The 72089-nt window shown below is 37.5% G+C and overlaps 1 pseudogene; it reads left to right on the top strand.

Annotated features, from left to right (window-relative positions):
* The first annotated feature begins 16466 nt into the window (after window positions 1-16466).
* On the top strand, window positions 16467-38140 carry LOC143589542 (putative magnesium transporter NIPA4; annotated as a pseudogene).
* The last annotated feature ends 33949 nt before the right edge of the window (window positions 38141-72089 follow it).

The raw sequence follows: 72089 nt of genomic DNA, 5'->3' as shown, positions 1-72089 counted from the left end.
GGTGTTCAATTGAAGATTGGTAAAAAGCCCAAGATCCTATGAAATTACTGCACATCAATTTGGAATCTCGAGAAACACCAGATCAGATTTGGTTAAAGAGGGAATCTTAGATGATCGCCCTAATTATGACATAAATCTATCTGAGCAAGGTTGCCACACCCCAACCTAAGGCAGAAATGTCGGGGCGCGGGCTTTGATTCACAGCTCACAAGGTACTAACATGCAATTTAAATGTGATGATATCTATTTAATTTATTTAGTAACAAATAGCAAATTCTAATAAGTACATCAAATACAAGAAAGTTACAAAATGATATTAAACAATCTTGTAATACGTTTAATCTTAAGGTCAACTCTACATGATCTTCATCTTGATAGACAATCCAACTTGCAAATGCGTACAAAATAGATAGTTTGCCAATAACACATGTTGAGTGAGTAGATCACCAGTGTTTTTGAAATACAATATAATAGTATATGATAGTAAAAATAAATAAGCAAACTAATAACTTAACAGATTTCTCTATTAACTTAAAGTTGGTTAGAGATTTCACGACAAACTTAGTTTTAATAGTGTTGGGTCTATATTTGATGGTTTGTACTTAGTTAATTTTGGTTTTGGGCTTTGTATGTATACTGAGATCCTTATGGATTTCGGTGGGCTTTGGGTTTTTGTTGGGCTAGCTTGTTGTTGTATCTATATATAGATCTCTTGTATAGGGTTTAGGTTGGTTGTTCGTTTTCATATTTTTGGTCTTCTAGCATTTTGTGTGGATTAGACGAGTTTTGTAATCATAGTTCTTAAGCACCCAACGTTAATAATAACGTGTGTTTTGAAGCATCATACTGTGTTCTTGTGTGTTCTTGTTTATTGCTTTGAATCATCTCTTGTTAGATTTCCGCACTAACATAGAGTTTGTTGATATCATATTGAAAGATCCTTATACGGGACTTACAATTGGTATCAGAGCCTTAGAACTATTCAGACTCGTTATTGTGATATCAACAGATTCAAAAGATAAAATTTTGGTGGTTTTGTTACTTTCCGGCGAGCTCTTGATCGGAAAAGAAGAAAAGATTAATGTTGGTAGAGATTTGGTCATTTTGGACCCTAATTTACGGGATTCAGTTGGTTGAAAATTTTTATCAATCAATACAGACTCGGTTTAAATTAGTAGTTCTCGGCCATTGACCAAGGGTTTTCAGCATAAAATTGTGTATTCGGCCAAATTTTCCTATTTTCAGCTTATGATCATCTTTTTCGGCCGAAGATTAGTGTTCTCGGTCAACTGTTTCAGTTCACGGTCAGATGTCGTGGTTCTCGGTCAACTTTCTCTGGTTCTCGGTCAACTATATTAATTCTCGGTCAAACCTAGTTCTCGGTCAGCGGTGAACAGTGAACATTTTAGGACCTGATCAACTTGATTTGGGCTATGTGTATTGGACTTTAGAGTTTCTATGGAATAAAACTACATTTGGACTAATTGAGCTAAAATGGAACAATTAACTAACGTTAATGTGTCATCCAATGCCTCACTCCATCATGAACTGGACTCCATAATGGGGACCACCACTCGTATGCCCCGTCTTTTGTCTCATGAGGGGTTTAGCGAATGGAAGTTTCGATTCGAGAAGTATGTTAAGATGAAAGATGCCAAAATCCGGAGAAGTATTGTTAGGGGACCTCAAAAATTACTTATCAACGTGAGAACACAACTGAAATTATTGTGAAGCCTATTGCTTTGTATGATGATGATGATTTTGCTAAAGTTGAGGAGGATGAAAAGGCACTCTCAACTTTAACTATGGCACTCTCACCTGAGATTGCCCTGGGTTTTAGAGAACTGCGGTCTGCTAAGGAGTTGTGGGAGGCATTAATTGGGGTGTATGATGGAAACGAAGAGATGAAGAGAAGTCGCCAAGACCTGCTGCGTCAGAAATTCAATATGTTTAATCATGTTCTAGGAGAGTCGTTGGAGAATCAGCTTCAAAGGTTCATAGGCCTGGTGACTGAGATGAGATCTACAAGCATCTATCTAGCAATTTCTGAAATAAACAAGTTGGTGAATTCATTGCCTAAAAGCTGGGATATGAATGTTGCTGTTATCAAGAAGACTAAAGATATCAACAGAATGTCTATCTCTGAGATGATGCCTACTATCAAGGCATGTGACATGGATGACAAGCAACGTGCAATAAATCATGCAAACTCTTACAGTGCAGCTGGGTACACCGTTGCTTCCAACAACACCCTTATCTCACAAGACGGTTTCTCAATGTTGAAGACCACTCAGCAACTTCCACCTCAAGGAAATTTCCAAATGTTTAAATCTACTCAGGGCCAATCTTCCACTCCACCCCAACCATCTCTAGTATTCTTCACTAAGTCTGCTCAATCTCCAGCTGAGAATGGTAAACCTTCATCATCTGGCGTCGTTTCTGGTTAAAACTTAAGTCAGATTCCCTCCATTCCGAAAGAAACTCAAGAGAACATAGCTCTAATGGCGGGATTCATGAATTGCTATAATGAATTCCTAGCTGGAGATTTGGTTCAACTTATAGTTGTTGCTGAGCTCGATCAGATCCATCCTGATGATGTTAAAGAAAATGGATATCTCTTGGAAAATCGCGATGGCAGTATTTCAGGCAAAGAAATTCACCAAGAGGACGGGAAGAAATAATTGGATTATGCCAAATAATCAGAAGGTGGCTTTCAACAAGGACACTCTGAGATGCTACAACTGTCACGAGCCAGGTCATTTTGCTCGTGAATCCACCAACCCAGCAAAGAAGGGAAACACGGAAAGGGCATTGGATCCGGTGGGAAATGCTAGAGGAGAAGTTAGGGGTAGTTTGGGAAATGGTGAGAGGGGTTTAGTTGCTCAACAATTCTCTTAGGTTGATCGGATGGCCGCTCACAACATCAACAATAAGACCGCCAACTTTGCTCATATTGAGGACACTAAGGAAGAAAATGCTGCTGAGGAGCAAGTCAAGGAACTTCAATTTGCATTCATGACCTTCACTCCCCCCGGCTCATCTGAGGTAAGTTTTCAATCATGTTCTCAAGATTGCATTGATAAAATAAATTTATATAAGCTCCATAATGATAACTTGATTAGAGACATGGAAATAGTAAATCTGAAAACTTTAAACTTAAGAAAAATGAAAAGGCTTTCCTATATAAAATAGAAGCACCGAAAAAAGGACATCTCTAAGCCTAACTTTGATTTCAGTATAAAAAGTTGTCACCACCTAGATGCCAAACAGGAAATCGCTGAACTAACTGCTAAACTGGTAGCCTCCAAGTTAGAAATTCTGAATCTAACTAGTAAATTTGAAAGGGCTGAAATAGACTTTAAAAAATTCGATGGTTCCAGTAAAGTAGTCAATTCAATGATTGAAAATAAGTTATGGTGGAAAGAGAATGAGGGTGAGGGTATAAGATATAGTCAGATACCCCCACCATATAATGACAACTATATAGGTCTTCCTCTTACCAAAGAGCAAGAAGAGAAAGGTTAAAGATATGAAGTATGGTAAACAAGCTAACAGTGAAAAGAACAATTCAGTAGAAACAATTGCGTCCACTTCGAAAGTGAACGATTCTAATGTGTTTGCCTCATGTGCAGAGAAAGTAATCGTTGACAAATGGAATGATGAGGATGATGACTCCAGTGTTTCAATAAAGACTTTAATTTTGATGTTTCTTCAAAACTACGTGTTTTAAATTCTGTTATTCCGACTGTCTGTGTGAGCTCTGGTTTTAAGAGCAAGGATTCTTGTGTGGTTGATTCTATTAAGGCTTTGATTTCTAATAATGATGTTCCTATAAACTTAAAAAAATTAAAAAATTTAGCAAGTATTCACCCCCTAAGTTTGTCAAAGAGGGATGCTCTAATGACAAATAGGGTGGTGAAAATTATGCTAAGCAATCTGGTCCACACAATCGGTCCAGAAAAGGAGTTTCCCAAAATGATTTATATGTAAAACGTCAAACTTGTTTTAACTGTGACACTCCCGGTCATATTGCCAGAAACTGTCCACATCGTCCATATGTTCCCTATTATGGATCTATCAGGGGAATATGCCTTATATTACCTACAGGAAAAATTTTAGGAACTACCCGGCTAATCCCTCTAACGATGATTGGAACTATACAGGTCTTCCTCTTACTAAAGAGAAAGAAGAGAAGGTTAAAGATATGAAGTATGGTAAACAAGCTAACAGTGAAAAGAACAATTCAGTAGAAACAATTGCTTCCACTTCGAAAGTAAACGATTCTAATGTGTTTGTCTCATGTGCAGAGAAAGTAATTGTTGAGGAATGGAATGATGAGGATGATGACTCCAGTGTTTCAATAAAGACTTTAGTTATGATGTTTCTTCAAAACTACGTGTTTTAAATTCTGTTATTCCGACTGTCTGTGTGAGCTCTGGTTTTAAGAGCAAGGATTCTTGTGTGGTTGATTCTATTAAGGCTTTGATTTCTATTAATGATGTTCCTATAAACTTAAAAAAATCAAAAAATTTAGCAAGTATTCGCCGCCTAAGTTTGTCAAAGAGGGATGCTCTAATGACAAACAGGGTGGTGAAAATTATTCTAAGCAATCTGGTCCACACAATCGGTCCAGACAAGCAGTTGCCCAAAATGATATGTATGTAAAACGTCAAACTTGTTTTAACTGTGGCACTCCCGGTCATATTGCCAGAAACTGTCCACATCGTCCATATGTTCCCTATTATGGATCTATCAGAGGAATATGCCTTATATGCCTTATATTACCTACAGGAAAAATTTTAGGAACTACCCGGCTAATCCCTCTAACGATGATTGGAACAGAAACAAATCTGGCATGTTTAGTCCTCATCAGACCAAACCCAACATGTTTCATAAAGAAGTTAGAAAAGGTGTTTCGGCTCTCAGAACGAACACGAATTCGAAATCGAAACGAGTAAGAAGGACAAAATCCTTTGTTTCTAACCCTAAAAAACCGGAGATCAAGCCATGAACAAAAGTGTTCCTGATGAAATATCCTCTTTGTCTTGGCATAATGTCATGCTTTGACATCGTCGTCTTGGTCATGCAAATATGAAAAACCTGAACCATCTTGCTAAAAATGATTTGGTACGTGGTCTACCAGTTAAAGATTTTGTTACTATTGAAAAATGTGTGACTTGTGCTTTGGGTAAACATCATCGGAAAACTCATAAGCTAAACTTTATTAATACCATTTCATCTGTTTTTCAATTGCTTCATATGGATCTCTTTGGTCCAGTGCATGTTCTGAGTCTTTCTCGCAGTTCTTACTGTCTTGTTATTACTGATGACTACTCACGTTTTACTTGGGTGTTTTTCTTGTCAAATAAGAGTAAAACTGCAGAACTGATCAAGAGATTCGTGGTGCTTATGGAGAATCAGCTTAACATGAAGCTGAAAGGCATTCATTGCGACAATGGTAAAGAATTCAAGAATGCCTCGTTGAATCATTTTTGCCCAGAAAGAGGGGTGCTTCGTCAGAACAGCTCAGCTCGCACACCGCAACAAAATGGTGTGGCTGAAAGGAGAAACGTGACTCTTATCGAAGCGGCAAGAACCATGTTGTGTGACTCTAAATTGCCATTATTTTTTTGGGCTGAAGCTATCAATACGGCATGCTATGTTCAGAATCGGGTGTTTATTAACAAGTCTCAAAAGAAAATTCCATATGAGATTATCTATGGTCATAAGCCCACTGTTGCACATTTCAGAGCGTTTGGTTGCCCGTCTACTCTACTGAATCTTGAGTCAAATCCGAAATTTGGGGCCAAAGCTGATGACTGTTACTTAGTCGGTTATGCTGGTTGTACTGCCTACAGAGTATAAAATAGGTCAACCAAGCAGATTCTAGAGTCATATGATGTTCGTTGGTTGGAAGAAAACGAGACCGATGCTCGTGCCGGTCCTGACTGGTTATTCGATTACAATGAACTTTTCAAGCCATTCAATGTGCTTCCGGTCATCAACTCAGACATCTCGGGTAATGCTACCATAGACACTGACAAAGAAGATCAGCATGTGGTGTCTCATATATCTCCAGTTCTGGATGATGATCTAACAGAACCACTCGATGTTACTCCGTCCATGCCAGTCAATTAATCAGAGAAGGTTACTGCAACAGTGTCCTCACCAACTCCATCACAAAACACTTCAATAGTTGAGGGGGGAGAGTCCTATTCATCAAATCTTCGAGAGCACTTTATTTCTCGATGTCATTCCAAATGAATTTGTCGCTAGTACCTCGTACTCACAGGGGAAGAACCCTCTCACTAAGGTTGATGAAAATTTGTCAAACTTGCATTCAATCAGTGATGTCTATGAACAATTGTTTCCATCAAGAATTCAGAACAATCATCCAATTGGGAACGTCATAAGTCCTCTTGAAACAGGTGTGTCCACCAGAGTCAGAAAGGACACATAAACAGCTGTTTGTTTTCCTGCTTCATTTCTGATATTGAACCAAAGTCAGTAGAAATGGCTCTTCAGGAACCGAGCTGGGTAGACGCTATGCATGAAGAATTGAATCAATTTGATAAGTTGAAAGTCTGGAGATTGGTTGAGTTACCGGAAGGAAAGAAAGCGCTTGATACGAGATGGGTTTTCCTAAACAAGCAAGATGACACAGGGGTTAACGTCAGAAACAAGGCACGGTTGGTAGTTCGTGGTTTTCGTCAGGTTGAAGGGTTAGATTACACTGAAGTCTATGCTCCCGTAGCTAGACTTAAGGCCATCAGGATTTTTCTGGCTTACGCGTCATACATGGGTTTCACAGTATATCATATGGATGTTAAGACTGCGTTTCTGTATAGCGAAGTTAAAGAATAGATTTAGGTGGATCAGCTACCGGGTTTTGTGGTCTCCAAGAATCCCAATCACGTTTACAAGTTTGACAAAGAGTTGTACGGGCTTCATCTCGCCCCTCGGGGTTGGTATGCTACACTGACAGCTCATCTTCTTGGTCATGGTTATAAACGGGGAACCATTGATCAAACCCTGTTCCTCAAAACTGTCGGGAAGGATTTGATTCTGGTTCAAATCTAAGTGGATGACATCATTTTTGGATCTACTAGTGCTAAGTTGTGTATATAATTTAAAGAAGTGATGAAGAAAAGATTTGAAATGTGCTCGTTGGGAGAAATGACAACGTTTCTGGGGTTGCAGGTTTATCAGAGTTCGACGGGAATTCTGTTGCATCAATTGAACTATGTTGAAGATATGCTTTCAAAATTTGAGTTTAAGGATTCTAAGAGTGCCACCACTCCTATGGCGGAAAGACCACTTCTGACATCTGATCCGGAAGAGAGTCACGTAGATCAAACGTACTATCAATCGATGATCGGATCCCTGATGTATCTCACCGCCAGTCGTCCTAACATCATGTTCGCTGTCTTCCAGTGTGATCGCTTCCAGGCTAACCCTAAACTCTCTCATTTAACTGCTGTTAAACGTATTTTTACATATCTGAAGGGACAACCGATTTTGATCTATATGCTTTCGCTTATAGCAATTATGGTGGATATGACATTGACAGGAAACCCACATCTGTCGATTTCCAGCTTTTGGGCGATCGTCTCATCTCATGGCAATTCAAGGAAATCCACATATATTGCTACATCAGCTTGCTGCTCACAGGTTATCTGGATGCAAAATCAACTGTTGGATTACGGTTTGGAATTTCTTGACACTCCTATCTTTTGTGATAATGACGCTGCCATTGCAATTGTTATGAATCCAGTTCAGCATTCTAGAACCAATCATACGATATTAAAATTCATTTTATTCGCGACTGTTACGACCGAAAATTGATTCATCTTGAACAAGTTCACGCTGATAATAATGTGGTGGACTTATTTACAAAACCAGTTAGAACATTCAAATTTAATGTGCTTGTGAGTTTTCTTAAAATGCTTCGTTTCGAGGATTGAGTCTTTTGAGAATAAATTTGTACATATTCTATAAATTTGCATAAATTTAGGGGGAGAAAATTAAAAATTTCAAAAAGAGTATGTGTGTTTGTTATTAAAAAATATATATTTATATTTGATTGTGTTTTTCAAGATTCACTTTCGCTTAAAGTTATGTTGGTTGCTCATTTTGGAAGGACATATACTTGTATATGTTTGGTCCATCATCTACTCGTAGATTCACAGGATAGCCATTTACCTAATGACTGAAAGCATCTGGGGCGATTGTGATGTGCTTTTGTGTTTTGAATTCTTTCACTTAAAATTATGTCGGTAACTCTATGTTGGAAGGACATGTATCTTCATATGTGTTTGGTCCTGTTAACCACTTGTGGACATACCTGATAGCCATTTACCTGAAAACTAAGAGCGACCGGGATGACTGAGTTTTAAACCATCTTCTGGGAAATGATATGATTATTCAGTCAACAGCGACAGGAAAATTGTTTTTGTGTGCCCAACGGGTGAAGTTATTAAGCTTAAAAGGCTCTAGAATAGTCATTGATTTGTATGGTAGCTTTCCATGACGCGTAAAAGTAGAAGTGATATAAACTAAATATGCTGAACTTACTGTGGAGAGTCATTATGAAGAAATGTGCATGTCTCCATATACATCTCTCCGAATGATAGGCAGAAAAGCAATTACCCAGTCATACACGAGCCCGTTAGTGTCATAATCACCAAAAAATATTGTGCTATCCTATTGTAGTGATCCAGATTCGGGAATTACAGTTCCTTGTTATTGCTATTACTATTTTAGAAAAATAATAAAAAAAATAAAATACAAAATTTGAGTAGTTAAGTACGTATATAATCTATGTTGTTATCCTTCAATAGGCTTAAGGTCCAAAGTTTTATCGCTTTCTTAAAATTTTTGATCAAGCACTAGGGGTTGGAGTCAAATTGGGGTTATCTGGAGAAAGCTAAATACGCTTTGAGAGGAGATAGGAGGCATCACAGGTCCATAAGTGATGTCCATCTAAGCTTTATGCCGAATTGAACCTAACTCATATCACTGATACAATGAAAATCATGCTAAGTGTGTTATACCTGCTATCAACCTGTTTCTTTATGTCATAATAACGCTGAACATGAATCCTTGTGACAGCATCTTAAACAATATGATTTCATGTTCGGATCTTTTCTCAAAAAGCGGCGTTTCCATAAAAACTGAAATTTGATCCCAATTTGCAAAATTCAAAAGGTTTGGTATTTCATGTTAACTTTGTTTTTTTCTATTTTGTAATTTTTATTTATTTCTATTTTTTCTTTGTTCTATTTGATTTATCTTGAAACTACTCTCCTTGAAATGTATGTTCAAATTGGGCTGTCTTTGATGTGATTAAATTGTTTTCTGGACCTTGATCTTATCTAGTGGTCTTATCAAAACATGACATGGGCTCTCTGTTCCTTTTGGGCTCGTGTGCTTGAGCCTTGTGGGTTCTCGGCCAACGTCATTTGGAGTATAAATAGACTCCAAACTCAATTATTATCATCTCTCTCAAAATATTTTTCTCTCTCAAAAGGATCTGGCCGAAAACCCTAAATAATTGATATATTGATCAAGACTAATCGTGATTTAATCTCCTTGTGCTAGTATACAGGTAATAGATCTATGGAGGACATAGTGCGACGTCACTGTAATGGTCATAGAAAAGGTTTGTTTGCAATGAGATATCAATGATTGACCAGATTTGCTTCACTGATTAAATGCTGAATTCGTATCGTTAGGGTTTTTGTTGGAATTGATTGAGAGTATTGTGGTGGCCCTAAGTGTTAATTGCAGTTCCAATGGTGATTTTGGTCCTAGTGTGGAAGACGGCACAAACATCAAGAGAGAACCCAAGGGTTTTCTGTTTCCAGCCTGTCTGACCGAAAACCCTTGGTCAATCAAGGGGTTCTCGGTTTACTTTTGTTGACCGAGATCTTCTGTCTTTGACCGAGAACTCATGTTCTCGGTTGATCTTGACAGAGAACACATTTCCTAACCGAAAACTCCTTGATTTGACCAAAATCTCAGCTATGGAAAGAGAACTGCCCATTTGGACCGAAATCGCTTTAAATTATTATTATCTTACATTTATGGTCCATTTAGTATGGTTGACACAGTTAGTCCTTAATGTTTGAAATAATAAAAATTGTGTACTTAAGCTTACGAATATCATTCATGCTACGTGAATACATACTAATTTGACTCGTTTGTTGCAGAAATGGCTTATCAAGCTCCTTTAAAGTTCATTAACACCCACAATATAGCTGGAGATCTATTTGATCCTTCTCCATCACACAAGGAGTTCAAGTCCATGATTGTTGGCCTCAATACTTGCAGAATTTCTCACGCCTTACGAGAAAATCATGTCATTTGCAAGAAAATGATCACGGACTTTTGGAACAATGCTTCGATCAATCAGCGAGGACCAGGTGGAGTTGTGTGTATAGACTCCAAAGTGCAAAAGAAACCGGTCGTCATCACAGAGGCCATCATACGGGAGGTTCTTCTATTTGGGGATCAACCTGATTACCCAACGGAATACCCGACTGCTGCTGTCTCCGATGTTCTTACAAGAATGGGTTACGAGGGATCTTATCCTCCAGCGATCAAGAAGCTATTCCACCCATACTAGAGATTTATGATACACAAATTCTTTACGTGTGTGTCGAGACGAAAGGGAGGTTCCGATGAGATTAGCCACACACAAATGTCGGCTGTGGTTTCTCTGATCATGGACTGGAACATCAACTATTCCAAGTCCGTTCTCGATGAAATGATGAGAAATCTGAAGGGAAAGAACAAAGAGACGTTTCTTATGTATCCACGGTTTCTAAAGATGATATTTAATTCACACTACACTGACCTCGTTAGATCTGTTGAGACACTGGATATGAAGTCAATGGGACCCAACACCTTTGGGTTGATGAAACAGTCAAGAAAAGGGGCTAAAATTGTCTACCATGGTCTTCACGAACTGGTTAAATTTGGCCGCTTTGCTGAAATGGAGACTTTACCGGTTATTGCTCAAATTGCTGAGAAGCATGTAGCACCAAATCAAAAGCATGCTGCTACACTTGAGATCGTATCAGATGATGAAGATGAAGAGACTCATGTACAACATATGGAGTCTGAACACCGTGAAACAGTTAGTGCTCCAACTACTGAGCAACTGAAAGATTTTGAGATTTTCAAGGAACTTTTATAGTCGACTGCCTTGAAGCCTCCTCAAGCAGTCACTGTCAATGAAGATGATGATGTTCCTGAGGAACCAGCCGCCGATCTCATTCCACGTAAATGAAGAAAGAAAGATCAGAGACCTGGCGTGCTGATTCCTGAAACTACTCCAACAACAACAAGCCAACAACAAAAACAACAACATGAGTCAAACATTCCTGAGACTCATGTTGACGCGAGTCCATCCGGTTTTGGGACTCAAACTCAAGAACAAATTTTTTATGACATTGCTCGTGAGTTTGACTTTGAGGCCGAAATTCCACATACTGATGAGGCCTATATTCCACACACTGATGCTCCATCAGGATCATCTGACCCATCCAATCAGGGTCAGTCAAGTTCTAGTGCCTCCGATAAGCTTGCTCAGATTCTCGCCATGAAAGAAACCTATTTGCAAAATAAAGGAAAGGGGATTGTTCTTGAAGATGCTCCCGTTGATATACAAGCTCTGCAACGTCAAGTTTTTGAACTCGAACAATACTCAGTGGTCAAAGACATACGTATTCAAGAACTTGAAACGTGTAACACTGATAAAGACTCGAAGATTAAAGAGCTTTAGTCCGGTATGGGAGAATTAACTGCTATATATTTAGACCTCCAACCAAAACTTGTTCACAAGTTGGAGATGAATTCAAGAGCAGTGATGAGGTAACTTCAAAGACACCCGATGTGAATCAATGTGGCAGTTCCAGTGGTCGTCCAATTACCAACATAGATGAATCTGAGACGCTGGAACAATATATGTCTGCTCCTCCAATGACAAAAGAGAAATCGATCGCGTTTAGAAAAAGATCCTCGTAATGAAGAATTCTAATCAAAACATTTAATCATCCGATCATCCAGACAGGTTTATTGTCACTTTTCCAAAGGGATTTTCTAATAAATATGGTGATCGTTCTGGAGTCATATATTGGGGATTTGATGCTGAGAAGAATATGCGGTGGGTTAAACGAAGGTCTGGGAACATCGAGTACTACAAGAAGATGAAAGACTTTGGATCTTGGACAAAGGTGGAGCTCAGTGACCTGATCAATGCTCCATTCCATAACCCAACCAATGATAAGAGAGGTAGTGATTTCTGGAACTTCCTAAGGAGCCAAGTTGATAAAGGCTTTCTGAACATGAGAACTGCAGAATCCTTTCTGAAGAAAGTAAAGGGGGTTAAGGATCCAAATACAGGAAAAACCATGGTAAATGTAATGTAGCCTGCAACAAAGAAGGCTAATCATATTCCTATGCCTAATGCAATACCAGATGGGAGTCTGGACAACATGAGGTTCTGGATGTTTAATAGTGAGACTACTACCTTTGTCGTGCGTCTACAGAAAGGCAAAGGGCAATTCAGGTTCGTCGACCCAAGAGATTTACTTAAGTTTGAATAAAGGGATATCAAAACCCTCAACTCGTTTCAAATCATTGTTGATCCAATTTGTGAAGCGGTTTCAAAGGAATACACTAGCAACTAAGTGTCATGAGAGATGAAATGATTCATCATGTTGTCCCAATTAATACAGTAAAACTGGACTTTTACTCTATTGGGTAAGTTCTAAAATTAATCCAAATTTTAAAATCAACAGTCTATGCCATCCTACTATAAGTCACACTTGAGGCATACTGCGAAACTTCAAGTGTTTGGAGCTACAACACCACACTTGATTTCTAGCATATCCCTTCAAGGTAAAAGGGTTTCATTGACACATCCGACCCTTTCACATGTGACTATACTAGGGCGACTATTACCTTACCCTTCTGTTACATGTTACGGCTGTCTAAAGACTAAAGTGGGCATAGATGAGGCTAAATGTATCTAATTAGGCAAATATTTTCTTAATAAGCTTCAGAAACGAGAATTGTGCTTTATTCATAATTGACAATCGTTGTCAGTCTACCTAACCACTAATTAATGTTGTGTGCTACAGCTGCCATTAGTAACTGTAAGCCAGATTCTCAAGTTCCTATTTATTAATGTTATTAGGTAATTTATAATAGGATTATTACATTGAAATACTAATTAAATTAATTTTGCTTATTTAACAGATGTCAACTGATAATAACTCCTCATTCACCGTCAAGACTATTCTTGAGAAAGAAAAGCTGAATGGCACCAACTATCTTGAATGGCATCGAAATTCGAGACTTGTTCTCATAATGGCAAAGAATCACTTTGTTCTCGATGGACCAATTCAACTGAGCCTGAAAACAATATTGTTGCTGCCAGAAAAGTTCTTGAAAAGCATAAGGATGAATCTACTAAAATCGATTGCATTATCTAGCGGCCATGCTCTCCGAACTTACTAAGGGCTTGGAAGATCTTGGTGCCTATGAGATGCTTTAGAAACTCAAGGGCATGTTTCGAAAACAAGCGTCTCAAGAACGCTTTGACACCATGAAATAGCTAATTAGCTGTAGAATGGAACATAGATCTTATGTTAGTGCACAAGTCTTCAAAATGAAAGGGTACATCGACCAGTTAAAGAAACTTGAGTATCCCCTGTTGGACGAAATGGCAGTGACTTCATCCTGAACTCTCCCCCCAGCTCTTACGACCAGTTCATAAAGAATTTCAATATGAATGCTTGGGTGAAGACAGTGCAGGAGCTTCATAGTATGCTCAAGAGGGCTGAGACGAATATTCCAACTAAAACTAATCAAGTTCGGATGGTTCGATCTGCTGGTGTTAAGAAACCTTATCCCAAGAACCGGGGTTATAATGGTAAAGGTAAGAAGAAGGTTACTGTTGCTGCCAAGCATGCCACCAACACTAACAAGGGTGCCGCAAAAGTACCACCGCCGACTCCTGAGGAGTGCTAGTTCTACAAGTGCAACAAAATGGGACACTATAAACGTAAATGTCCCGACTATCTTGCTGAGCTGAAAAAACAGAGGACCAATGGTGAAAGATCCTCTAAAGGTATTTCCATAAATGTTATTGACTTTTCACTATTTCTAGCAACACATGGGTATTTGATACCGTATGTGGTTACCACATGTTAATGTCTTGCAGGAGCTTGAAAACTCGAAGAAGCTGAAACAAGGCAGCATGGAACTCATCGTTGGTGATGGGAAGAGAGTCCCAGTTCTTGCAACTGGAACATATCGTTTTGCTTGTTTGACTGGCCTTGTAATTACTTTGAATTAATTGTTTGTTTGCACCTAGTTTAACAAGAATCATAATTTCAGTTTCTTTACTTTTTGAACAAGGATTTAAGTATGATTTTAATGGTATTGCTAATTCTGCTTACTTGAATGATGTCTTTTATTTTGAGGCTAAACCTTGAAATGGTATTTATGAGATTGATGTTCAAATTAAAAATTATGTATATAATATTTCTAAACGTATCAGATCTGCCATCAATGATACATTTATGTGGCATTGCCGACTTGGTCACAAAAGCAAGGCACAAGTTAAACGACTCCAATCGGAAGGGATTCTTGAATCCACATGACCGGACCCTTTGACGACTGTGAGTCTTAATTAGATGGAAAAGTCACCAAGGACTCCTTCACTCATAAAAGTGAACGAGCAAAGGATCTGTTAGGACTTATACATACTGATGTGTGTCGCCTTTTCAGAACTATGTCTAGAAATCATGAAAGACACTTCATTTCTTTTATTGATGATTACAGTTGATATGCTTATGTGTATCCTATGAAACACAAGCATGAAACTTTTGATAAGTTCAAAGAGTTTTAAAACGAAGTGGAAAACCAACTCAGAAAAATAATTAAAATGCTTCGATCAGATCGAGGTGGAGAGTATCTCAGCTCAGAGTTCATCAATCATCTAAAAGAGTGTGGAATTGTTTCACAGCTCACTCTACCCGGCACACCCCAACATAATGGCATGAGCGAGAGGATAGGTCGAACATTGCTAAACATGGTTCGATCAATGATGTGTAGAACTAACTTGCCTCACTCCTTTTGGAGCTTTTCCCTTATGACCCCCGCCTGCGTTGTTAATGTTGCTCCAACTAAAAACGTAAGCAAAACCCCATATGAGATATGGCATGGGTGTATACCAATGTGTCTTTCCTTTGAGTATGGGGATGTGAAGCATATGTCAACAGTGATTCCGATGAAAAACTAGATCCCCGAGGCATAAAAGTTGTTTTCGTCGGGTACTATAACCAAAGCGTATGTTATTTCTTCCACCCCGATACAAATTTGATTTCTATCAAAAGGAAGGGCCACTTCCTCGAGAAAGAAATTCTCGATCGAGGAACTAGAAATAGTATTGTCGATCTTGAGGAAATTTAAGAACCACAAACAACCGCTGAGGAAGTTGGAGCATTAGATCAACAAGATGTTATTGCTGATACATCAAACATAAACAAGAGCATTCGCAAAAGTAGTAGGACTCGCGTACCAATTTCTAATTACCTATGGCATCTAGATGGTCCCGAAGTCCTGTTAGTGGCCAAGTCAAATGATGAACCTACTAACTACAAGTCTGTTGTCTTAGATCCAGAATATGAGAAATGGCAAGAAGCCATGAACGCCGAGATGAAATCTATGCTCGACAATCAAGTCTGAAACATGGTTGAGCTACCCCCCCCCCCCCCCCGAAGGTGGGCATTAGGGAGCAAGTGGATTTTCACAAGAAAAACTGACATGCATGGAAATGTACAAACTATAAAGCACAACTAGTCGTGAAAGGATTTACTCAAACTCAGGGTATTGACTATAATGAAACCTTCTTGCCCGTTGCTATGACTAAGTCAATAATGATATTACTTGCTATGGTCACGTATTATGACTACGATATATGGCAGATGGATGTCAAAAACGTTTTTCTTGATAGACACATTTCTAAAGATGTCTATATGGTTTAGCCTGAAGGTTTTGTCGATACTTAATATCCTAATAGGGTGTGCAAACTGAATAATTCCATTTATGGACTCAAACAAGCATGTCGCCGCTGGAATCTTCATTTTGATGAGAAAATCAAAGAGTTTGGTTTTATCAAAAATGAAGATGAGCATTGTGTTTACAGAAAGACTAGTGGGAGTACTATATCATTCCTCATCTTGTATGTGGAAGATAAACTGATCATTGAACAACATTCCTATACTTAAGAAAGTAAAGCTCTGGTTGGGATCTTATTTCGCAATGAAAGATCTTGGTGAAGCTGCTTATATTCTAGGAATCAAGATCTATCGAGATAGGTATAAGCGGCTTCTAGGGATAAGTCAAAGTACGTACATAGAAAAAGTCAAAGTACGTACATAGAAAAAGTCATGGCACGCTTCTCATTGGATAGCTCCAAGAAAGGAAGTGTTCTCATTGCTAAAGGAACCATGTTGAACAAATCGCAATCTCCGGAAACAGATATGGAAACTAAGCACATGAAAGTGATTCCATATGCTTCAGCGATTGGTTCTATCATGTACGCTATGTTATACGGTAAACCTGACGTATCGTATGCTTTAAGCATGACTAGTCGTTTTCAGCAAAGTCCTGGCGTTACCCATTGGACTACAGTAAAGAACATTCTATGTACCTGAAAAGGACCAAGGATATGTTCTTAGTGTTTGGAAAGTGGAATAACACCTCACTGTAAGGTGTTACACTGATGCTAGCTTCCAGACTGACCGAGATGATTATCGCTCACAATCAGGATTTGTATTCACTCTCAATGGAGGAGCTATTTACTAAAAAAGTTCCAAGCAAAGTGTGGTGAGGGATTCCACCACTGAATCTGAATACATAGCTGCATCAAATGCTACTAAGGAGGTTGCTTGGATGAAGAAGTTCATCACTGACCTCGATGTGGTTCTGAGTATTCATAAACCAATCGATGTGTTTTGTGATAACACAGGTGATATTTCTCAGGCCAAAGAACCCAGATCTCATCACAGAGCCATGCGCATTTAAGGAAGTTCCATCTTATACGGGAAATAGTGGAACGAGGAGACATCATAATATGAAAAGTACACACAGATCGAAACCTAGCAGACCCGTTCACTAAGCCGATGACTCAAGACAAGCATGACCAGCACAAGTATGCTATCGGTCTTCTATTAGCTAGTCATTTGTTTTGATTTAGTATTTGGATGTACGAACATTTAAATAGTTATACTTTTAAGTTCACTTTTGATTTAATGGTTAAATGCAAACGTTGAATATTATAACTGTGTTCATTTTAATACGTTTAATCCATGAATATTGTATTCTAAATTATCCGTAGTTGGTCAGACTCATGGGAACGAATCTGAACTAAGACTATTCAGACTTTAGACTCAAGGAGTTGACTTCCAAACTCACAGACCTCATTCATGGATTAAATCATCTTCATGGATCTTAATCCTAAGATTTTTTGATATTGGTATACTCATTTAGTATCCTTAGACCTGAGATACATATTAGAACTTTCGTTTACTAAAGGCAATTCTTTGATCAGTGTTAATTGTCGGCTATAAAGGAATTAATTGGGAATATTCTGAAGTTCAGTGGGAGTTGTATGTAACCAAGATAGGATTATGTACTCTTACATGACATATAACAGTTAGACATCTTGGCGCCCTCTTTGATTCAAACTGGTGAAGTGTGAGGCCTCACCCAAACTTACTGTGTGTTTAATTGGACCACTTTGATTCTAGATCGAAAACAATGTTGATTGAATGCCATATGAGATTGAATATAATCCATGTCTCATTGTTTAATTGGGTCTTATACAGAAAGGATATATGGCAACGATCACTATAAGCTCATTATCTTGCAATAGGATATTCCAAGATGTTTTGGTTAATGACTTTCAAATGTCATACCTTGTTGGGGGCAGCCATGTGTAGCTAGAGCACCGCTGGCTGTCAGCGTTGAGCAACTTAACCAGAGACCGCCCAAGTGGAAGACTGTTGGAACTATGGACCCGTTCGCTTAAGTCAACGCGGCCGACCCGGTTGTGACCTATGAGAGTTACACATTGGGTAATGATTATAAACACCCGATTAAGTTAGTTAATCAGGATTGACATATTAACGAGATTAAATAATATGGAATGGGCTTTGGAGTTAGAGATGGACTTGGTGGCCCGTTGATTTTAACTAATTGTGATTAGTTTAATCTAATTCGTTTTTATATGATATATGATATTATCTAAAACCTAACTAACCAACACAAGTTCCTACTCGCTCTTCCTCCTACCCTAGCCGACAGCCAGCCCCCCTTGCGCACTGCTGGCAATAGCCGTCGCCACCTGTTCTAGCCACCACCACACCCAGCTGTCACTGCTGTCCTTGCTGGGCTGTTGCCGCACCCCGCTGCCCAGCCACCGCTCCACCACCACCACCACTACCACCACCGCTGTCGTTGCTAACGTGCACCGCCATTGTCGGTTGTTTGTCTCGTTTGGTCACCTAGCATTGTTTGTTAGCCCTTGGTGTCTCAACCTATTATTAATTAACCGAGGAAAGCTTATTTGTCGGTGTACAATTATGTTTATTTAGTTTGACTCGTGCTCGTATTGTTTGTAACCATATCCTGTATGGTTCTTAAAAGTGATGATTATTAGTTTTAATATTCCGTTGTGTAATATTTTATTAATATGATTAATAACTACGAAACCTTTATACTTAAAACCGGGTTTTATTGTTAAACTGTTGACTAATCACCATAACTTACTTCAAAGGATATTTATAGAAGATGACCTCCTTTGTTATACAAGCCATAACTAATGAGCGTCAATCCCTATCATACGTTAACCTCATATACGATATACTAACGAATCAACGCATTCGTTGTTCACTTTCGTTAACATGACGAACGAATGAATATGAATAAACATGAATAAACAAACGGGGACTCATTCGTTATTAGCTGCTCTAACGAATGAGCCTTACATAATGAAGAATGTGATTTACTTTTACCAAAATACCATTATACTTTACGTAAAAGACCAAAATACATTATACAATGACCGTCACGCATAAACATGTATCAACATCAACCTGGGCACAGATTCCGAGATGCCTCCTTGTCTATAGGATTTTCTTCTTAATTGGGAATTACCTCTCCGTCGATTAAAACCTTGGTCGCTGGAAATTTTTTTCAATCGGTTGATCGGAACCTATTCTTCACCACTGCCTTGATCGTCGATGTTCATTAAGTACCCGTCACAAGAACTTGCAATCGTGATTGATTGCCTTCCCATGATGGATTTTAGTCTTTACCAACGATCCCTGCACCCGACCGTTAATGAACCTTAACCTTAGTTCTTGATACCAACTGAAGACAATAATATTTTTGAGTCTAAACCTTGATTGTATTGATTATTAATGTTCTGGTATGATTTCTTAATTAAAAATAACACCTATTTATTACTATACAATACCTTGCTAGACAAGAATAGAGAAAAAGTAACTCTAAAACCCCCTAGGTTCATAAGTACGACAACTAGGTCCCTTCACTAACGCAAGACTACATTAACATCTTCTAGCTTCCTTATTGGAGCTAGCTTCGTTGTCAAGAAAGCAGCATGGGCCTCTGGTCTTAGATCAGGTACTCATTATTATTACTATTTTCTTTTGATTCATGCAATTCTTATGATTTCTTAGGTTACTTTAGTTTCTAGAAGCTATAATTGACTTCAATTGGGAAAATTTTGCACTCAGATTTCATGATTTTGTAACAACAAAACTCACTCCTGATTTGTGGTGTATGCATTTATATAATCTTATAACATGTTTAGCAAGCAAAATCTTTACTTGTTTTTACATACCAGTCTCCTACAAACCCTAATTTTCACCAACATTGAACAGTTTTGTGTTAGTGCACGGTTTTGGTGTCCGCAGCAATCGAATAAGTATAGTTAGTCTAGTCTGTGTATTTAATGTATATTTATTGTAATATGGCAATTCGCTATGGATTGTATAGCGAATGGGTCCATTCGTTAGTTTGACAAGGCTAGTTCGTTAAGTTTATGAGCCCATTCGTTATGTAATATAACAAATGGAGGCTGGTTCGTTAAGTTATTACCATTCGTTATGGAATCATAACGAATGGTGTCTAATTCGTTATGAAGATATAAAAAATTAGGCTTAACTTAACGAATGGAGCTTCTGCCTATAAATAGGTATAAATTTAGGGTGAGCTAGAGAGTTAGAGAGAGAGAGATGTAGATCTAATTTATCCTCTCCATAAGTTATTATTCTCTCAATAATGTATTCATCCTATTTATCAATAAACTATTATTTAGCGTATTGATTGAACTCGTGTTTATCTTAATTGATGCTTCGGATTAGCGGCTAGATCCTGGTTCGTATTAAGTTCACTCAATTTCTGTTATTGCATGATTTGTGACTGGTGATTTACAGTTAAAGGATTCAAGGTTAAAGCATTCTAGAGCTACGGAAAAGGGGGAGTTTGTTAGTGCATGGTTTTGGTCTCTGTAGCAATCGAATAAGTTATAGTTAGTATAGTCTGTGTATTTATTGTAATATAGCCATTCGTTATGGATTGTATAGAGAATGGGTCCATTCGTTAGTTGACTAGGCTAGTTCGTTAAGTTTATGAGCCCATTCGTTATGTAATATAACAAATGGAGGCTGGTTCGTTAAGTTATTACCATTCGTTATGAAGATATCAAGAATTAGGCTTAACTTAACGAATGGAGCTTTGGCCTACAAATAGTTATAAATTTAGGGTGAGCTAGAGAGTTAGAGTGAGTGAGATCTCTAGATCTAAGTTATCCTCTCCATAAATTATTATTACACAATAATGTATTCTTCCACATTTAATGTGTTCTTGGATTGGCGGGAAAATTTTTTTTGAACGAATTTTTTCCTAGAATCTCCTCATAAGTGAGACCTTCATTCTTGAAAATTTTGGCGATAATATATATTTTTCGATAATTTTCGATGATTTATTGGCGGGAAAATCAGAAAAATTTTTCTTAAACAAAATTTTTCTGAGATATTCCTAATGTATTGGAGAATCTTCATGCAAATTTTGGTAATATATTATCTGGCCGACTTTTTACGTGTTTCTATTGGCCGAGGGGGAGACCACGTGTAATTTAAAGAGGAGTTTGTTTGTGAGTTTTGAAGATTGTTCAAGACCTTGCTGAATTTGTCAAGAAAAGGGGGGAGATAAAACTTTCATAGAGTTTATTTAGCTTGCATCTTCCTTACGTTTACAAGGTTTATTGAAAAATTACTGTAATTTGGGTGGTAATACATGCTTGCAAAACTACGTTTGACTGAGTTCAAGACTGCAATTTTTATTCGATTGGTGATTGATTTGTTAAAGATTGAAACCTGACTATGTGGGATATGAGTGTCTGTTCGTTTACTTCTGACTGAGGGACTTCGATCCTGACTATGTTGGCTAAGAGTATACGGCGGATTACTTATTTTGAGGGGGAGGATTCTCGAACGGGTTGATCTTATTGAAGAATATACGAGTCTTGTCATTAGATTGAAGAATTTGATCGTTCTGGATTGATTAGTGGAGTTCGGAACTCTAAATCATATGCCCAAACATTAGTGCATCTTTGCGAATGGGAGGTGGAAGAGCTTCAAAGAGTATATTTGGGATACACGTTATCAAGAAAGGAAAAATCGAAGTGAAAGATGTTGAATGATCTGTTTTTTCATGAAGATGTGTGACGAGGTTAAAAGTAAAGATATGTTTTCTTTATCGGTGCTGATGGATAGCTGATGACTTGCTGCTGATTGTTGATAGATTGAACCATATCATACGCCAGTGGATGATCTGGATGATCTCCAAGAGTTGCTCACTTTGAGGGGGAGATCTGATATGAGAGGCTACAAGTTATTGGTTTGCTAAGAAGACTTAAAGATTTGTCTGTTTGCACAAGCCCGAGAATCATCAGTCAAGGGGGAGTCTGTTAGTGCCTGATTTGTGACTGGTGATTTGCAGTTAAAGTATTCGAGAGGTACGGAAAAAGGGGAGTTTGTTAGTGCATAATTTTGGTGTCCGTAGCAATCAAATAAGTTATAGAGTGTCTAGTCTGTGTTTTTAATGTATATTTATTATAAAATGGTCATTCTCTATGGATTGTATAGCAAATGAGTCCATTCGTTAGTTGAATAGGCTAGTTCATTAAGTTTATGAGCCCATTCGCTATGTAATATAACGAATGGAGGTTGGTCCGTTAAGTTATTACCATTCGATATGGAATCATAACGAATGGTGTCTCATTCGTTATGAAGATATAACGAATTAGGCTTAACTTAATGAATGGAGCTTTGGCCTATAAATAGGTAGCTCATGTCATAATTTAGTGTGAGTGAGAGAGTTCTAAGTTACTATTTATCCTCTCCATAAGTTATTATTCTCTCAATAATGTCTTCATCCTATTTATCAATAAATTATGTATTTAAAGTATTCATCTCGTGTTTATCGAATCGTATTGATGCTTCGGGTTAGCGGCTAGATCCTGGATCGTACAAGGTTCTCTCATTTTGTTATGTAATATTGTCTCTCTAATAATGTTTTTGCCTTTTCTTTGGCGTTGGAGGATATTCATACTTATACGAGCCGTTATGGTGGGTCGGCATGATAATAAGTGAGTACATTTGTTTTTTTTAATGACTCACAATGAAAATAGTGTCTTGTTAATGTGAATTTAAACGCTTTTTTGTGATTTTGTCACACCAGTGATTGTAAAATAAATTGCAAAATTTGCAACCTATGCATTTTACACTAGCTATTCTGGTAACTCCACGGGGGGCGGTCAACATTCTTATAAGGCAAGACAAACCCCTAATCTTTATAAAAATCCATTATTTATGTGTTTCTTTAACATGTAAATTTGTAAACATGTATCCATATTGCATCGTGGTATTTGCACATATTATATTACTATAAAAGCTACACATTTTTGGAATTCTTGGTTGTGTTCTATGTGCAGCGGGGTCCAACACAATCATTCTTCATGTTCCCCAAGAACAGCCTATTGAATCAGTTAGAGAAGAATGGGATCTAGCTACCGAGCCAAGTAACAAACTTGCCTTTTTAATTTAAGATTTATTTCTTAGAGTTTTTTGAAATTTTTGGTTATGACATTTGTTTTGCAGCTTTTGTTCGGTATGCAGCATTGGTGTTGATAGTTATTCTTATAATTGTGCTTCACTATATACTGACATATGGTCAGACACACATAATGTGCTACACTGAAGTTTGTTTGTTAGTTGGTTCTTTGCCGGTATGCGTCGGTCCTTTTTCGGTTTTCAGTTTTCACAATGAGTTTGATTTTTATGGTTTTTCCGTTGCGCTTAAAATTTTTGAGCCGAAAATGGCGGCCCAAAAGTTATGGATTTGCCATGAAACTTTGGACCGGATAATTTATGTTAAATAATAATTTACTGATTATTACACATTTGCGTCTAAAATTTTGGGGCTACACCAGTTCCTTATTTGTTATAAATTGCTTAGCATTCAAAAAGAAAAAAATACAATTTATAAATTCAATAACAAAACTCATTCTTTTGGTTTAATAAGAAACATAAAACTATTGGTTTTGGACTGGGTCTGGTTATTTCGGTACAGGCCGGTTATTTCAGTTTCATGAGAACACTTTTTTTTTCTATTTTAAAGGTTTATTATAAATAAATAATGCAATAATGATAATTACGAAAAACAATAAATATCATTACGATAATAAACTAAATCTTTAAATATAGCTTTTAAGAGTATGTATACATAAAGATGTGTACTATGGTTACTTTCCTTTGTTTGACCGAATCCCTTTTTAGCTAATTTTTTGTTTGACATGTTTGAGATTGAAAACAACCTCATTTGGCCCTTTCATAAGTAAACGTATTAGGCCTAGACTTAATGGTTTGTACTTAGTTAAGGTTCATGTTGGGCTACATATGTAAACCGAGATCCTTATGGATCTCAGTGGGCTTTGGGATATTGTTGGGCTAGTTAGTTGGTTACTCTATATATAGTGCACTTGTATAGGGTTTTTGGTTGTTCGTTCATGCATTGTTTTGGCCGTTCACCTTGATATAGTGAATGAGTATCCCGGCGTTTAATATAACGTGTGTTTTGAAGCATTCCCATGTGTTTTACTTGTTCTTATTCAGAGTTCTTGAATCATCTTGTGTTTGATTTCTGCACCAACATCAAGATCCATTTATATCATATTGAAAGATCCGTCTTGGACCTTACAATTGGTATCAGAGCCTTAGACCTATTCAGGCACGTTATTGTGATATCAAGGATTCAAGATCTTGGTTTATTGGTGGTTTGGTTGTGTTTTCCAGTGAATTGTTGTTCGTAGAAGAGAAAGATTTGTTTTGCTGAAAGATTGGTTTTTGATTTGGAAACAAATCAAACTCCATAATTCTCGGGAGTTTGTTACAGTCAAAATCTGAAAGATTCCTGAGTTTTCGGCTACATTTAAGGGTTCTCAGCTAAAACTAGTTTTCTATCAAACAAAATACCAGTTCTCGGTCAAAGATTGGTAGTTCTCGGTCAAGAACCAGTGTTCTCGGTCAACCTATTAAGTTCTCGGTCAACGATTCTAGTTTTCATTCAAATATTCTAGTTCTTAGTTAAAACATCTTGTAAACTCAGTGGGCCTGATCAATCTAATTTGGGGTTTTTGTGTATTGGTTTTTAAAATTGTTTGGATTTAAACTTCATTAGGACTAGACTGATTAAGATGGATCAACTAAGTAACATTAATGGTTCATCTAATGTCTCACTCCATCAAGAACTGGATTCCATAATGGGAACCACCACTCATGTGCCCCGTCTTCTGTCTCATGAGGGGTTTAGCGAATGGAAGTTTCGGTTCGAGAAGTATGTTAAGATGAAAGATGCGAAATCTGGAGAAGTATTGTTAGGGGACCTCAAAGAATAACTTATCAACGTGAGAACAAAACTGAAGTTATTGTGAAGCCTATTGCTTTGTATGAAGATGGTGATTTTGCTAAAGTTGAGGAGGATGAAAAGGCACTCTCAACTTTAACTATGGCACTCTCACCTAAGATCTCCCCGGGCTTTAGAGAACTGCACTATGCTAAAGAGTTGTGGGACGCATTGATCGAGGTGTATGAGGGAAACGAATACATGAAGATAAGTCGCCAAGACCTTATGCGTCAGAATTTCAATATGTTTAATCATGTTCTGGGAGAGTCATTGGAGACTCGGCTTCAAAGGTTTATAGCTCTGGTGTCTGAGATGAGATCTGCAAGCATCTATCTAGCAACCTCTGAAATAAACAACAAGTTGGTGAATTCATTGCCTAAAAGTTGGGATATGAAGGTTGCTGTTATCAAGAAGACTAAAGATCTCAACAGAATGTCTCTCTCTAAGATGATGGCTACTATCAAGGCACGTGACATGGATGACAAGCAACATGCAATAAATCATGCAAATTCTTGCAGTGCTGCTGGGTACAACGTTGCTTCCAACAACTCCCTTATCTCACAAGATAGTTTCTCAATGTTCAAGACCACTTACCAACTTCCACCTCAAGGAAATTTCCAAATGTTTAAATCCACTCAGAGCCAATCTTCCACTCCACCTCAGCCATCTCCAATATTCTTCATTAAGTCTGCTCAAAATCCGGCTGATAATTGTAAACCTTCATCATCTAGCGTCGCTTCTGGTCGGAACTCCAGTCAGATTCCCTCCATTCCGAAAGAAACTCAATAGAACATAGCTTTAACGACAGGATTCATGAATTGCTATAATGCATTCCTAGCTGGAGATTTGGTTCAACCTATAGTTGTTGTTGAACTCGATCAGATCCATCCTGATGATGTTGAAGAAATCGATATCTCTTGGAAAATCGCCATGACAGTTTTTCGGGCTAAGAAATTCTCCAAGAGGACGGGAAGAAATAATTGGAATATGCCAAATAATCAGAAGGTGGGTTTCAACAAGGACACTCTGAGATGCTACAATTGTCACGAGCCAGGTCACTTTGCTCGTGAATGCACCAACCCAGCAAAGGAGGGAAACACTGAAAGGGCACTGGTTCCAGTGGGAAATGCTAGAGGAGAAGTTGGGGTAGTTCAGGAAATGGTGAGAGGGGTTAGTTGCTCAAAAATTTTCTTGGGCTGATTAGATGGCCGCTCTCAACATCAACAATAAGACCGCCAACTTTGTTCACGTTGAGGACACTGAGGAAGAAAACGCTGCTGAGGAGCAAGTCAAGGAACTTCTGTTTTCATTCATGGCCTTCACTCCTTCCGGCTCATCTGAGGTAAGTTTTCAATCATGTTCTCAGGATTGCATTGATAAAATAAATTTATATATGCTCCACAATGATAACTAGATTAGAGACATGGAAAGATTAAAATCTGAAAACTTTAAACTTAAGAAAAATGAAAAAGCTTTCCTGGACAAAATAGAAGCACAGAAAAGGGACATCTCTAAGCTTAAGTCTGATTTCAGTATAAAAAGTTGTCACCACCTCGATGCCAAAAAGGAAATCGCTGAATTAACTACTAAACTGGAAGCCTCCAAGTTAGAAATTCTGAATCTAACCAGTAAATTTGAAAGGGCTGAACTAGACTTTAAAAAATTCGATGGTTCCAGTAATGTTGTTAATTCCATGATTGAAAATCATTTATGATGGAAAGATTATGAGGGTGAGGGTATAGGATATAGTCACGTACCCCTACCATATAATGACAACTATACAAGTCTTCCTATTACTAAAGAGCAGGAAGAAAAGATCAAAGATATGGTAAACCTGCTAACAGTGAAAAGAACAATTCAGTGGAGAATATTGCATCTACTTTGAAAGTGAACGACTCTAATGTGTTTACTTCTTGTGCAGAAAAAGTAATCATTGAGGAATGGACTGATGAGGATGATGACTCTAGTGTTTCTTTTAATAAAGACTTTGATTCTAATGTTTCTTTAAAACTGCCTACATTAAATTCTGTTATTCCGACAGTTTGTGTGGGCTCTGGTTTTAAGAGCAAAGATTCTTGTGTGGTTAATTCTGTTAAGACTTTGAATAATAATAATGTTGTTTCTAATCAAGTTAAATATTCAAAAAAATTCAACAAATATTCACCGCCTAAGTTTGTCAAAGAGGGATGCTCTAACAACAAACAAGGTGGTGAACATCATGCTAAGCTAGCTAGTTCACACAATCGTTCCAGACAAGGAGTTGCCCAAAATAATTTCTATGTTAAACGTCAAACTTGTTTTAATTGTGGTACTCCCGGTCATATTGCCAGAAATTTTCCAATCGTCCATATGTTCCTTATTATAGATTTTATCAGAGGAATATGCCTTATGTGCCTTACAATGCTTACAGGAAAAATTTCAGGCACTATCAGGCTATCCCTCTCACGATGATTGGAACAGAAACAAATTTGGCAGGTTTAGTCCTCATCAGACCAAACCCAACATGTTTAGTAAAGAGGGTAAAAAGGATGTTTCAGTTCCAAGAATAACACGAATTCGAGACCGAAACAAGTGAGAAGGACAAAATCGTCTGTCTCTAACCCTCAAACACCGGAGATTAAGTCGTATATTCGTACATACAATGCTAAGTCTTACAATGGTAGATATGAATGGTTGCCTAAATATCCGGTAAAAGAGACCTTGAATTGAATGTTAGACGATCAAAATGATATGTCATGGTAACCCTGACAACTTTGGATGAGTCAGGGTCACCCAGTGTAACTATGGACTGGGTAACAAAGTCTAACTGATCTCGCACATCATGCAGGAACAGCTTTGGAGGAATATCATCAGACCTTGGTATGTTGAGAGTGGCTGTTCCAGGCACATGACAGGAGACATCTCCCAACTACATGACATTCAAATCTTTAATGGCGGGTATGTGTCCTTTGCGGGAGGAGAAAAGGGGAAGATCACTCAGAAGGGTACGGTAAGTAACGGTGTTCTAAAATTAGAAAATGTTAATTTCGTTCCAGAATTGAAGCACAGTTTGTTGAGCGTATCACAAATCTATGACAAAGGGTTTTCAACTCATTTTACTAAGAAAGAGTGCTTGATTTTAAAACCTGGTATCATCATACCAGAAGACTGGATTCTTGTTCAATCACAAAGAAAAGATAATGCTTATGTGATCGACATGAACAAAAATGTTCCTGATGAAATAACCTGCTTGTTTTCAAAAGTGTCAGAACATAATGCCATGCTTCGGCATCGTCGTCTTGGTCATGCAAATATGAAAAACTTGAACCGTCTTGCTAAAAATGATTTAGTTCGTGGCTTACCCGTTAAAGATTTTGTTACTATTGAAAAATGTGTGGCATGCGCTTTGGGTAAACATTATTGGAAAACTCATAAGCCAAAATTGATTAATACCATTTCATCTGTTTTTCAATTGTTTCATATGGATCTTTTTGGTCCGGTTCATGTTTTGAGTCTCTCTCGTAGCTCTTATTGTCTTGTTATTACTGATGACCACTCACGTTTTACTTGGGTGTTTTTCTTGTCCAATAAGAGTGAAACTGCAGATCGTATCAAGAGATTCATAATACTTATGGAGAATCAGCTTAACCTAAAGCTGAAGAGCATTCGTTTCAACAACGGTACGGAATTCAAGAATGCCTCATTGAATCATTTTTGTTCAGAAAGAGGGGTGCTTCGTTAGTACAGCTCAGCTCGCACACCGCAACAGAATGGTGTGGCTGAGAGAAGAAACAGAACTCTCATCGAGGCGGCAAGAACAATGTTGTGCGACTCTAAGTTGCCATTATTTTTCCGGGCTGAAGCTATCAATACAGCATGCTATGTTCAGAATCGGGTGATAATCAACAATTCTCAAATGAAAACCACATATGAGATTGTCTATGGTCATAAGCCAACTGTTGCACATTTCAGAGCATTTGATTGCCCCTGTACTCTACTGAATTTTGAGTCAACTCCAAAATTTGGGGCAAAGGCTGATGACTGTTATTTTGTTGGTTATGCTAGTCGTACTGCCTATAAAGTATACAATAAATTGACTAAGCAGATTCTGGAGTCATACGATGTTCGTTGGTTGAAAGAAAACGAAACTAATGCTCATTTCGGTCCTGACTGGTTGTTCGACTACATTTCAAACTGTTTAACGTGCTTCCAGTCACCAATTCAAACGTCTCTGATGATGCTTCCGTAGACACTGAGAAAGAAGATCAACATGTCGTGTCTCATATATCTCTAGTTCTGGATGATGATCTGACAGGCCAATCGATGTCACCCCGTCTATGCCTGTCAATCAACCAGAAACAGTCACAACATCAATGTCTTCACCAACTCCATCAGAAAGTACTTCAACGGTTGAGGGGGAGAGTCGTATTCGTCAAATTTTCGGGAGCACGCTATTTCCCGATGTCATTCCAAATGAATATGTCGCCAACACCTCGTACTCACATTAGTACAGCGACTTCTTGATGGAAGAACCCTGTTACCGATGTTGATGTAAATATGTCAAACTTGCACTCTACCGAAAATGTTTTCGATCAATTGGTTCCATTGAAAATTCAGAAAAATCATCCTACTGAGAATGTCATAGGTCCTCTTGAAACGGGTGTGTCCACCAGAAGTCAGCAGGACACATAAACAGCTGTTTGTTTTCCTGTTTCATCTCTCAAATTGAGCCAAAGACTGTAGAAATGGCCCTTCAGGAACTGAGTTGGGTAGATGTTATGCATGAAGAATTGAATCAGTTTGATAAGTTGAAAGTTTGGAGATTGGTTGAGTTACCGGAAAGAAAGAAAGCACTTGATACGAGATGGTTCTTCCGGAACAAGCAAGATGACACCGGAGTTATTGTTCGAAACAAGGCACGGTTGGTAGTTCGTGATTTTTGTCAAGTTAAAGGGTTAGATTACACTAAAGTCTATGCTCCAGTGGCTAGACTTGAGGCTATCGGAATTTTTCTAGCCTATGCGTCATTCATGGGGTTCACAGTATATCAGATGGATGTGAAGACCGCGTTTTTGTACGGCGAAGTCTAAGAAGAAATTTACGTTGATCAGCCACCGGGTTTCGTTGATTCCAAGAAACTAAATCACGTCAACAAGTTAGACAAGGCATTGTATGGACTTCATCAGGCTCCTCGGGCGTGTATGCTACATTAACAGCTCATCTTCTAGATCATGGTTACAAGCGAGGGACCATTTATCAAACCTTGTTCCTTAAGACTGTCGGAAAAGATTTGATTTTCGTCCAGATCTATGTGGATGACATTATCTTTGGATCCACCTGTGCTAAGTTGTGTGCAGAATTTGAAGGAGTAATGAAGAAAAGATTTGAGATGAGCTCGTTGGGAGAGATGACAACATTTTTGGGGTTGCAGGTTCGTCAGAGTTCGACGGGAATTTTGCTGCATCAAGGGAAATATGTTGAAGATATGCTTGCAGAATTTGAGTTTCAGGATTCCAAGAGTGCCACCACTCCTATGGCAGAGGGACCTCTTCTGACATCTGATCCGGAAGGGAGTCCCGTAGATCAAATTTACTATCGATCGATGATCGGGTCCCTGATGTATCTCACTGCAAGTCGTCCTGACATCATGTTCGCAGTCTGCCAATGTGCTCGGTTTCAGGCTAATCCTAAACTCTCTCATTTAATTGTTGTTAAACGTATTTTTAGATATCTGAAGGGACAACCGAAGTTAGGTCTTTGGTATCCCAAAAACTCAGAATTTGATCTTTATGCTTTCGCTGATAGGAATTATGGTGGAGATGATGTTGACAGGAAATCCACATCTGCCGGATGCCAGTTTTTTGGAGATCGTCTCATTTCATGGCAGTGTAAGAAACAACAAACGGTGTCCACTTCAACTGATGAGGCGGAGTATGTTGTTGCATCAGCTTGCTACTCACAAGTTATCTGGATGCAAAACCAACGGTTTGGAATTTCTTGACACCCCTATCTTTTGTGATAACGATGCTGCAATTGCAATTTTTAAGAATCCGGTTCAACACTCTAAAACCAAGCACATTGATATTAAAATTCATTCCATTCGTGACTGTTATGACCGAAAATTGATTCACCTTGAATAAGTTCACACTGATAATAATGTGGCAGACTTATTTACAAAACCGGTTGGAACAGTCAAATTTAATGTGCTTGTGAGTTTTCTTAAAATGCTTTGTTTCGAGGATTGAGTCTTTTTGAGAATAAATTTGTACATATTTTATAAACTTGAACAAATTTTGGGGGAGAAAATTAAAAATTTCAAAAAGTGTGTGTGTGTTTATTTTTATTAACAAAAAAAAAAAATTCAAGATTCACTCTCACTTAGAATTATGTCGGTTGCTCATGTTTAAAGAACATATACTTGTATATGTTTGGTTCGGTGATCTATTCGTAGATTCACAGGATAGCCATTTATCTAAAGACTGAAAGCATCCAGGGCGATTGTGATGTGTTTTCGTGTTCTGAATTCTTTCACTTAACATTATGTCGGTAACTCTGAGTTGGAAGGACATGTATCTTTATATTTGTTTGGTCCAGTTAACCATTTGTTGTCATACGGGATAGCCATTTACCTAAAAGCTAAGAGTGACCAGGGTGACTGAGTTCTTAACATGTGTGTCTTATGTAACTCTCTGGGAAATGATACGATTATTCAGTTGACAGCTTTTAGAAGCTTCAAATCTTTTCAAATGAAAATTGATCCAATCTTTGGAAAATGATATATAAATTGTTTTTGTGTGCCTAATGGGTGAAGTTATTAAGCTTAAAAGGCTCTAGAACAGTCATTGATTTGTATAGTAGCTTTCCATGATGCTTAAAAGTTGAAGTGATATAAACTAAATATGCTAAACTTAAATTTTGAAGAAATGTGCATGTCCCCATATACATCTCTCCGAATGATAGACAGAAAAGTAATTACCCAGTCACACACAAGCCCGTTAGTGTCTTGATCACCAAAAATATTGTGCTATCTTGCTGTAGTGATCCAGATTCGGGACTTACAGGCTTTTGTTATTGTTATTATTATGTCCAAAAAAAAATGGTTAAGTACGTATATAATCCTTGCTGTTATCCTTAAATAGGCTTAAGGTCCTAAGTTTTGTTGTTTAATTTTTTTTATCAAGAACTAAGGGGTTGAAGTCAAATTGGGGTGATCGAGGGAAATCCAAATACGCCTTGAGAAGAGATAGGAGGCATCACAGGTCCATAAGTGATGTCCATCTAAGCTTTATGCCGAACTAAACCTAACTCATATCACTTATACAATGAAAATCATGCTAAGTTTGTTATACCTGCTATCAACCTGTTTCTTTATGTCATAATAACGCTGAACATGAATCCTTGTGACAACATCTTAAACAATATGATTTCATGTTCGGATCTTTTCACAAAAGGCAGGGTTTCCATAAAATCTGAAATTTGATCCCAAATTTGCATAAATCAAAAGGATTGATATTTCGTGTTAATTTTTATTATTTTTGTAATACGAGAATTTTAGTTTTATATTTTTGTTCTATTTGTTTTTTTCTCGAAACTACTCTCCTAAAACGTGTGTTCAAACTGGGCTGGTTTTAATGTAATTAACTTGGCTTGGACTTAAATTTGGTCTACTGGTGATTGAAACTTGATTTTGGGCTTGTTCTATGTTTAGGCTCATCAAATTTGAATCCTCGTGGGTCTCGGCCCACATGGGTTAGAGTATAAAAGGGGGTTAAAAGCATCATTATTGATTTCATCTTTTCACTTTCAAAAATTGTTCTCTCTATCAAACTATCTGGACGAAAACCCTATTTCTGCTTCTCATCCACATTAAGCCTCTATTGGTGTTTGTCTTTGGTTAACTCACAGCTAATGCACTCAAGATATAAAACTAATTGTGTGTGTGTGGCTTGTTGAACTGTGTTCGTATGGATCGATGGATGGATAAATGGATTTCGGGATAGATGGATGAATGGATGGATAGATGGACTGTGGACTGTTATATCTCCGTTCAAATGAACGATTGGAACATGTTAGGGTTAGGGGTTCTCAAACGTGTTGCAGGTTCCATGGGATCTCAGTAGTTTTGGAAAGGATTGCACAAATCTCAAGGGAGAACTCAAAGGGTTTTCTGTCTCCAGCCTATCAAACCGAAAACTCATGGCTATTCAAAGGGTTCTCGGTTGACTTTCATTGACCGAGATCTCCGGGCTTTGACCGAGAACTCATGTTCTCGGTTAATATTGACAGAGAAGAGATCCCTTGACCGAAAGCTACACTGTTTGACCGAAATCACCTCTTTGGACAGAAAACTCATACTTGGACCGAAATCTATTATAATACTTTTATTGTTTTTCATTTATGGTCCCTTAAATATGGTTTATGTCACACTTAGCCCTAAATGTTTGAAATAATTAAAATTGCATCCTTAAACTTGTCGAATACATAGTAACTTGACTAGTTTGCTGCAGTAATAGCTGATCAAGCTCCTTTAAAGTTTGTTGACACTCATAACATAGCTGGACACTTTATTTGATCCCCCTCTAGCACACAAGGAGTTCAAGTCCATGATAGTCGGCCTCAATACTTGGAGAATTTCTCACGCATTACGAGAAAATCATGTCATCTGCAAGAAAATGATCACGGACTTTTGGAACAATGCTTCGATCAACCAGCGAGGCCCAGGTGGATTTGTGTATATATACTCCAAAGTACAAAAGAAGTTGGTCGTCATCACAGAGGCCATTATACGGGAAGTTCTCTTATTTGGGGATCCACCTGATTACCCAACGGAATACACGACTACCGTTGTTTCCGAGGTGCTTCCAAGAATGGGTTACGAGGGAACCTATACTCCAGCAATCAAGAAGTTGTTTCACCCGTACTGGAGATTTCTGATACACACGTTCTTCTCTTGTTAGTCGGGAAGAAAAGGGGGTTCCGATGAAATAAGCCATACTCAGATGTCGGCCATAGTTTCTCTGATCATGGATTGGAATTACAACTATTCCAAGTTTGTCTTCAATGAGATGATGAGCAACTTGAAAGGAAAGAAGAAAAAGATGTTTCTCATGTATCCTCGATTTTTACAAATAATTTTGGACTCGCATTACACTGACATTGTCAAATCTTAAAACATTAGATATGAAGGCGATTGGACCCCAACACCTTTGGGTTAATGAAACGGTCCAGGAAAAGATCAAAGATCGGTTATCAGGGCCTTCATGCTTTGGTTATATTTGGCCGGTTTGCCGAAACCGAAGCTGTCCCTGTTATAGCTCAAGTGGTTGAAGAACATGTAGCGCCAACTCAAAGGCGTGTTGCTGCATTTGAGATTTATGACGATGAAGATGAAGAGACTAAACACCGTGACACAGAGAGTGATCCGACTGCTGAGCAACTAAAAGATTTTGAGACCTTTAAAGAATTTCTACAGTCAACTGTACTGAAGCCTCCTCAAGTAGTTGCTGTAAATGAAGATGATGAAGATATTCCCGAGGAACTAGCTGTTGATCTCATTCCACAAAAAACGAATGAAGAAAAATCTGAGACCTAGCGTGCTGGTTACTGAAGCTACTACAACAACAACAACACCAATAACAACTAGCCTACAACAACAACCTCATCATCCTGAGTCGAACATTCCTGAGACTCATGTTGATTCAAGCCCATCCACCGCTGAGCCTCATACTCAAGATCAAATTTTTGATGACATTGCTCGTGAGTTTGATTTTAAGGCAGACATTCCACATACTGATGAGGCCTATATTCCATATACAGACAATCCCTCTTGATCATCTGACCAAACCAGTCAGGGTCAGTTAAGTTCTAGTACCTCCGAGAAGCTTGCTCAGATTCTTTCCATGCAAGAAAAATATCTACACAACAAAGGTATGGGAGTTGTGCTTGAGGATGCTCCCGTTGATGTACAAGCTCTTCAACGTCGAGTTTTTGAAATTGAACAGGAATCTGTTGTCAAAGATGTACGCATCCAAGAACTGGAAGCTGGTAACTCCGATAAAGATTCCAAGATTAAAGAGCTCTAGTCCAACATGGGAGAATTAACTGCTATATATCTAGACCTCCAACAAAAACTTGTTCAGAAGTTTGGAGATGAATTCAAGAGCAGTGATGATGTAACTTCAAAGATGTCCAACGTGAATCAAGGTGGCAGTTCCAGCGGTCGTCCAACTGTCAACATAGATGAACCTGAGACGTTGGAAAAATATATGTCTTCTTCTCCAATGTCAAAAGAGAAATCAGATCGGATTCATAAAAGGCTTCTCGTGATGAAGAACTCCAATCAAAACGTTGAATCATCTGATCACCCAGACAGGTTCGTTGTCACCTTTCCAAAGGGATTTTCAGATAAATATGGTGATCGCTCTGGAGTTGTGTCATGGTGTTTTGATGCTGAAAAGAATATGTGGTGGGTTAAACGAAAGTCTGGGGCTACTGAGTACTATAAGAAGATGAAAGATTTGGATCTTGGACAAAGGTGGATCTCAGTGACCTGATAAACACTTCATTCCACAACCCAACTAATGATAAACGAGGTATTGATTTCTGGAATTTTCTGAGAAACCAAGTTGATAAAGGCTTTCCGACATGACAACTGCAGAATCCTTTTTGAAGAAAGCAAAGGGGGTCAAGGATCCAAGGACAGGAAAGACCATGGTCAACTTTATGTGGCCTGCTACAAATAAGGCTACTCATATTCCTGTGCCTAAAGCTATTCCAGATGGTACTCTGGATAACATGAGATTCTGGATGTATGATAGTGAGACTTCCACCGATGTTATACGTTTACAGAAGGGCAAGGGGCAGTTCAAATTAGTTGATCCAAGAGATTTGCTAATGTTTGGGGAGAAAGATATCAAGACCCTCGGCACTTTTCAGATAATAGCTGACCCGATCTTTGAAGAGGCTGCAAAAGAATATACAAGCATGGCAGCCTCCATTTTCAGGACCAGGTTTTGGGCAGGTGCTTTGAATGATGCTAACATTGACTACATGGAGCATGATTAAGAATGAAGATACAAACCAAGGGGGAGATTGTTGGGCCTAGACTTAGTGGTTTGTACTTAGTTAAGGTTTATGTTGGGCTACATATGTAAACCGAGATCCTTATGGATCTCGGTGGGCTTTGGGCTATTTTTGGGCTAGTTAGTTGGTTACTCTATATATAGTGCACTTGTATAGGGTTTTTGGTTGTTCGTTCATGCATTGTTTTGGCCGTTCATCTTGATATAGTGAACGATATTGTATCGTGCTTAAGCACCCGACGTTTAATATAACGTGTGTTTTGAAGCATTCCCGTGTGTTTTACTTGTTCTTATTCAGATTTCTTGAATCATCTTGTATTGGATTTCCACACCAACATCAAGATCCATTGATATCATATTGAAAGATCCGTCTTGGACCTTACAAAACGGGTCCAAATTGCCACCTCTAAGCCCTGTTTATTTTCCTGTTTCAGGTGATGAGTATTAAGGCAACAAGGATTGTTTTATGGCATACCTTATCAGGAATGAATCCATTTGTATATCCCCAAACATGGGCTTTTACCTTAATTTTTTTGCTTTGTGTCATCACCCAAATGAATTATTTAAATAAGGTACACAACTCCTAATTTCTTTTGCCAATAATCCTTGTGGTATGCAAAAATTTCACCTTTAGTCCTAAGTATGTGAACTTACGGCTTTAGTCCCTAGAGTAACCTCAAGTTACTCGCATATCATCCTTGGCATGGATGGATGCTAAAAATCTCTTGAGTTGGTGCCAAGTTACATTTTAACCTTTAAAAGAAACCAAGTGACAAAAACCCCACAGCATCACCATCTTCTCTCTCTTTTTTTTGTGTTTTAAACTGAGGGTTAAAATGGTCATTTGAAAAGTAGCGCCCTTTTTTTTGGCCATCCATGCCAAGGATGATAAGAGTGCAACTTGAGTGAAAAGTAGGGACTTCAACTGTAATTTCTCGTGCTTAAGGACTTAAGTGAAATTTTGGCATACCACATGGGCAATTGGCGTAATTCACTCTTAAATTACTACATTCAAACAACAACATTTGTTAATCCTTTGCTTCTGGTTATAAATATCAACTGCAGGCGCTTGTCACATTTCATACGGGCGTTGTCTCCCTCCCCCACCCCCATATATTATGTTATGTTCACATCTCATACAATATTAGCAAGTGCGATCATGTTCAAGGTAATAATTTTATTGCCAGTAACTTCAATTTGATAAAATGTATGATAATAGACAAGGTTGAATGGTGTTACTTATTTCCAACTCAAATGCGAAATCACTTTTTCTTTGACCAGTGTATAATGTCAAATGGAAGGCAATTGGACATAAAATTTCGTACTTTTACTTATGCTCAGTCATATTTTTATCAACAAAATGTAGTCATGTATACGAAAACGAACGGGGCATGTTCGTGTTTTTTGGTTTAACTTTGACTGAACACACGGACATTTAAACAAACGGGGTTACTTGTTTGTGTTCGTTCTTTAGAAAACGAGTGTGTTCATGTTCTGTTATGTTTTATAGTTATAATAGTATAAATAACAGTTCACGCATCAAGGACGTAAACAAGCGAGCATAACTTAACATAGATGAACAAACATCAATATTTTGGACCTAACAAAATAACTAAAATAGACTAAATTCTAATTGGTGATATTTAAATTTAATAAAACTAAAATACATTGTAATGTACTTAAAAATATTAATGAATATGCAAACAAATGAGAACATAAACAAATAAATATAACCGAACGTTCACAAACATAAAATAACAAACAAGAAATATATTCATGTTCATTTGTTAATTAAAATATTAAATAAATGACATAAGTGAACTTCCTGCCCAACAGTTCACTGAATGTTCTATTCATTCACAGACCTTACAAGAAGACATTATATTGATATTGATTAAATTTTTGTAGACATGATTGGGATAGGCAAAAGCCTTCCCAAATTATCACAGGACTGTGGGTTTGTGACATTTCTTTCTGGAACCTTCCTTTTTCACAAACCAAATATATGATTGATGCTATGATGATTTACGTCTTTGAGTCCTCGGTATATTATTGAATGTAGCACCATGTTGCACAAAATATAAAACACGTTTTGTAACAAGATTCTTGTTTTCAAATGCACCCTCAACTACGAAGAATTCTTGTGGGGATTTCATATAGATGATGCTTTTGGTTTTCCATTTCCCATTCCGCTTTCAAGAACTTTATTCATAACCAAAGAAACCTTTTTGGTAACAAGATCTATCTTTCCAAAAGTACCTTGATACGAACCCATTCGGATCTAAGGGAGTTGAAGGGTCCAAGGAAGATAAAGAGCTAAAGGAAGCCAAGGGGTCTACGTATCCACTTCACTAATTACTACAAACATCGATCCCCTATAAACTACAATAAGAACATATAAATAACCCGAATTGTAGTAATTAGTGAAGCAGATACTTAGACCCTTTGGCTTCCTTTAGCTCTTCATCTTCCTTGGACCCTCTAATTCCCTTAGATCCGAACAAGTTCGTATCAATACTTTCGGTCTGGAAAATCAACTTGTCCTCAAGTTGGAAATTTGATAATAGTTGTGACAAGCGATCATCCATTAAATTGTAGCCGCACACGTTTCATAGATCCCCTTCATAGAATGTGGCATATTATTGTCACTCCCGTTTGCATTTGATTGCCAAACGATTAGCCATTCAGTTGGAGGCTTACTGGCTTCCTGGACCTCACGATTGTTATGAGCTTAATGAAGTTGAAGATCGGTTTACCAATTTTCCTGGAACTCTCGATTGTTTTGAGCCTGTTTTTTCCTATTTGGGTTATCAATCTTACAATATAACAACTCTTTGTTTGAATTTGGTTTTTAACAATTTCAATTTAAATAACCTATCAATCATAAGTGTGTTATTTCTTAGAAATAAAAATTTATCATACCTTCCCAATGACAATTGTTTGCGATCATGTGCTTTTAGTGTATTTTCTCATTATCGTTTATCACAATCCATATCAACTTTAAGGAATCCTTTCTTCTTCGATGTTCAAAATTTATATTATTCTATCAAAAGATGTTTAGAAATTTTAATATTTTATTAAAATAACTCAAGAATTTAATTCATTTTTAGCAGTATTTTAAACAACTATGATCTACTGGTTCGAAATCAAGATATATTTAAACTTTTCTCACAATGTCAAGTCTTTCAAATGTTTTTGTAAGATCCCATTACCGGTGCCTCGCGTTTGGACGTCGGATTTACTCATTCACATAGTTCTAGTCATCAGATTTAATAAAACATTCGTGGAAAATAGAAACCTTCATAAAATATTTCATAACAATCCATAACTTGTCTTAAAACAACATCTTGTCTTTCAAAATAAACAAAACGTTAAACATAAATGTCTTGTGTCTCCCGATGCCAACCTCTTATTCAATGCCACCCGTTCCCGTCAAGCGAGCTTCCTCATCCTACTCACCTGCATACATACTAAAAGTCAGCTACGCTGAGTGAGTTCAAGTTAAACAAATAATGTACAATACATACATACTTACATACTTTCATTCATACTTTTATCTTATTCTTACTTACCTTCATTTCATACGTTATAAAGAGCATTACGCCCTATTTCCTCGAATACTATTAGGGCTCGTCCCTCTTTCCTCGAGTATTATTAGGGCTCGGTCCCTCTTTCCTTGAGTATTATTAGGGCTCGGTCCCTCCTTCCTCGAGTATTATTAGGGCTCGGTCCCTCCTTCCTCGAGTATTATTAGGGCTCGGTCCCTCCTTCCTCGAGTATTATTAGGGCTCGGTCCCTCTTTCCTCGAATATTAGTAGGGTTCGATTCCCTCTTCGTTAACATACAACCATACATCATTTTCATTCATTCATATATCATACATATCATATCATCATTTCACATAACATTAAAACTTGACATTACGTGCAATATCCGAAGATCGTTCACGTACTAACAAGCAATCATTCATAATTTTCACATAATCACGTAAGGCATACATTTATCACTCAGGATAAACGTACTAACGAACACATCGAGTATACACACAGCCCCGAAAAACATAACATGGATGTGGGGCTACAAACTCACCTGGATCATGTTTCTTTCTCCGTTTATCGTAATTCACTTCTTTAACTGCTCCCTGCTAAATGTATATAGGGTACGTGTATTAATATTCACCCTTTTGCATTCCAATTGGAAATGACTAAGTCTGGTATGATTGGTTGGCCTTGTTTAGATTTCATTTACATATTATTTTTCCTACAAACCCTCAAGTAATATTTTATAATTATTTTATTATTATTTTCTCTTTCCTAAAATATTTTATTATCATCATAAGGCTTGATTATTTAGATACTCTTTCCTTTTATTAAGCATACTATTATGGACGCACACCCATATTGCACGGGTTTATATGTGTTCATATATATATATATATATATATATATATATATATATATATATATATATATATCTACCACTCGGGTTCTACTATCTAACTAGATTAACGGTGTTAACCGGGCTAAGTTATATAGATTCATTATATTTATCGGCTTTGCTAATCGAGATAAACTGGTTCGGTCTTTGGTTTATTAAAATATGGGTTAAGCCCAAAAAATACAAGTCTTGGCTACTATGGGCCCTAGAGTTTGTGAAATGGGCCACGCCCATATGTATGATCCAGTGAGTGGGTGGTTGGATTCACATCTAGGCCAACCTTCGTTCCCTGCTCACCCACTGCTCATATCAAATCATTGTATACGAACTAAGCTTGTAAACAAGCCCCTACTGTGATCGAGATCCATGTATGCGATTAAGTACAGGTAATCGGGTAAAAGCAATCGGATCCAGGATGTAATCGAATCCTATTTGTAAACAAAATCCGATTGTATTCGAGTTCCAGGTAATCGAGTTGACTTGTAATCAGGTCTTGGAAATCGAATACATAATGTAATAGATTACTAGGGTCTTTGAATTTGGGTGTAATCAAAATTATTGTAAGCGAAGTTCATTGTGTTCGGGCGAGTCCGTATGTCTATGAGATAAATGTAATCGATTTAATATATCTGAGCTGCTGATTGTAATTGATGTGAGCAATGTTCAGATTGTGTATGGGTTCAATTGTAATCGACTCAAATTTGTATGCGAGTTTAATTATAATTGACTTTCAGATTGTATGCGACATGGGTATTGTAAACGAGTCATGTGTAATCGGTTATTTGTATGCGATTGTTATTATTGTAAGCGACTCCTAGCTGTTCGATCAGAACTTACACTTGTATGTAATTGTTTACAGGGTTTGTATGCGATGTATATATGTATATCTATTTGTATGTGATTTCTGTTTTGTGCGAGTGTGTGTATACTGTGTATTGTATGCGAATAGGGGTGAAGAGGAACAACTATTGGTTCTTGGTCTTGTTTGGGCGGATGGGTTTTGGCTGATCTCCACCCATGGCTCATTTATTATTATTATTATTAGTATTATTATTTGTATTATTATTAATCATATAAACCTTTAACATGAAGTGATCTTTCCCTTTAAGTGCCTTCATGACCATTTCTGGGTAAGACTTGATTCGGGAAATCATAAAGTTTGGATATTTAATCTTAAAACATCCAAACTAGATCTTGGATTTCTTTTAACGACTCGTTCATGTGTATGAGTTCGTTAAGCTCCATTTTAATATCAAGTTCTCAACTTTACATTTCGTTCATAACCGATCTAATCTAGGTTTAAGTTTCAAGGCTAACTGATCCTAAAAACGTAAACTTTAAAGTGAAAGACATACCTTTATGTGTTCTATGTGGTCTCGTTTGGCTAGATTATGAACTCTAGATCTTGTATTTATCTTATATATTAAAGATCTATCTATATTCGACGTTCGATCTCGTTTCTCTCTTCCCCGCGGCCGTATGTAAGGTGATGGAGGTGTGTGTGTGTTCTTGAGTGTTAGTAGAGAATTATGGAAATGATGGAATGAAAGTTAGGTTTTTTTTTTTTTTTTTTTTTTTTTTTGGTAAAAGGCATTGCCCTTGGTAAAATTTACTGAAATAAAAAGAATAAAAACAAGTGCATCCCCCCATCCTGGACATTATACCATGGATGGGGCAGACCACAAATGAAACATATTACTCAGCCCGAAGGCATATAATTTGGAACATACTACTAACCAAACAATAGACTAGGCATAATTTAATTGAAGAAGCATAAATATCCCCTCCAAGCAAATTGTCCAGGCCCATTTTTGAGACATACCAGAAGCCCAAATCCAAGAGAGTTGCATAACGGCTAGAGTGAAATACTGCACGGGGCCACGCCCCTCAAGCCCAAACGTTTAAACCTTTTAGCCCATAACCAGTGGGGCGAAATCCTATCAGCCAGAGGCCCAACAAAATATCCCATGCAACCTCTCTAGCCTAAACCAATTCCATATCCATATAAAAATCACCTTTCATATCCAACTCAAACTCATACATTATAGCAACATAACCGAACAAGCCCAACAGTCTCCAAGTCAGCCGCCAGACAAGCTTAGAAGCTGGCCAGAACAAACCTACGGCCCACCGTGGCAAGGAAAATGGATGTAAATGAGCCTCACCCAATTACAAGTTACCAATCCATTCCCATACATGGATCCAACCCCGGTCCCATTTCTAAGGCACATAATCGGGATAGAATAATGATACCAAGCAGTTAACTAACACGTTCCTCAACAATACTAGATGTTAATTTGGTCCCACTCCCAAATATAATTCACCCCATTTCTAGAGAAAACTGAAATATGTTACTTACTTGGCCATTATATGTAGCTTCCATTGAGCATGAGAGACCCAGAAAACACACCATTTGAAGCAACACTTTAGCCGAGTAACAAAGTTAGGTCATGCCCCAAATCCACGCCCAAGAAAACAAGTGTGCAATAAAACCGATTTGGGACATGCCCAACCCCTTACCGTGCACGTTCCAAAGCCCAGTTCAAAGTAAAACCATCACTCGAGACCCAACCCAAATCTTGCCCCCCCCCCCCCCCCCCCGCTAGAGAGAGCCCCAGTTCGCCAAGCCCAGTTAACATAAACTAAGCCCAGGGCAATTTTGGAGAGTTGAAGTTGGATACAAACTGAACCATAACACATCCAAGCCCAGCCAACTTGGATCATAATAGACACACACTTCAAACCAATATCAACCCATACAAGCACAATTGATCCATATAACCATAAAGTGAACCCCGATAGAAACCGGGTCAACCAGGTTAATCAAACTCTCATCCTAAAAAATTACCAATCAGTAATATCACAAGCACATTAGGTTCCATAACCTATTCAAAACATCTTAACAATCATCAACAACCAAATTCATAATGGACATATGCAACCAAACCTGGCCGAATGCCGAACCAGGTTGGAGTTTGATCAATAAACATATTGATATTCAGCTAGTCCACCATAAAAGTAGTGATGAGAAGACAATGAAGTTCAAACACATAAACATCTTCAATCATGAATCACCACAACTAAAACCAAGCTGCATACTTCAAATCAAGCTCGGAGCAACATAAAAAATAATAGCCCCAGACTACCAACATGCAAGACTAGAACCCAACAAATACAAGCTCCGTAGGATCCCTTCCTGTCACTTGAACATTACAAACGACAAGCTAGAATAACCTAGTGTTGATACTCCAACACCCGGATTCGACACACACATGCGTATTGTCTCCAGTTCCAACCAACCAACAAATAGAAGGAAAAAGAAAGTATCCAGGAAACAAATGAATCAGGGACTAGTGGCATACCATGTAACATAGGATCACGACTTCCAAATATAAGCATCTTCATAATCATGAAGCCGGAAGGAATAAACACAACATCTTAAGCATATGGAAACAAGGAACATGACGCTCCACGTCCAAACCCACCCCCCTAATCTTCAAAGGGGACCTTCAAAGGGAACCTTCACAGGCCAGTGGCTGAAACAAGCTTCAACCCATTCCAAAATCCAACCAGGGGACCTTCCGATCAGAAAGAGGGGAATGCGGCTGTTGGAAGGGATCACCATGAAACACAACAAGATATTTGAAACTATCAAGGGATCCCATAACCATCATCAACTCCATAAGTTTCCTGGATGTCTAGCACCAAATACGAAGGATAAACATGATGTAACAGCTAAGGATAAACCCTAACCGATTGACATCATGTAATGGTACTAACATGATTGAACAAACCACCACTATGATTAAACAATAAATCATCTCCAAACTGGATTGATTACCAAGAAACATGGAACCCTAACCAAGCCGACTTGTCTAGCACCATGAATACCGAAGTATCCCTGGGTAACAATCCAGAAAAGGATCGATTGACGTTGAAACCCCAAAGGGAATGATCGATCATTGCAAAGAAAGACTCTGGAATGATCAGACTCCATCACGAGAGAGTGAAAGAGGACGGCTTGGAAGTAATAATGATGAAGGAAAGAAATCGCCTCTCTAGAGAGAAAACACCGTGGTTTTCACACACAAAAAATAACAAATGAAATTTCCTTAGGGTTAGGGTTTTAGGATGGTTTAAGGGAGTATTTATACCCCTTAAAGCCTATGGACCTAAAGCCCATTACTCATTAATCCTTTTAATTATTCCAAGTCCATGATCTTTTCTATATTTAATATTAGTTAAATATTAACACCCGATAACTTAACGCGACTTTATTTATTTAATATTAAAATAATTATTTAACACACGACAACTTAACGAAATCTTTATTTAATATTATAATTTAACATTATAATATTTAGGATATTACATTTTTTAACCCACACGATGGGACGAATTATGCGGACCATTCGACGATAAGAGTAATTATGGTTCGGAACATAATTACCCAAGTCCCTACATGAAAATCATTATACGTACAATCGTATGTCATAATCTAGAACCGAAAGTAGTTTTGAGTAATGGTACAAATGTTGAGATGACAAGGATATGGTGGATACGCCACTGGTACATCCTATATATAAGTGCCCTTATCTGATTAACATTTGTAGCGTTGTTTTGACAACTTAAAGTTCTACAAATTTTTTATTTCCATCTAAAAAAATTTTTGTGATCAAATTTTAATTACATTTGTCTTTAGTATTCTCTAATTTTGGGATAAAATTCCCAAAAGTAGGGGATACTCTAACAACTTGATTTTTTCATTTATTAAAAACAACAATCAGTACCCGAACCATTTTCATTTTCGGGTAATTCATTTAATTAATCAAAATTTTTTTTTATTTTATTCATTTAATTATTAAATAGCTTTGCTAAATAAACAAAACGGACCCTTGTACTTGATTTATATCCAATTTGTATCCATCCCTAACCTACAAGGACCAAAGTGTAAGTTGGAAAAATATTAAATTAATATTTAAGATCTTATACCCTAATTCATTTTTAACCCATAATCCAAACTCATACCCGTATCCATATTACCTATCCATGACCCGTTTGAGTTTGTTGAACCATAAGTCTCATTCTAAAATCGGAATTGATTTAACTAAATCGTTATTGTGCTAAAAACGAATCAAGGTAATAGTTTAACTGGAATATAATCTTGTATTTGATCTCGTTTTGTTATCGGGCCGAATCTATTACAAACCGACTCCCAAATCAGTATATAACCTATATGATAATTAAATTAATCGTTACTCCGCCATCTACAAGTCCAGAAAACAAGAAACCCTAATGTAATTACACAAATCATCACTGTTCAGTCCTTGTAGGAACCACTCTTGAGCCGCGACGGGTTTTGTCCCGATTCACCACCAATATAAACTCGAATCAGGTAATTGTTAGTTGTTTCTAGTTTGTGTTATGCTTATCAAAATCCCCCAACTGAATTTAATCTATTGACGAACGAATTAAGCAATTAGGGATCTAGAGTATTGTTCTTGAATATTGGGTCAAACTAGTTTAGTATTTAATGTATAGTTTCAAATCTAAACACAACTGACTTGGTAGCACAATTGTTTACGTGTTTGTGTTTAAACCTTGTGAGCCGGCCGGCCACGCAGGTTCGAGTCCGGCCGGCTCAATTTTTAATATTATTTTAAGTTGTTTTTATTATTTTATATAATAATAATTAATATTATTAATAAATAAACAATACTTTATTAAACCCGACACTCTAGAATGACGTTTTCTTGTAAATAATCTCATTATGAACTTTTAGGTATATTATATATATATATATATATATCTGTTTGTTTGTGTGTGTGGACAGATTCAAGAGTAAACTCAAAAAAATTGTGGAACTCTTCATTTTATATGTAAAAATATACTAAATAAATTCATTTTTTTATGTAAAAAACACATTTTTACATAACCTTTTTAGAGCTTTTACTTATAAACACATGTAGAAGCGTTTTTCAAAAAAAAAATATATATATGTTTCAATTTAAAAAACGTAAAAAAAAATATTTTACAAAATTCGTTTTTTATTGGAATGTATTCTACATGTATTTATAAGCAAAAAGTCTTAAAGCATTTACGCTAAAACTAATTTTTTACATGTGAAATCGAGCTTTATATTATTTTTTACATGTCAAATGAAGAGTTCGTCCGTTTCCCACTTTTTTTGATTTCCCTCTTAAACCGGCCCCTATATATATATATATATATATATATATGGGTGGGATCTAGAGAGAACTCCTCTTAAAAAGAGAACTAAAGAACTAGTAAAGAATTATTTTTAACTATTTTTAGAAAATTATTTTGTGATTTTTTTTCTTTCTTCCTTATAATAAGATGATATTGTGCCTAAAAATAAAAAAATAAAAATAATAAAAAAACCGTCAATGTAATGCGTATGTGCATTAATGTGTATTGTATATATAAAATAGTGTTTTATTGCATATAAGTCAACACAAATACATTATCTAATACACACTATTGAATATATGCAAATACGACACTAATAATTGTATGCAAAACACATTATTGCATATATGTAATACAACACTAATGCACATATGCACTATATCGAGTTTTTTTAATTTTTGTATATAATATAGCACTATTGCAAATATACAATACAAACAACTATATATATGTTACTCAACACTATTTCAAGTATTAAAATGCACACTATTGCACATATGCATTATATAAAAGTCGATGTATTGCATATATGCATTACAACGTTAATTATTTTTAGTTTTTTAATGTTTTATTATTTTTATATTTGTTTTGGTGAAGAATAACAACTTATAAGAAGCATGAAAGAAAAAAAAATTTAATTTTTTTTTTTAATTAAATTAAAAATATTTTATTATTAGTTCTCTAGTTCTCTCCATAAAATAGAGTTCTCTCATGATCCTCTCCCTATATATATATATATATATATATATATATATATATATATATATATATATATATATATATATTATACTTATATATTGTTTCAAATAAAAGGTATAACAAATATTACTTTTACCAACCGACACTCTTTAACTTCATGTTTCTCAACGTTAAACGTGTTTATAAATTTGTTATGTATATATATATATATATATATGTGTGTGTGTGTGTGTGTGTATTATTTTCAAAACGAAAATATAGAAAATGAACTAGACGCGTTGAATATATTATTTTATCATTAAAAACTTCGTTAACGATTCAAAATATATATTTATATTATAATTTATTTATTTATATTTATTATATCTTAAACCATACTTATATAAATAATTTATTATTAAATTTAATTATATACTTAACAAGTATAAATTGATGGTATTTTATAATTAAAAAAAGCAATGACTCCTTCAAACGAATGATAACAATAATACAAGTTTTGCAATAATAACAATAGAAATCCATCGATCACTCAATAAATGTTTTAATCACAAACATACTCAAACCACATCGAAACCCTAGTTCGTTACGTATACGTATCATATCATTTATAATTAACTTAATATTATATTATTAATTAGGAATCCCTGTAGCTGCATCCTGAAGGGTTTAATCGTTTACTATTCTATCATCATCATTGTAATTTGGTTCATCTAATCAGGTGAGTAATCACTCCTCTTTTAACTTATTATAAAACTTTTGGGGACTTAAGCGTACCTTCTATCAAATTACATTTTTCATTATACAATCAAATGCAAACTGTTTATATTTGTGTTGTGTTGCAATCGAATGGCCATGTGCTACTTGCTAATTGTTTGTGTGTTTATTTGTTTGCATTCTATCATTTCGGAGAGGTCCATCATTGTAATCTATCACATCATGTCATAGTGGCCGGCGTCAAATATCGCTAACAATGGTTTCACCGACAACTCAGTTATTCTATCATGGTAACCAATGACACAAGAATATGTAAATCTTAAATGGCCAATGTTAATGATTAATCTTGCTTGAGCCTATTAGCAAGATCAATTGGGTCAACGGGTCACAACACAATTCAACCACAATGATAGACTCTTGGTGCATCCCGTCATCTTTGGTAACTCCCACTGACTTCATGATGTGCTAAAAGTAGTCAAATATGTGACACTCGTCAATTTCAGGTTAACTCCGCTAATTCAAACTTAAGATCACACGAACTGTAACACATATCTCATTACATTTAAATTAGGGTTTAAGTGACGCATGACAATCACTACACAAGTAGCTTTCGGAATTTCACTGAATCATACACGAGTCGACTCAAACTGTTAGTGAACAAATAATAAACGTTATAAACAAGTACTTGATGTAATTACGTGTTATGTTCATATGTGATTTCATGTTTACATGCATAACGTTAATTCATGTGGAAAATAAACTAACTTGTGCTTGAAATTGATTAACTAGAAGTCTAGAGTGTGATGTGTAACTTATGCTATAATTATTATATATATAAACAACCTTAACTAAAACCCTAACCCCCTCTCCCTCTACCTTCCTTGTGCGACGGCAGCAGCTCCCCCCTCTCCTCTCTTGTTCGACCGAGACCACAAGCACACGCACACACACACACACAAGTGTTATAAGCTTGATTGAAGGATTTATTTGCTAACTAGGTAATCAAACACACCCTTTAACCTATTCTATTTGATCATGCACCTCCTTAAACATGATAATCATAAACCCTAGATGCTAAATATGTTGTTTATTGATATGCTAGGGTTACGTGTATGATTTCTAGTTCATAAGTTAAGAATATGTTGAGTTTTGATGAAAACTGTTGCTGGATAGATTCTTGAATTCGTGTTTAATTGACTGTAACTCGATGTTAGATTTGTATTTGGACGTGATTGTTGATTCTATGATGTAGTAGGTCGAGTCTAGTTTCTAAAAAGTCTGAGTTTGAAATTTTTGGACGTATAAAAGTTAGTTTTTATTATTTTACAAATCTGTTGTGCAAGTCTGATTCGAGAAGTTTGCCGGTAGGCTGTTTTGTAATTAATATATCTCATAAACAAAAAGACCAGAGGAGTTATCCACTCATGGTAGTTAATAATTTCAATTAGGAAGCTGACCCAATTTGTTTGATATTAATTGGATTTATCATAAAACGAGAATAGCAAATAACATTATGTTGCACATGATAATTATTGCTATGTGCTTGTTGTGATGTTTTGATCATTGTCAGACTACCGTATGTGATAAAAATATAATAAAAATAATTTTAGAAACGTAACTCATGTGTGCTTCTGTGATGAGTTTTGGTGATTTATTTGATATGCTATGATTTATTAAATAGAGTCATCTTGTCGAGTAAAAATCTGTATGGATAAATTAGCTGCTGAATTACTTGAATTAGCATGAAAAATGATTTGTTGATCGATGTTTGCTATATTATGACTTATTTTCCCTTGTGGGGGATAGTTGCTAGTAATGTACAATGGTAAAACTTAACACTTAATACCTGTTCACACATGTAACTAATCACCAACGTGTTTGTCGAGTCAAACCTGTTTCACAAATTAACACGAACACATCTCATGCATAAATTTCATGTGTCGAGTCTAGGGACTCACTCGTAGTTCAAATACTTAGAAAATCTCGTTTTGTTTTTAGAGCACTAGTGAGGATTTTCTGTGATGCACACCTTTCTCGGATCTTTTTGTTATCTTCGCAAATAGTGAGTTTCACGGGGTTTGACAATAGCGAGTCACCTTTGAGTAGTACTACTCGGTTTGACAAACCCCACCCAACTCTAAAATCGACTGTAGGTCGAGTGGGTGTAATCTTGGCTAACACATTACCATGGTCGTGGTTGACATGGCGGCAAGGCAATCGTTTAAACAGTCAGCTTCGGTATCGAACACTTAGTAATGTATGCTTGATAGGTTAGCTACCTATTGATATATAATTGACTTAACATTATCTGGTAACGCTAAAACACAAACGCTTTATTTGTATAAACTTGTGAACTCACCAACCCTGTGTTGACACTTTTAGTATGTAATTCTCAGGTAGCCGAGGCGGGCGCGCGGTATAGGACATGCATTCGCTGAACACCATTGCTTTAAAAACTTCTTTTAATTTTTATCTTGATAACTTGGGCTTTTAAGTCGTCCTGTGTGGCACAACTTTTTGCTTTACAATTTACGCTTCCCATTTCATTTAAGACTTGATGTCTTGTTGGTTTTGAAAACTTTAAATATGGTGTTTGATTATAACTAATAATTCCGATCCTGTTAGTTCACACCCTCTGACGGTAAAACTCCGTTAGTGGATTTTGATGGTGTGACAGATTGGTGTCAGAGCCATTGGTTATAGCGAACTAGAATTGCATTCATACTTGTCTATAACCGCAATGACCCATTAGCTATAATTTTACACACTGCATATATAAAAATATATTATATATTTAGTTATTCGTTTTCTTTATCTTTTTACCTCATTCACTCATACGCACGTAACCCATACATGACTTATCCTGTAGGGATGTCGATGCCATCATCATCATCATCAGACCCGGTGTGTCACGCCCCTGGTAAGGAACGGCAGCTACCCGGCTCATCACCACCTCGAGTAGTCCCGACACTAGCAGCCCCTGCACCGAAGAGACATCGCACATCTGGGGACGTGTACGAGGACAACTGTAACTGGAGTTGGTACCCCCAGTTTGATCGAACGAATGGTTTACCGTGAGCAAGTTCCAACACTACCTCTCCCGGGCTGTCCTATATCCTTCAACATGCTACCACCCATAACCCTACCAATGGAGCGCGCTTTCACAGCTCTCGCTTCCTGTTTAGAGCGTGAAGCGGGCTTAATGCGCTCCACGAGAGCGAAGGTTACTGAGGTGAAGGAGGATGGAGCTAATGTTTGGAGGAGACTTACCTACCTGACTGAAGCCATGAAGGAAGTTCAGGATTCTCATGTGCAGTAAATGAAAGTAATGACCAAGATGCAATCAGAGATGATAGACTTGCAGAACGAAGTTTGGAAATCATGAAGCCTTGCAGCAGTAGCTCTAGCTCATTCTGAGACACTAGAGGCGCGAATTGCCCCTAACGCAGCAGGACAGGAAGAGGATCCTGAAGAAGATCCCGAGGAAGAACCCGAAGAACATCCCGAGGAGGAACCCAAAGAGGAACCGGAGGAAGAGCCGGCTGAGGAGGAGACACACTCGGACGTGTCCTCAGACGATGACATCTAAGGAACACCTAGATGGAGGGGTTGTCTCCATCCAAACTTATATTTTTTTGTATAATTTTAAGGATTGATTTTAAATACTTTGTAGCGGATACAAAGGTTTTAATCATGAATTATTATTTGGATTATTATATGGTTGTGATGCGATGTTTCTATTTCTTTTTCTTTCTTTTCTTTTCTACTGTTTATTACATATATGATGTGTTACATATGAAACCGAGAGTTCATGTATAACATTTTATGTTGTGATTCTAGGAGATGTCTGGAAGAAACGCTGGTCGTGGTCGCGGTAACATCAACATGACAACGGCAGAACTCCAAGCCTTGCTGAATGACCATGCAGCGGCAACTCTTGCTGCGCATGTTCAGAATCAAGCCGGAGGTCCAGCCGGAGTCTAAACTTTCAAGAACTACCTGGACTGCAAGCCCCATTCGTTTGATGGCACTGAGGGAGCCATAGGTTTCTAGCGTTGGGCCGAAAAGGCAGAGTCAGCTTTTGAGATGTGTAACTGTCCACCAGCCAGTAGGGTCAAGTTTGCTGCTGGAACATTGCAAGATTCTGCCCTCACCTGGTTGAACTCTAATGTGCAGATTCTTGGTTTGGAATTGGCAAATGCTATGAATTGGGAAGAATTCAAGAACATGATGCGAGAAGAGTATTGTCCTAGAGAGGAAATCTCGAAGTTGGAATCGGAATTTTGGGCGTTAAATATGGTGGGTTCTGAGATTGAAGCCTACACCACCCATTCCCATGAGCTAGCGGTGATGTGCCCGCGGATGGTAGATCCGCCTTGTAAGAGAATCGATATGTATATTGATGGTTTGGTACCCCAGATTCAGGGCATAGTGACGTCTTCTAAACCAACCACTATTTAGCAAGCGATCCGAATAGCCCACAAATTGACGGATCAAGCAGTGGCACAAGGTGCGTTACCACCACTAAAACCCGTGACAACTAAAGCACTGACAACAACAACAACTCTGGGAATGGAAAGAGGAAGTTTGATAACACCAGGTCCTCATCATCGAACCCTTAACAGAAACAACACCACCGTAGACCTGAACTCACTCGGAACTTCAATAATTAGGATTCCAACAACAACGGTGGCGGACAAGGTTCGAGTGCCTATGCTGGAAAGTACCCATAGTGCAACAAGTGCAACTATCACCATGCTGGTCCATGCGACCGTATCAAGTGTTTGCGATGCGGTAAATTGGGTCATCAGTCCAAGGACTGTAGTGGAGACCTAGCGGGTAAGGGTGCTCCTAAACAGGCTGCAACAATGAAAGGGTGCTTTGAGTGTGGGCAGGAGGGTCACTTCAGGAAGGATTGTCCAAAACTAAAGAAGAATGAGAGCAATGGAGGCAATAACAGTAACGGAAACGGTAGTAACGGTAGAGCTTTCGTCATTGGATCGGGAGATGCCCGCAGCAATCCGAATGTGGTTACTGGTAAGTTCCCTGTGAACGACTGTTTAGCTTCTATTTTGTTTGACACTAGAGCTGATAGGAGTTTTGTAACGAAAGCCTTTAGTAAACTCTTAGACTTAACTCCAACCCCGTTAGATGCTATGTTTCCTGTTGAATTAGCTGACGGTAAGTCTATAGAAACAACTCATGTACTAGCGGGATGTAAGTTAAAACTGTCGGGTCATACTTTGGATATCGACCTCATACCCTTTATGCTAAAACCCGTGACAACTCAAGCACTGACAACAACAACAACTCTAGGAATGGAAAGAGGAAGTTTGACAACACCAGGTCCTCATCATCTAACCCTCCACAACAACAACAACACCGTAGACCTGAACTCACTCGGAACTTCAATAATTAAAGTTCCAACAACAACAACGGTGGAGGACAGGGTTTGAGTGCCTATGATGGAAAGTACCCAAAGTGAAACAAGTGCAACTATCACCATGCTTGCTCATGCGACCGTATCAAGTGTTTGTGATGAAGTAAATTGGGTCATCAGTCCAAGGACTGTAGGGGAGACCTAGCGGGTAAGGGTACTCCTAAACAACCTTCAACAACGAAAGGGTGCTTTGAGTGTGGTCAGGAGGGTCACTTCAGGAAGGATTGTCCAAAACTAAAGAAGAATGAGATAAATGGAGGCAATAACAGTAACGGAAATGGTAGTAAAGGTAGAGCTTTCGTCATTGGATCGGGCGAGGCCCGCAGCAATCCGAATGTGGATACTAATAAGTTCCCTGTGAATGACGGTTATGCTTCTATTTTGTTTGACACTGGAGCTGATAGCAGTTTTGTATCGAAAGCCTTTAGTAAACTCTTAGACTTTACTCCAACCCCATTAGATGCTAAGTTTCCTGTTGAAATAGCTGATGGTAAGTCTATAGAAACAACTCATGTACTAGCGGGATGTAAGTTGAAACTGTCGGGTCATACTTTTGATATCGACCTCACACCCTTTATGCTTGGTAGTTTCGATGTTGTTGTCGGCATGGACTGGCTATCCGAAAATAGAGCTGAGATTATATGCCATGACAATATTGTTCATATCACTACTCCTTCAGGAAAAATCATCTCGATACAGGGCGAGAAGAGCGGCATGACCACCAGCATCATCACCTTCATGAAGGTGCAGAAATATTTACGAAAGGGTCATCCGGCGATCTTAGCTCTGGTAATTGAGAAACCCACAGAAGAGAAGCGGATCGAAGATATACCGATTGTGCGCGATTATCCCGAATTTTTCCCGGATGATTTGCCTGGACTCCCACCCATACAACAAGTCGAGTTCCAAATCGACTTAGTCCCCGGTGTAGCAACCATAGCACGAGCCCCGTATCGGCTCACGCCGGCGGAGTTTCAGGAGTTGTCCACTCAATTACAAGACTTGTTGGATAAAGGCTTTATCCGATCTAGCTCATCACCATGGGGAGCCCCTGTCCTATTTTTCTGAAAGAAGGACAGAACTTTCCGCATGTGCATCGACTATCGGGAACTGAACAAGGTGACGGTCAAGAACCTTTATCCCTTACCCCGAATAGATTATCTTTTCGACCAGCTTCAAGGATCGAGTTACTACTCGAAGATTGATCTGAGATCTGGTTACCATCAATTGAGAGTGCATGAAGAAGACATTTCAAAGACGTCATTCAGAACTCGGTACAGTCACTATGAGTTTTCGGTTATGCCTTTTGGATTAACCATCGCACCAGCCGTATTCATTGACCTCATGAACCGAGTATGCAAGGCGTACCTCGACAAGTTTGTTATCGTTTTCATAGATGATATCCTCGTCTACTCCAAGAACAAGACCGACCATGAAGAACACCTAAGGTTAATCCTGGAATTGATAAAGAAGGAACAATTGTATGCAAAGCTTTCGAAATGCGAATTTTGGCTTCGCGAGGTTCACTTCTAAAAACATGTGATCAATGAGAGTGGTATCCATGTCGATCCAGGCAAGGTAGAGGCCATCAAAAACTGGGAAACACCTATGACTCTGACTGAGGTGCGACAATTTCTAGGATTGGCTGGCTACTACCGACGTTTCATTGAGGGATTTTCAAAGATTGCTCAACCCCTCACCGCACTGACACACAAGGGTACTATGTACAATTGGGGTGATGCGCAGGAGTCTGCCTTCCAACTGTAGAAAACCAAACTCTTTAGTACACCTATCCTAGCCCTCCCCGAGGGAAAGGAAAATTTTGAGGTGCATTGTGACGCATCGATACAGGGTCTCGGTTGCTTGTTAATGCAACTCGAGAAGGTTATAGTCTATGCCTCTTGACAGCTATGGAGCCACGAGAAGAACTATACGACCCATGACTTGGAACTCGGATCTGTGGTGTTTGCTCTTAAGATATGGAGACATTACTTGTACGGTTCTAGATTCACCGTTTACGCCGACCACAAAAGTCTCCAACATATCTACGATCAAAAGGAGTTGAACATACGACAGTGTCGTTGGGTCGAGCTACTTAAGGATTATGATTGTGCCATCAAGTACCACCCTGGCAAGGCCAATGTAGTGGCTGATGCTCTCAGCAGAATGGAAACCGATAAGCCTAGACGAGTGCGAGCATTACAACTCACGATTCATGCCAACTTACCTGATCAGATTCGTGATTCTCAACTTGAAGCTTTGAAAGACGATAACCTCCCATCAGAAATCATGCGAGGCATGGATAAGCAACTTGAAACCAAATCGGACGGGGTCTGATATTTCGAAAACCAGATTTGGGTCCCTCGATATGGAGACTTGAGAAATCTGGTGATGGACGAAGCACACAAGTCCCGATATTCCTTTCACCCTGGCTCAGATAAAATGTACCATGACCTAAAGGCACTTTACTGGTGGCCAAACATGAAAGCCGATATTGCCACCTATGTGAGCAATTGTTTGACTTGTGCAAAGGTCAAGGTGGAATAACAGAAACCATCTGGTATGTTGCAACAACCGGAACTCCCAAAGTGGAAATGGGAACACACATCCGTGTATTTCATCACGGTATTACCCAAAACACCGACGGGATACGATACCATTTGGGTTATCGTTGACCGGTTGACGAAGTCTGCGCATTTCTTAGCGATCAAGGAATCGGACAAAATGGAAAGACTGACTCGCATCTACATGAAAGAAGTAGTGTCTAGACACGGAATTCATGTCTCAATCATATCTGATCGAGATTCTCGTGTCACCTCGCACTTTTGGAAGTCACTATAGAGCGCACTAGGCACCCGCCTTGATTTGAGCACGGCATACCATCCTCAAACGGATGGGCAGAGTGAACGCACCATTCAGACCTTGGAAGACATGTTGCGTGCATGCGTGTTGGATTTCGGAAAAAGTTGGGAACCCCACTTGCCCCTGGTAGAGTTTTCGTATAATAACAGCTACCACGCCAACATTAAAGCAGCGCCGTTTGAGGCGTTGTATGGACGAAAGTGTTGATCACCTCTTTGATGGGCAGAAATGGGTGATAGCCAAATCACTGGTCCCAAACTAGTGCTCGAAACCTTAGAAAAGATTGTCCAAATCCGGAATCGCATGGCAGCAGCACGAGATCTCCAAAAGAGTTACGCCGACAAGCGCCGAAAACCTCTGGAATTCCAAGTGGATGACAAGGTTTTACTGAAAGTCTCACCTTGGAAAGGTGTAGTTCACTTTGGAAAGCGAAACAAACTCAACCCACGTTACCTTGTCCCATACCGGATAACTGAACGTATTGGTCGAGTAGCGTACCTATTGGACTTACCAACGGAACTCAGTGGCGTACACAAAGTTTTCCATGTATCAAACTTGAAGAAATGCCTTTCTGACGAAACACAAGCAGTTCCTTTGGGCGATTTGTAAGTATGAAAAGTTACGCTTCATCGAAGAACCAGTCGAACTTTTGGATTGGGAAACCAAAACACTCAAACACAGCAAGATTCACATCGTTAAAGTTTGATGGAACTCGAGACGTGGACCAGAGTTAACATGGGAACGCGAGGATCAAAAGATGAAAAATATCCTCACCTTTTCGAAGGGCTAACCAAGCACCGAAAACCGCGAAAGCTGACAAACCGTTAGAATACACCAGAGATATGAATTAAATTTCGGGACGAAATTTCTTTCTACAGAGGGATGATGTGATAAACTGAAAATTTTTTGCCTTTTTCAGACACCCATCGCGACTTGACACAAATTTTCGGGACGAAAATTCTTTCAACATGGGAATGATGTGACACTCGTCAATTTCATGGGGCTAATTCAAACTTAATACCACACGAACTATAACGCATATCTCATTACATTTAAATTAGGGTTAAAATGACGCATAGCAATCACTACACAAGTAGTCTTTCAGAATTTCACCGAATCACACACGAGTCGACTCAAACCGTTGGTGAACAAACAATAAAAGTTATAAACAAGTACTTGATGTAATTACGTGTTATGTTCATATGTGATTTCATGTTTACATGCATAACGTTAATTCATGTGGAAAATAAACTAACTTGTGCTAGAAATTGATTAACTAGAAGTCTAGGGTGTGATGTGTAACTTATGTTATAATTATTATATATATAAACAACCTTAACTAATACCCTAACCCCCTCTCCCTCTCCCTCCCTTGTGCGATGGCAGCAGCTCCCCCCTCTCCTCTCTTGTTCGACCGATACCACAAGCACACACACACACATACAAAGTGTTACAAGCTTGATTGAAGGATTTATTTGCTAACTAGGTAATCAAACACACCCATTAACTTATTCTAATTGATCATGCACATCCTTAAACATGATAATCATAAACCCTAGATGCTAAATATGTTGTTTATTAATATGCTAAGGTTACATGCATGATTTCTAGTTCATAAGTTAAGAATATGCTGAGTTTTGATGAAAACTGATGCTGGACAGATTCTTGAATTCGTGTTTAAACGACTGTAACTCGATGTTAGTGTTGTATTTGAACGTGATTATTGATTCTATGATGTAGTAGGTCGAGTCTAGTTTCTAAAAAGTCTGAGTTTCTAATTTTTGGACGTATAAAAGTTAGTTTTTATTATTTTACAAATCTATTGTGCAAGTCTGATTCGGGAAGTCTGCTGGTAGGCTGTTTTGTAATTAATATATCTCATAAACAACAAGACCAATTGAGTTTATTCCACTCCTGGTAGTTAATAATTTGAATTAGGAATCCGACCCAATTGTTTGGTATTAATTGGATTTATCATGAAACGGGAATAACAAATAACATTCTGTTGCGCATGGTAATGACTCCTATGTGCTTGCTGTGATGTTTTGATCATTGTCAGAAAACCGTATGCGATAAAAATATAATAAAAATATATTTAGAAACCTAACTCACGTGCTTCTGTGATGATTTTTGGTGATTTATTTGATATGATATGATTTATTAAATAGAGTAATCTTGTCGAGTAAAAATCTGTCTGGATAAATTAGCTGTTGAATTACTTGAATTAGCATGACAAATGATTTGTTGATCGACGTTTGCTATATTATGACTTATTTGCCCTTGTGGGGGATAGTTTCTAGTAATGTACAATGCTAACACTTATCACTTAATACCTGGTCACGCATGTAACTAATCACCAACGTATTTGTCGAGTCACACATGTTTCACAAATTAACACGAACACATCTCATGCATAAGTTTTATGTGTCGAGTCTAGGGACTCACTAGTAGTTCAAATACTTCAAAAATCTCGTTTTGTTTTTAGAGCACTTGTGAGAATTTTCTGTGACGCGCACCTTTCTCGGATCTTTTTGTTATCTTCGCAAACAGTGAGTTTCACGGCCCCTTTTACTCTTTTTAAAAGCTTTTATTAGGGGGAGATAACATACTTCAACAATGTAGATTTTGTTACTTTATTATATATCACTTGTAAGGCTAAGTGGCAAACAAACCAACTAAAGTCCTTTTAAACATTGAACCGGTTAATATTTGGATAATAGCGAGTCACCTTTGAGTAGTACTACTGGGTTTGACAAACCCCACCCAACTCTAAAATCGACTGTAGGTCGAGTGGGTGTAATCTTGGCTAACACATTACCATGGTAGTGGTTGACATGGCGGCAAGGCAATCGTTAAAGAGTCAGCTTCGGTGTCGAACACTTTGTAATGCTTGATTGATAGGTTAGCTACCTATTGATATATAATTGACTTAACATTATCTGGTAACGCTAAAACACAAACGCTTTATTTGTATAAACTTGTGAACTCACAAACCCTGTGTTGATACTTTTAGTATGTAATTCTCAGGTAGCAGAGGCGGGCGCGCGGTATAGGACATGCATTCGCTGAACACCATTGCTTTAAAAATTTCTTTTAATTTTTATCTTGATAACTTGGGCTTTTAAGTCGTCCTGTGTGGCGCAACTTTTTGCTTTACAATTTACGCTTCCCATTTCATTTAAGACTTGATGTCTTGTTGGTTTTGAAAACTTTAAATATGGTGTTTGATTATAACTAATAATTCCGATCCTGTTAGTTCACACCCCCTGACGGTAAAACTCCGTTAGTGGATTTTGAGGGTGTGACAAAATAAAACTACGCTAAAAGACACTATGTAATAATACTCTAAACTCTTAAACTTAACTTAAACTACTAACCGACAAGTGTACCGGTCGACTCTAGTATAGCTAAGTAAGTCCGGAAATCGAACCCACAAGACTCTTTAAATTACGAATGACTAAAGACACAACTATTTAATAATATTATTTTTTTTTGGGGTGGGGTGGGGGTTAAACTAAATAATACTAAACTAATAACTAAAACTTAATTTAATTAAATAATAATAAAACTATAATGATTACTTTAATCTAATTAATTAAATTATTAATAAACTTAAACCTAATTGATTATACCAATATTAAAATTAAAACCCTAATTATGTAAACTATTAAGAAACTAATAAAAAAATTAGATTAATTCAGATAATTAAAACAACTAACAAGGCTAGAATCCCCTAAGTTACGGCTAACAATTAACTGGGATCGTAAGATAGACCCTTGACAGAAAACTCGAACAGGACCCTTGAACCTCCAAGAAGAGCCCAATGGATTTCTAACAAATTTTAAGACTCAGCAGTTTTAAATATTAAACTTTCTTACGGTTATTTAATTATTTATGTCTGAGTATCTTTATAACGAAATCCTACCTTACAGCACAGAAATAAAAGATAGCTAAGTAGACTCAATTGACTTAATAGACTAAGTTGACAATCAAACTTAGACTGACTCCTTACGAAGAAAAACATCTAGCAATCCTGCCAACAAAGATCTATCAATAACCTATCACCTTACAACTTTCTAGGCTAGCAGCTCACTTTTATTTTTTAAATTATTTTTATTGTTTCTATGATTTTAATGCATATTAATCATAAACTAGTCAAGAACACACAATAAATGACCTAACAAAATCGTATCCTATGAAACAGTCAACAAGGGCAATGTGAAACAATAAATCCAAATAAATAATACCAAGTAATCATATGCATCAATTAACTCAAACTCAACAATTTACTTAAAGCATAAAATCCATAACGAAAAGAAATCCTAATCAAAATCAAACCGAACAAAGGTTCATCACGACCTCAGTAGTTTATGAAGTTTAGCCTAGAATTGTGTAATCTAAATCAAACGAAATAAACAAAACCAAAAACATGGAGAAAGTATAACAAACGGAGTATCAAAGATGATAAAACCCGAAATCTTCACTCGCGAACGTATAACTCTTCACCGGCTGTTCTCGTGCCTTCAAAACTTCCATGAAACTCGAATAATAGCTCTCACAAACTCCACTTTCGTCTGGTGGCAGCAGGTTATGTTCAGGTTAAAGTTAAGGATGTTTAAATACTGAAAACAGGGCCCAACACTTAATGAAAACAAACAAAAAATAACATCTGGTGGCCATAGGAGCCGTGCGGCCATGAAGTGCCCCAATGGTCGCGCGGCGCGACGCATGGGGATCGGGTGGCCGGTCGTACCGGCCTGATCTGACCGATTCTCTGTCCGGTTCCTTCCTGACGTGTTCCGGACTCTCGTTTTAGCTCTTTTTGACTCGTTTTTCGCCCTTTTCGATCAAGATCAACTCCCGTTACCGACAAACATAAAAGTGTTAGTAGTATTCAAATCTCGACTAAAAACGAAATATTTAGCATAATAAATAAAATATACACGGGAAACATAAATATTTAGCATTATATCAAATATCCCCACACTTATTCTTTTTTCGTCCCTGAAAAAGTCTAATGCAGTTGGATCAGAATCGGAAAATATAGTCTTAAAAGCATATAGGTTAATTTAAAGCTCAGAAAAACACAAAAACCAAGATCACCGATATTGTTGTCCACTTAAACCCATGCCTTAATCTTTACCAGGACAAATAAGATACGAAAATAATATTACTAAGTGGTTTACACAATTAAGACCCACTTATTTTAAGCTTTTACTGGACCAGACCACCCCAACTTGACTTAAACCTCAAAATTAGCAGATTTAAAACTTTTGTTGCTCTATTTTTTTTTTCATGAATAGTTAAGATGATCAAGTGTATTGTTTATCCACCTCCTAAGCTTAAGCATCAAAGTATACCAAGCATCCATTAGATATGATTAAGGTACAATTAATTAATAGCTAGTGTTCCCCACAACATGACATACCCCCGTTATCAAGCAATACCCTGAACCATCACCATAGGTGAGCCTGCAAAATTTCATCTGTAGGGTTTACATGTAGCGTGTCCCTTGTGGTCTGTTTCTTAATGGTAATGAGACGCGAGCAAGGGGACCCCACATGGCTAACAGCGTGGATGATCAACTCAGTAGTATATTTATACTTTTTGTACGTAGTGATCATGTTTATTGATTTATGTGGCAGAAAACTGCGGGTTTGCTCTTTTTAGCTTTATTTCAAATATTCACAACCCCACTTAGGATTTGTGAATACCTAGATGAATAGACTGCATAAAGACCCATGGTCTCCGGACCCGAGGCATCCCATCAATACAAGAATTAAGGTTATAAAACCATATGCCAATGAAGTGTAAAACACTAAAACCTAAGTAGGTTAAAATTTATATCACCGGCTACATGGCATACTCTAACGTTAACGTATTCAATTTTAAAATTCATAATATTTTTTAACATTCACATTTCATACCAAAATTGAGGCTTGAGTATGGCCCGACCTTTCATTATTTATCTTCCACAAATAAAACGCTTTACCCACAAAAGATTTCTGTTTTACCCATTTTATCAAATTGTCCATTCATTCTCAAGGCTGAGCCTACCAACACATCCCAAGTTAAGTGTGTTTTCTTTTATATTCTCTCATATTATTAGCGGTTTGAAAAACTAATTTCCGATAAATATCATCATCTCCCACTTTAACACAAAAAACTATATTAAAGTGACATTTTCTTAATAACATTTTTACAATTTTTTAAATGAAAATAAAAACAAAACTAGAATTAGTTTAAACACTTGTGTCCCATCCCTACACTTAAATTTTGCATTGTCCTCAATGCAGGCACGGGAAACACGACTCGAAAAGAGAATTAAAAACAAAAACTAAAATTATAAAAATAAAAACATAAAAATGAAGTACAATGGAAAAGTTAGCTGGTAATATGCGAGACTATCAATGTGCCAATCTATTTCCATCGGTGCTCTCCTTACCGACCGCTCACAATGATTTAGCAACTCAATCTCTCTTTCTTAACATATACGGTCACTCCTCTCGACAAACCTAAGTAACATCAAACACAATATATAGAAACTAAAGGTTACTTATAAGTCTTAAACAGTCACCATACTCCAACCCTCCAAACCCAACCAAATAGTCAAGAATAATAGCAGTGCAGACCAAATAGAAATAAAAACATCATAAAAAGAAAAATAAAAACATCCTAAAAGATACGAACTCCCAAAGCTGGTGCGTCATCCCCACACTTAATCCTCATCCTCTTCCTCCTCTGAACCCTGCTCATAAGTGTGATACGGCTCTGCATTATCAAACCCTGGATCACCCGGTCCGTAAAACGGTGCCCTATAACCATAACTCGAACCACCCGGGGAACTCGAACCACTCGGACCCGCAACATCCGGCTGTCGAAGATAATCAGGTAAACCAATATCAACCCAGTCATCAAATGCCTCATCGTGTCATCCTGCCTCTGCTGAATTTCTCTCACAATCCGCCTCAAATCATCACACTGTTCAGGCACATATCCCCTCATCTGGTCAAACCCAGACTCCATCCGGTCATACAACGACTCCATAGTAATCTTCCCGGGGCGAGGCTCTCTAACCAGAAACTGAATACCCCGTCTCTCAGATCTGTGTAACGGCCTCTGATGACGTGTGGGCAAGCCGGCTCTCACAACCGCAGCAACCTTTGTGGACCCACTTTAATATCCTCCCACGCTAACGGGTCACTAGTGTTAGTGCACGGTTTTGCGTGTAGAGTCTTTGTATTTATCGTTAATTTTTATTTATCAATTAATATAATATTTAATGTTTATATTTATCTAATCCGTTAAAGTTATGTCTAGTTCGCTAGGGATGTTAGCGAACTAAGACATTATAATGTATCCCCTCCTGATTCGTTAGAGGATGTTAACGAATCAGGGGGTGGTTCGTTAAGTTAAGTTATGTAACGACGGGGAAGCTGGTTCGCTAGGGGATGTTAGCGAACCAGATCGCCTTCTATATATATAGCGAACCAGATCGCCTTCTATATATAGTGAACTACTATTCACTTTAATGTAAGCTTTTCAATTATAGTATTTCAGAGTCCAGATCTCTCTCAAGCTTCACCTAATATTATACAAACACTATTGATAACTTAATGATAATATATATACAACACTGAATCTATGTTAATTATGAGCTAGATCCTTACTCGTATTAATCTTATATACAAGTGGTATCAGAGCTGTTGGTGCTTGTTACACTTGATTTGGTGTTTTTAATTGTTATTATTATTAAGTTTTTCAGTTTGTGTTTGATTTTGAATCAATTGGTGGTTGAATTGATTGATTTATGGACGAATTGGATTGAATTCGTGTTGGTTAAAGTATTGTAGAGGTTTGGATTGGACGAATTGAGATTTGATTTGGATTTGAGTTATTTGGTTTTGATTTCGGTTTAAGTCCGAAACAGGGGTGTGATTTTTGGTTAATTTGGATTGGTTAAGGTGTTAATCGGTTACGAGGTTTTATGTATTGGATTCGGAATTGGTTTACGAGTATTTTGGTAGTTTACTTGTGCAATTTGATTGAGTAACGAAGGTGTATTACAGATTTGGTATTATTGAGTTTCTGGGTTTAATCTTCATAATTTCTGGAATTTCATTTGAAGGTTTGAAGATTTGAAGATGAATGTGATTCGTTATCTTCTTCCTGGTGATTCGCTATATTTTGATCTGTGATTTGTTATCAACAGTGCTAATTCGCTACCTTGTTCGTTAGCCAGTTCGTGTGAGTTATTGATTCGTGTTATCTAGTTCATTAACTAGATTAACCGATTCGTGTGACACGTGTTCTTCTTGGGATTTGTGTCATAACAACCTTTGCCACGTGGCATAAGGTGTCAGAGTTTGTTACAAACGGTTGTAACAACCTGATTCGTTATAGTATAATTTGCTACAGTGTTGATTCGCTATCAACTGTAGCTGATTCGTTATCTTAATTCGCTAAGTTTATTTTGGCGATTCGTTATTAATTAATATCTGATTCGCTAAACTAATCTTGATCAATTCGTTTGGTCAATTCGTTAAGTTGACTTGGTCAATTCATTTGGTCAATTCGCTAAGTTGACTTTTGATTCGTTAAATCTTCATCACATTCGTTATCTGTTTCGCCATTTGGTTGATTCGTTTACCTTATTTGTGATTCGTTAAGTTGACTTGTTATGTTGACTTTTGATTCATTAAGATACTTCGTTATTGATCAGTCTTAATTTTATTAAGGATTAATTCGCTACAACTGTTCACAGTTCGCTACAAATGTTCTCAGTTCGCTACAACTGTTCACAGTTAGCTATAGCTATTCACTAATTCGTTAAGATATTTCATTATTTGATTCGATTTTCAAAGATGGCTGGTATGTATACATTAGCGTCTCAAAATATGTTGATGCAACAGATGTTACAACTTGATACCGAGATAGGTTCACATTCTAAATGTCCGAGATTGATGAAGTTCAATGACTTTGCCAAGTGGGAACCTCGGTTTCGTGCACATTTGGGATCTGTTCATCCTGACTGCTCATACTGTCTTGATGAAGTTTATGTTGCACCAATGATTGGTGATGATACTATTGGGTATACTCCTAAAGCCGTTTATCAATACTCACAAGAAGAGAAGAAAGCTTTAGAAATCAAGATAAAAGCATATTCTACTTTGACTATGGCCTTACCAGAAAATATCTTTCATCAAGTTGGTAGTATCAAGAGATGTGCATCTTTATTTCAACATCTGCGTATGAGAAGCATGGGAAACACAGCTGAGAGTAAGAAAGTGATGCTCAAGTTTCAATTTCGAAACTTTAATTTATTGAAAGGAGAAATAGTTAAAGAGATGACTACAAGATTTAGTCATTTAATTGCTGAAATGGACAAGATGAAAACGGAAATTTTCGAAAGAGATAAAATTGACACTATCAAGAGTGTGCTTCCAAGTTCCTACTCAACATTTCTAATGGTTTTGAAAGAGAATGATTATTTTCTGAATGAAGACTTGACGGCACTTGAATTTCTACAAAAGATCGAAGCTAGAGAATATGATCTTAAGTGTCAAAAATATTCCAAAGAAAATCAAGATCCAGCTTTCTATGGTGGAAGTATGCCTCTCAGTTCAACAATTTCTCCAATCAGTGCTTTTCTTACTCATGCTGCAAGTGAAAAAGAATCAGCTATGTTTAATGATCCAAAAGTTTGTTTCTACTCCGCTGGTAATTCGGGTGGTTCTGGAAGTTCAACCAATACCAATCCATTTGCTTCACCACCTAGTGTTAATATGAAGGAAGCTGAGCAAAACTTTGCTTTTCTGACAGCTTTTATGTCTTCATATGAAAACTTAGTGAATAGTAAAATTGCCACAAGTGATTTAACAGATGAGGACAATGATCAGATAGATCCAGATGATCTAGAAATCATGGATTTAAAATGGAACATGGCTATGATTGTTCGTAAAGTTAAAAGATTCATGCAGAGAACTGGAAAAGATCTTCCAGCTTTAAACAAGAAGTGGGGTTTTGACAAATTAAAAGTAAAGTGTTACAATTGTCAAGAATTCGGACATTTCGCGAAGGAGCGTGACAAACCAAGGAAAGAATACACTGAACTTCGTGGTCAATTTCAAAATACTTCTTCACCACGAGGAAGTGATGCTGAAAAGAAACCATCTTCTTCTACAACACAAGCAATGTTAGCAGACGAAACTGATTGGTCACAACGGTTACTATGCAATGATGTTCAAGCAAATTTGGCTATGTTTGGGTTACATGAAGATTGTCAAGATGCTACTGGTAGTGTATTGTCTTCCGATAATGATTCTGGATCTGATTCTGACGACACTTGCGAAAAGCCTTCTGAATCAATGTTTACTTGCATGGCCAAGATCAATGAGGTTAGTAATTCTATTTCTACTACTTCATTTGTTAAAGCATTATGTGTTGACTGTGAATCTAACAACTCTAAGTTAGAAGCTTTGAAAAATCAAAATGATAATCTTATAAGAGAAATTGCTTCTCTTAAGGATACTTATCGACAATCTCTTGAGTCTCAAATGAGATCTCGAGAAAAGATTGAAACATTGTCGACAAGTAATCACGATCTCAAAGCCGAGTTATCTATGAAAATGACCATCAATGACCAAAAGTTTCAGGAAATATTGAAACATCGTTCTAAGATAACTGAGCTTGAGAATGAGGTTCTTGAGTTGAAGAACAAATTGGGGAAATTTAGGAATTCATCTTTTCTGTTGAATGAAATTATTGAAGTATCTGGAAAACTAAAAGATTCTAAGAAAGGTATTGGTTTTGTTGAAATTCCACAACCTTTTCATAATGATTATAAAATTAATCCTTTTGCAAGAAAAGAAGAGGATTTGATTCAAAAGGAATCTGTGATTTCTGAAAAACCTAATATGGTTAAACCTGAAATTGTCAAACCCCAAGTTGCTCCTCAAAAACCTCACGTGGAAAGTAAAAAGGTCTTTGTTGAAAATGTTGACAATGTGATTATTGAAGATGTGTTTAAACCTGAGATTATACACAAGAATAAGAACATTCCTAGTTCTAATCATATTCTTTACGAACCTCAAGGGTTTGAGGAAGCTGTGTATGGTTCATTCAAGTCTCAGATAAACAAGGAAGAAACTGTGAAAACTAAACCAGTGAGGACAAAGAAGTCAGTTAAACCAAAGATTTCTGACGAGGACTTAATGCTTTTCATTAATCCTCCAAGTTCTAAGTCTTCTTCGGCAAGAGTTTTTAAGTTAAAAGGAATGGACACAATGTTCACTGAAAAAGACATTCCAATCAGTATTATTAAACCTGAACTTATTGAGAGTGTTTTTGTCAATAAAACTTTAAAAATTCAAGAACTTGAACGTGTGTATGCTCAAACAAAAACTTTAGTTCAATCTGATCCATTGACTAAGGCAAAACAATTTTTAAAACAAGCTAAAAAGATCAATTTTGTGAAATCAACTGGAACAGATACACTAAAAAGTTTTTCGAACAGTTCTAATTTGGATAAGAGCATGACTAAAAATGTGAGCCATCATCAATCATCTGCTTCATTTATTCCAATTACTTCTAAACATCATCATGTAGACATGCGAATTTGTTTTTTATGCGGTCAACAAGGTCATGTTGTGAAGAATTGTAGTCAACAGAACTATCAGAATCTTCCTCCTTTTATCAAGGACAAATCCAAGGCAATTCCAGTGGTCAAGGAGATTCTGAAACGACCTGTGTCGTATGCTGATGATACTCATATTTTGTTCTCTGATGTGAATCCTCGGAAGGTTCTTCATGTTAATGAGACACGCGGTCAAGTAAAACCAAAATTCATTCCATCTGAACCTATATGTCAAAACAAGAATTCAAATATTGTTCAGGCGAAAGTCTAGGAAGTCTAGGAAGCTGGTAACTTATTCACAAGTGGCTGAACAACAATGGAAATCTGTTAAAGTTAATGATCAAAGATAAAACCAAAAGGTGCCCAAGACTGAGGCCTGGGCTGCCTTTTTGAACTAATCACTTTTGTTTGTGTGTAGGGTTCATCCAATACCATTTCTGGTGAAAACTGGATCATGGATAGCGGATGTTCTCGTCATATCACTGGGAATCTCAACCTATTAACCAACGTAAGAAATATTCAAGGGGGTTATGTAGCGTTTGCTGGAAATTCTGGGGGCATGATCACACAAGAGGGTGAAGTTTCAAATGGTCACATTACGTTTGAGAAAGTGAATTATTGCGACAAGGTTGATCATAACTTATTGAGTGTATCGCAGATTTGTGATAAAAAGTACACTACGATATTTACTGACAAAGAGTGTCTTATCTTGAAACCGGGTTATGTTATTTCCGAGGACATGGTTGTCATGCGATCACCACGATCAAATGATATTTATGTCTTAAATATGAGTTCTAAGATATCAACATCAATTGAAACATGTTTTGTCTCGAAAGCAACCGAGAAAGACTCGATTCTATGGCATCGTAGAATGGGTCACATACATGTCAGAAAGATGAATTATTTAATGGCAAATGACTTAGTTGAGGGTGTCTCGTTAAAGAATTTTATGTTATCTGATCACTGCGTTGCATGCAAAAAGGGCAAGCAGAAGAAGAAGATACATCCCTCTAAGTTATTGAATTCCATTGATACTCCTCTTGAACGACTTCATACGGATTTGTTTGGTCCAGTGAATCGTGCAAGTATTTCTGGAGACTGGTATTGTCTGGTAGTGACAGATAATTATTCAAGATATTCATGGGTGTTATTTATGAGTTCAAAAGATCAAACACCGGTTTTGTCTGGAGACTGGTATTGTTGCTTGGATTGAGGCTAATCAGGTGACTACCTTCAAGACTGTTTCTAAGGTACATGGTGATATTGTCTCCTGGCTCTATGATTCAGACCTTAAGGTATGTATAGTCAAGTGGGAAAAGGGTGTCCAGTATTACGAGAGGATAATGGATGTTTTAACTCTACCGCGTTGGGATGTACGTACCCTCGCGAGAAGTCCATTTATCAATCGTGGGGGTCACCGAACGGCTGAGTGGTTTCATCAACACTTACTGTTCGAGGTCAATCATGGCTTCAAATTATTCAAGCCTCAGGTCCCAAGACGTAAGCGCACTGATGAGATTGATCCAAAGACCGGCTGGAAGAAACTTGTCTTGAAAGTGAAGCCGCCAAAGACAATGAAAAGGGTTCCTGTGAAGACAATGCCTCAAGATATTTATCTGTCTTTCAACCGTTGGTACTATGACAATCGTACTGGCGAGGCCGTTATTGTTCGTGGTCGAGGACTGCAGACCGAGCTCATCAAGATAATCGACCCGATGTGGTTGGTTAATTTATCAGAGACAGACAACGATGTGCTATACAGGAAGCAGATTTTGTTTGAACGCTAAGAAGATTACGACCTGGCTATGCAATTCCAACGAGTCGTTCGGGTGTGTCACGAACATGGAATTCATAGTTGCAGAGACTGGCAGTCCAAGCGCTTCAAATAAGTTAAAGACAAAGAGCTCAAGACGAGGGGGTGTCTGTTAGTGCACGGTTTTGCGTCTAGAGTCTTTGTATTTATCGTTAATCTTTATTTATCAATTAATCTAATATTTAATGTTTATATTTATCTAATTCGTTAAAGTGATGTCAAGTTCGCTAGGGATGTTAGCGAACTAAGACCTTATAATGTATCCCCTCCTGATTCGTTAGGGGATGTTAACGAATCAGGGGGTGGTTTGTTAAGTTAAGTTATGTAACGAAGGGGAAGCTGGATCGCTAGGGGATGTTAGCGAACCAGATCGCCTTCTATATATAGTGAACTACTGTTCACTTTAATGTAAGCTTTTCAATTATAAGATTTCAGAGTCCAGATCTCTCTCAAGCTTCACCTAATATTATACAAACACTATTGATAACTTAATGATAATATATATACAACACTGAATCTATGTTAATTATGAGCTAGATCCTTACTCGTATTAATCTTACTCGTCTAGAGTCTAGATGTTCTGGGCCGCACGCGCGCTACACTGATGTATTCAACGAGTATATAGCCTTGGCCGACAGGCCCGGGAAATCTTTGAAATTTCATCGTGATGGGGGTTGTGTAGCATTTGCAGGGAATTCTGGGGGCATGATCACACAAGAGGGTGAAGTTTCAAATGGTCACATTACGTTTGAGAAAGTGAATTATTGCGACAAGGTTGATCATAACTTATTGAGTGTATCGCAAATTTGTGATAAAAAGTACACTACGATATTTACTGACAAAGAGTGTCTTATCTTGAAACCGGGTTATGTTATTCCCGAGGACATGGTTGTCATGCGATCACCACGATCAAATGATATTTATGTCTTAAATATGAGTTCTAAGATATCAACATCAATTGAATCATGTTTTGTCTCGAAAGCAACCGAGAAAGACTCGATTCTATGGCATCGTAGAATGGGTCACATACATGTCAGAAAGATGAATTATTTAATGGCAAATGACTTAGTTGAGGGTGTCTCATTAAAGAATTTTAAGTTATCTGATCACTGCGTTGCATGCAAAAAGGGCAAGCAGAAGAAGAAGATACATCCCTCTAAGTTATTGAATTCCATTGATACTCCTCTTGAACGACTTCATATGGATTTGTTTGGTCCAGTGAATCGTGCGAGTATTTCTGGAGACTGGTATTGTCTTGTAGTGACAGATGATTATTCAAGATATTCATGGGTGTTATTTATGAGTTTAAATGATCAAACACCGGTTTTGGTACAAAACCTTATTACTAAGATCGAATCACTGTATAAACAAAAGGTAAGGAGAATCCGAAGTGATAACGGTACTGAATTCAAAAACACTATATTGGATTTCTTTAGTACTCAAAAGGGAATTCACCGAGAATATAGTGCACCTTATGTACCTCAACAAAATGGTGTTGCTGAAAGGAAAAATAGAACTCTGATTGAAGCTGCACGTACAATGCTCGCTGATTCAAAGCTTCCGGTTCAATTTTGGAATGAGGCAGTGAATACAGCTTGTTATACGCTTAATCGGGTTCTAACAGTGAAACGACTCAAGAAAACAAGCTACGAGATCTTAAATAATAGAAAACCTAATTTAAAGTACCTGGAACCATTTGGGTGTCCTTGTACTATGTTGAAGAAGGATTCGAGTAAATTTGAAGAAAAAGCTATCAAAGGGTATTTCTTGGGATATGCATCTCCAAAGAAAAGGGTTTTTAATTTCACATCTGGCTGTGTTGAAGAATGGTACCATGTGGACTGTCAAAAGTATACAACCCCTCCTCAAGGGAAAGGTCCAGACTGGATGTTTGACTATGATAGTTTATTTAATTCTTTTACTCCTTCGACTGAAAACATCGATGAAGATCTGGTTAGAGCATACTTTGAAGAACATTTGAATATTCCAGGATCTTCAAGTTCTAATAAAGTTGAAGCTCAACCAGATGCTCCAACTGAAGACTCTCCAGTTATTTCTCCAGTTGCTATTGATACTGTTTCAACTTCTTCTGATGATGATCAAGTTGAAATTCAAGTTATTGATATTGACAGTGATAATGTTTCATCT

This window comes from Bidens hawaiensis, unplaced genomic scaffold (assembly GCF_021521415.1).
Source record: "Bidens hawaiensis isolate Kalapana, Puna unplaced genomic scaffold, B.hawaiensis_p1.1 tig00037613_1, whole genome shotgun sequence".
Lineage (NCBI taxonomy): Eukaryota > Viridiplantae > Streptophyta > Magnoliopsida > Asterales > Asteraceae > Bidens > Bidens hawaiensis.
This window is presented reverse-complemented; position numbering and strand designations above follow the sequence as displayed.